At 39.6% G+C, this 72,089-nt stretch overlaps 2 long non-coding RNA genes across 2 annotated transcripts; one reads left to right on the top strand and one right to left on the bottom strand.

The window, feature by feature from the left end:
* Positions 1 to 6,873: 6,873 nt before the first annotated feature.
* LOC120563423 lies at positions 6,874 to 7,301 on the top strand. Its single transcript, XR_005639951.1, has 2 exons — positions 6,874 to 6,985; positions 7,233 to 7,301. It is a non-coding gene; the product is annotated as an uncharacterized LOC120563423 (long non-coding RNA).
* A 36,870-nt stretch (positions 7,302 to 44,171) lies between these two features.
* LOC120563414 lies at positions 44,172 to 48,181 on the bottom strand. The gene is made up of 2 exons (XR_005639949.1): positions 44,716 to 48,181; positions 44,172 to 44,631 (listed from the first exon to the last, which is right to left on the bottom strand). It is a non-coding gene; the product is annotated as an uncharacterized LOC120563414 (long non-coding RNA).
* Positions 48,182 to 72,089: the final 23,908 nt, after the last annotated feature.

Raw genomic sequence — 72,089 nt, 5'->3', positions numbered from 1 at the left:
GTGTGTGTGTGTGTGTGTTTGTGGGGTGGGGGGTAGTTGGTTACATAGGGGAAAACAACCTTTAAAATTAGAAAGCCTCTTAGTTGATACCATGCTACAAAATGTGCATTTTTTTCAAGGATTTGCTTCTCAAAGATATGTCTGTCACTGCTTTGCTGACAATGATGCACTTTTCATTGAGTGTCATTTGTATTTTTTTCCAGACTAAATCACTATTTGTTCAGAGGCAGACTAGGGAAAAACAAGCCATTTGCATATCCTCACCCCTCAAAACACACTACTTCCTAGTGGCTTTTTGAGCCGAGTAATGACAAACAGTAAAAGAAAGATAGACACATACAGTATAATGAGGACTGTCTTATGACATCTCAAACAGGTCAACCATCAGGGTAAAGGCCACTTCTTAAAAATTGATAAATTCAGTTTTCATCATTTAGAAGTGGAACTAGCATCTAGACAGATAAATGTTTCCAAAACTGTAGGAGGCATATATATTTTTTCCTTAGGGAGCCATCCCAACTAGTGATGCACATAAAAATAACTGTTGACAGGGAAATACACCATGGAAACATCCCTCTGCACTATAGGTGCATTATATGCACATTTTATAGGAGTGTGCATGTTGTACCTCCCCCTTTCATTGCCCTTAGGGTCTGCATCCAAGAAATAGACATTTTGTTTCAATGATTAATAAAAGTGAAGCAAGTACCCCCCCCCCCACCCCCTTCAGAGGATTTACTATATGGTTATGAAAGAAACAGCGTTGTTGTTGCCAAATTTATGGGCTTAATGCATAGATTAAAAGCTCTCCAAGGCGAAGCAACTCACAGCATGCAATTAGCAAAGAATAACAACGCCATGTGGCGTGTAATTAGCAACAGGGATCAACCTCTTCCTCACTTATTAAGGCGCCCTGACCTCAACAAGTACCAAGAAAGTCAATTTAAGACCGAAAAGGTGGAAGTAACACCAAAAAAACTCATTGTCATTGGTCTGTGTCATTTTTTAAAGCTGTCTGACCTCAAGAGGCACTGACCAATGAAACTGCTAATAAAGTCAACTTGTGAAATAAAGAAAGAAAAGCCTGCCATTTCCCTGGCTTTTGATATGTTTATGTCAAGAAGCATTTGTGTAATAAAGCAGTTTTAATTGCGCCTTCCCTTATTGTTTGCTCTCCAGCTAAATCCACTTTGGCTAATCCTGAAGAACCTTGGTCATATTTCCCTAGACAGAATGCTGCTGTTTCTACATTATATGCTTGTTTTCACATTAACCTCACATGCCCCAGTGCTCGTGTCTACTGCTTCTGCACATTTTGTGAGTAGATTCACATTATAGTAAACAGTGATTGTACCTTGTTGAACTTTTACAGCCTGGCAAATGTAAAAGAGGAGTGATTCGGCATACAATTGCACAGATCCAATCCTACACACACCGGCCATTACCCCTCAGCTTCTCATATAGTATCATGTGAATACTGCTCTCAGTCACATGATGACATGATGATGATGATCATGGCTGGCAGCAGTGTCACAGTTAGTGCAACTCTTATCTTCTCTGCTAGACATACCATAAAAAGATGAGAAAATTAGCTGCCGCAACCTAGCAACGCGGTGAAAAGGTCAAATTCAGTATAACTGCTACATTTCTATTACTCCAGGTAATTCTGTTTTTGCTGAGGAATTTGGGTTAAACATCTATGTTGACGGTGCCCTCAATGATCTTTGTTTACATTGAAGGTTCAGCTAAACTTAAAGGAACACGCCACCATTTGTTGAATAGGGTTATTCACCGTCTCCTCTATATTTATATAGGTGGGCAAAAGCATTTTTGTCTCAGTGCATGCATTGTCTTTGTCTGGCAGCGCTGCCCTTAGCTTAGCTTAATGTAGTGAATGGAATCCTTTGTTGCCGGTTAGCATGTCGTGAGTAAAAGTGAGCTAACAACAAAACAAAAAAAACCTAATTACTTCTTGTGGCCTGCGTATTCACGAATACAAATAGCAATGCAGATTAAGACTAGGCAATTTCCTAGGCAGATCTTGATTTGGGACTATATTGGGGCGAAGCACTGCTACTTGGGCGCAGAGATATCACACAGCACCTGAAACCCCCCCAACTTCCGTCAACATACCGGCGTGAATAGCTGGCTATTTTTCTTACAGTACACAGTGAATGGTGATGAACATGGTGGATTTTGTGAGAGACTAAGAGGATTACTTCTCAGATGGTCAAGATCCAGAAGCATGCCTCTACGAACCAGAGTTTACAGTAGAGTAGCTGCATGCTTTGGAAATAGAACGACAGGAGGAGGAGGTTGTGATCACTCAACAGCCCGAGGACGTGAGGATGAGAGCCGACACGAACTGGTGGTGTGAGTGTGGGAGAATATACCAACCTATGCCAATTGAAATAGAGCGTCTGTGCTGTGGCGAGTGGGACAAGGTACTGCCATCGATGACCAGGCTCAACGTGTCAGATCAAGAGGAGCATGCCCGCAGCCCAGCCAGCAATGACATGTGTGGCCCAGATGGGTTAAGTAGGGGTTCCATGGTATCTGTGTGGGCATGGGCTTTGGCTGGGTGAAATCAGCGGGTCCCATGTAGGTTTTGTAGTATGAGTCCCACATAGGAAGCCCATATGAGCTTATTACATGGGCCCCATAAGGGACAGGCATGGGCCAATTGGGCATAGGTTTGAACTGAGAACACATATATGGGTCCTGCATAGCATTTTTATGGTCCAAGTGGGCATGGGTTTGAACTGGGAACGCATATATGGGTCCTGCATAGCATATTTATGGGCCAAGTGGGCATGGGTTTGATCTGGGAACACATATATGGGTCCTGCATAGCATATTTATGGGCCAAGTGGGCATGGGTTTGATCTGGGAACGCATATATGGGTCCTGCATGGCATTTTTATGGTCCAAGTGGGCATGGGTTTGAACTGGGAACGCATATATGGGTCCTGCATAGCATATTTATGGGCCAAGTGGGCATGGGTTTGATCTGGGAAGGATATATGGGTCCTGCATAGAATGTTTATGGGCCAAGTGGGCATGGGTTTGATCTGGGAACGCATATATGGGTCCTGCATAGCATATTCATGGGCCAAGTGGGCATGGGTTTGATCTGGGAACGCATATATGGCTCCTGCATGACATATTTATGTGCCGAGTGGGCATGGGTTTAATCTGGGAACACATATATGGGTCCTGCATGGCAGAAGCGCAAAGTAACTATGTAGGCCTATTGAGTTATGTAATTACTTACTGTACAATTTTTAGTAACTTGTAGTAACTCTACATTTAGGCTAATCAAGCATGTTGAGATTTAGTAATTGTAACTCAATACATTTCAAGTCACGCTAGTCACCAAAGAACAAACATTGCATACATGTAGATCTTTCGCCAAAACAATCAATCAGTCATTTTTGTCAGTCGTGCAGAAAATGAAAAATGTAACTTCCCAAAAATGTAAAAAACATCAAAATAGGTCAAAGTTTATGCTGTGTTGAATTATGCTGATTAGTGGAATCTCAGAAAGGTTGCAGGCCTACCGTAACACTTCAAATAATAGCCCAGTCCCAGACGCCGGTCCCTTGGACAAATAACTATTCTCGATATTATCGGCCGATATTGGCTTTAAAATTCAATATCAGTAAATATCGGTATCGGTTTTTGAAATGGTTTAAAATGACTAAAGTATGTCATTTTATACCTTATTGGAAAGCTTGTTTCCTCTCAAAGCGAATGCAGACAAAATTTGGGTGTAGGTTGTTGGCCAACCAGCATAAACACAGGGTTTGTAAAGTAAATAAATTCTTGAGCAGGGCAGATCTAAGCCCCAATGAGTGGAATGAGTTGAATTTTTGTTCTTGTGTGGCTATTTGTTTTCAGTTTACCTCAGTCAAAGAAATGTTCAGTTGGCATCTTCTCTCGAAGGGGTAGTAAGCACCGCACCCCGTTAGCTTGCCTACCGGTTGCTGGCTAGTCCTTCAAAAACATTCAAATCCCCAGTATCAAGGGAGTCATGGAACAGTGGGCAGTAAGCCTATAAACGATCATATGTTTCGGTATCTGTATCGGCTAATATCGGTATCGGAAATTAAGCATTGGACAATATTGGTATATCGGATATCGGTACAAAATCAATGTCAAGCATCCCTACAAATAACCCCATACGGTTATCCACATCCCATAGATGCCTGTCCCAATGGTCTATTTGATGAAATAAAACTCCGGGATCCTATTCGAAGTTTTACGGTACTTCATTTTTGAAGATGAGGCCAAATAGCTCACAGACAGCTAGTCCCTTTATGGACATGAATATGATGCATTTATTACCTCTTAGGAAATTGTAATTCAATATTTGTTAGAAAAGGACTTGCAGGAGGCCTCATCATCAATCTGTCTTCCACTTCTGTGTTGTTAGATGTCCTTGGACCAAGGAGTAGCATGTGTTTCTATCAAGGTGTAGCACATACACCAACAATGACTGATGTGTTGGCTGTAAAAGGTACAGTAGATCTGTTTGAGAAAAAAATGAGGGAAAAACACTTGTTTTGTATCTAATCAATTATTAATGATTAATAGATTGTTGGCATTTTAACTTTTGGTAAAGGAAAACACACATCCCTAGTCTGGAGAAGTGACGGTGGTTAAAAGTAACTAATACTCTGAGTAGTTTTATTTATTTATTTTTTTACAAATTGTACTTTTACTTGAGTATTTCTCTAACACCAGTACTTTCACTTGTAACAGAGTAATATTTTAGCAATGTAACAGTACTTGTACTTGAGTACAGATTTTCAGTACTCTTTCCGCCTGTTATGCACATAACACCTAATTAGGCTCATTCATAATGAAGCCAGCGGAGCAGTTAACGTTTGTTAATTCTCTCAATTTAACGAATTTTACTGTATTTAATTGTTATTTGGTCAGGCAGTTCTTAGGACATCTATAAGGGGCCTGTATGCAAAGGCCTTGTTTCGCGCTCAAAACATTAGCAGTCCATTCGGAAAGCACTGCTGCTAGCTGTGACTTCAAGGAGAACTTCTATCAGACATTCACAAATTGAGGTAAGTTGAAATATTATTTTGCCAGAAAAATAACACTGCAGATTTTTTTTTGGTCTGTATTTTTGGTTTGTGCTGTTTAATCTGATGTAGAATCTAACCAAAAGGAAAAACAGCGGGAGAGGTTGGACAATAATTAATATATCAAGATAGACGGAGCTCTGAAGCAGACCTGTGCGTCGCTTAGTGTTCGCTCTCTGCTAAGCACGCAGAAGCGCGCACAGACACCAGGGGATCGGACCGGGGGTAAAACCAATACCTATTACCGGGGCCCAAGGGGAGAGAGGGCCCTTGAAAAGTCTGGAATATATATTTATTTTACCTGAATATTTTTATTTTCTTAATAACATTTCATAATGCATATCAGATGAAATGTAAAGTTAGTGTATTGGCAGAATAACTTTGTTGATTGACTGACTATTTTGTATACAAAAAGGTCTCACCCCCCCCCTTGCTAATGTGCCAAATGGTTTAGTCCACCTGCATGCATTACGTTAGCCAGTTCAGTTGAGCGTCTGGTGGAGTGCAAACTTCTACTGTAGAAATGTCTTTTCTCAAAGAAAGCCAAATCATGCTACCAAAAAGAAAGGAAAGACAGGAGGAGAGAAAACAGAATGAGGGGAAACAATTGGTAACTGACTTCTTTTCAAAGAAAGGTGAGCACTAACTAGAAAACGAAATCCATGGTGCTTGTCAGGGACCAAGCAGTTAGGCATGAGAAGTCGCAAGGAGATTTCAAAAAAGGGTTTTTATTTTACCCACAAAAAATTCTGACAACAAATAAAGATAAAGTTTGGGTGGTTGCCAAAGAGGTCAAACAAACAAACTGAACTTAAGCTCTGAACATAACAAACTCAAAAATACAACTGACCTATACAAGAAACAAAGGGGACTTATATACTGGGTGATCAGACCAGGTTTGACACCCAGGGGGAGACTAACAATAACACTAATATTTAAATTACAAATAACAAAAGAAAACAACTAAACACTTACTCCAAAAGAAATGTAATCTTAATTAACATTAACTGAATAAAGGTACACAAGACAATACAAATCAAAACTCAAATATCTTGAGGACAAATAAGGCTAACTCCCCCCTGACATAACAAGTAGTGGTAGAGTCCAATTTAGCCACCACTCCTATAAAGCTGCTGTAGTTCCAGACGCCACCCCGTAGTCCCTGCATGCCTCACTCCAGGGTGTGGAATCCGCAACACTGGTAAGGTCAAAGAAAACAGTTATATTAGAAAACCTATCCAAAACTAATAAAGTATATATGTAAACCAAATCCAGTGCCCTGTAAGTTATTTAAAACTAAATAAATGTTTACAACAAAATATATGTGTCTGAAAAGATATAGAAACCAATCTTAAGGAAAACGGCATGAACTAAGATAAACGTGAGTGTATGAGGTTACCGCCTTTAAGATGGCTGTCTGGCCACAGCTGTGGCCATCACAGTGCTAAACTGCTTGAATATCTCCGTGACTGTTAGCGCTAAAAAACAGACTGAGACAACCCATTGAAAGAGCAGAACATGCACTTGTTGGAGCAAGAAAGAACCTTGTTAAATTGACTTATGCTCCTCTGTTTTTAGGTGCACTGAAGAGTAATGCAATGACTCAAAATGTGAAGTGGAAATGGTGCTGTTGAAGTGGTTTACCGGCGCACGTGACCGTGGAGGGGAGAGGGCTGGAAGAGCCCAAAGAGAAAAAGGAGCGTCCACCACACAGACGCTGAAAAGACTCTTGCCATCCCATTCCCTTTCAACTCTGTTCCACTTTTTCAAGGAGGCTTTTGCTATCTGCTGCCTGACCACGCCCACCTCACCTGTTGCCTATAAATTGATTGTGAAGCCTTTGGCTCATTCTTTGCTCACTCTGCCGGCACTCCAATGCAACCTGTGTGAGTCTTCAGGCGTTAACGTCAGTCAAGTTATCATTTATGTTTTATGCCATGAATTACTGTGTCTTTGCTATGCTACCATGTGCACTGCTAACTGAATGCCATTGTTTGCCAGCCATGTGCCGTAAGCAATGTGGATATACTGTTTGTTGTACTATCTGAAAGCCTGTGCATTTGTTGGTTTGCAGTATGTGTTAATTGACCACTATCATTAATTGTATTATGTTTTTGTTATCCCTTTCTGCAGCACACAGTAACTGCAATGAATCCACGTCACTCTGAATGATAAATAAAATACCACTGGTGCTGCATTGAACCCTGCCTTCTCCGTGTTTCATTCCTCACTCCATACCACTTGATGTCTTCTGACCGAGACTGTTTGCTCACCACACCTTCACTCCACCTGAACCATTCCCATCACCTTACAGTTCCTTCAGACGCCATGAGTGTATTTTGTATTAATGTACTTTTTGGAGAGGTGTTTTTTTTTTTTCAGATTTTTTAAAATATTTTTGATTTGTTTACCGTATGTTGTGACATTTAAATTGTTTTTTAAAGATCATTTTTGTTGTTCAATTTAACAATATATTTCTTGCAGTTCAAAGCGTCAAGTGTCTTTTATTTATCTTGGACTTATATTCATTCTTCGTTTTTCTTAGATTGCTTCCTTAAATCATTTGGCATGGTTGGGCTTAGATAGGCCTTGCATGAATTTCCCAGTTAGGACCCACATAAGATCCTTACAGAGCCCACTTTAAGCCCATAGGGGCATTCACGGTTGAATCCTGGTGCAAGCCCACTTTAAACCCCTTTAGGCAGGTGGGGCCCAAATGGGTCTGACATGAATTACCCAGTTAGGACCCACATAAGACCCTTACAGGTCCCACTTAAAACCCATCTGGGCATCCACGGCTGGCCCCCGTGTGGATCCCGGGTGCAAGCCCATTTTAAACGCCCTTTAGGCAGGTGGGGCCCAAATGGGTCTGTCATGAATTACCCAGTTAGGACCCATATAAGACCCTTACAGAGCCCATTTAAAGCCCATCTGGGCATCCACGGCTGGATCCTGGGTGTAAACCCACTTTAAACCCCTTTGGGCAGGTGGGGCCCAAATGGGTCTGACATGAATTACCCAGTTAGGACCCACATAAGACCCTTACAGGTCCCACTTTTAGTATGTCTGGGCTTCCACGACTTGCCCCAATGTGGATCCCGGGTGCAAGCCCATGATGGGGCCCACATTTGCCGCCCATGAAGCCCTCATCTGGGCCCCACATGTCATTGCTGGCTGGGAGCTGTGTCACAGCTACCGAGGATTTCTCGCCGTTGATCCATCCTGCAGTCCTCAACTTTTTTTTCGGTGCCACAGAGTCAACTGGAAAAAATGCCAAATGGACCCAATAAACAGCTGTCCACAGAGTAAGTGATTATTGTAAACATGACGCATGGTTATTTTACGGGATAGATCAACCCATATTAGACCTGTACTCACACAGAGTTGCTGCGTGATATCTCTGCGCCCAAGTAGCAGTGCTTCGCCCCAATATAGTCCCAAGTCAATATCTGCCTAGGAAATTGCCTAGTCTTAATCTGCATTGCTATTTGTACTTGTTGTGAATACGCAGGCCACAAGAAGTAATTAGGTTTATTTGTTGTTGTTGTTGGCTCACTTTTATTCACGACATGCTAACCGGCAACATAGGATTCCATTCACTACGCTAAGCTAAGCTAGCGGCAGCGCTGCTGGACTAAGACAATGCATGCACTGAGACAAAAATGCGTTTGCCCATCTATATAAATATAGAGGAGACGGTGAATAACCCTATTTCAACAAACGGTGGCGTGTTCCTTTAATGCCTCCAGCATGAGTTTTAATACACCTTCAGGAAGACAGGAACTTCAGAGAGTTGGTACCCACACTGTACTGTGCAATCCTAATTTCTCCTCAATAGAGATTTCATTAAATGCTTCTGTGTAAATCATCAAAGTCTCCCGAACCTTCTTCATGTATGTGAATATCAATTCTGCTGCTCCTGAGTTTTTCAATGCAGATAATTTTTTTAGTTTTTGCATGAAATGACATTTTTTTGCCACAATCTGACCTATAACTTACTGCTCATAATTCTCAACCTTTTTTTTTGGACAAACTGCTTGTATCTCGGCCTTTTGAGTTTTTGCCTTTCAGAGAAGACAACTTGTTGGACTGTTGGACAAAAAGCACTTGATAAAGAAAAGAGTATAGACAAAGTTGAGGAGGAAAATAAGGAGGGTTTTCATAAAGTTGAGTGCTCCTCTCTTTACAAAAGGTAATGATGAAGCATCAAAAGTTTTAACAAAAATTTACTCACATCCAACACATGCACAGCGTCAAACACAATAAAAAAGGTGATTTGTTGTTGACACTATGTACTGTATGTGTTGGCAAATGGACTGTATTTATATGGATTGTATTTATGTAGGACTTTTTTTTTTGTCATTCAACCAACTTACAAATGACAACAAAACTATATAGCACTTTTCTAGTCTTCACGACTACTCAAAGTGCTTTAACATAGTACATGAACCATCCACCATTCACACACATTCGTAACACTGTGGCCGAGGCTGCTGTACAAGGTGCTACCTGCTCATCAAATAAACATTCACACACATTTACACTCCGATGGCAGCATTGGGAGCAATTTGGGTTTCAGTGTCTTGCCCAAGGACACTTCTGCATGAAACTGCAAGGCCAGGGATCGAATCACCAACTTTCTGATTGGTAGGCGGCTGTTCTTACCACCTGAGCCACAACCGCCCCAAATCTCCCATGGTGTGGCCTGACAGACGGATTAAGCCTAGCCTTATAGACAAACATGATTATTTTCTTGAATAGAGGAGTGTAGAGCAGAACAGGTTTCAGTTCATGTCCATTAGACTGGCTTCTTAATTGAAAAGCTGTGTGCCCCCCATTGCCCCGCACACACAGGCAGCAGCACTCACACAGCCACACTCTCACTGATATTCTATAGACACACAAGCTCACACAGACACACACAGCTGTATCAGTCATAATTAAACCACCTCCCTGACAGGGCTTCTGAGATTAAAAAGTCTGGAAATTTTGTTCTCACCTTCAGCAAAGGGCACTTTTCAGACATTGGAGACAGACAAAAGTCCTCTGTCAGACCCTTCCGGTTGCAGTCGGCTGGAGGATTAGGTGGCTAATGTTAATGGGGTAGAGGAATCCAGTAGAGCCTCCAGGAGCCAACATCCTCCCTGCTCTTTCCAAAGAAAACTTAACTTAACACCCATACAAAGATACATGAGAGGATAAGTTTTGATGGCTATATGACTGTGGGCCAGGCTGGTCCAGCGAGACTCACATTTGCACACAAAAGCATTAGCACAGACCAAGGCTGAGATCATCACAGCTTGACAAGATGTTCTTGAGGTGTACAGGTTGAGGTATGATTACACAGAAGCTGTTTGCTGCCTAAACGTGGCAAACATGGAAAACATCCACCAAAACAAGAGATCTGGTGTGATATTCTGGTGAGGTAGAAAGAAAGCAGTATAAGGCAACGTGAGCTTTGTTGTATTTTAACTGTTAGTAATGTGTTACAAAAAATAACCTTGGATCTGCCATAAATTATCAGATTTTTTTGGCATTCACCACAGTGCTGTTGTGTGTTTACCTAATGATAAACACAGTAGAGACTAATGTAAGCCTGGCTGATGAGGGACTCAATTTTTTTTTAATTGCTTTTCTGCTGTATGACTTATCTAGACAGATATTCTGTTCTCAGCTTTCTAATATCATTTCACACCTGGAAAACTACTTGTTTTAGCCTACATGAACACCAGATGGTGGGGAATGTAATGGCCCATATAGTTAAGGCAGTAACAAAATTTATTGAAGAAAAATTGAGATAAAATTCAGAATTGTCCTGATGCCTGTCCTCAGCTCTGAACAACAATCAATCTGTACCCCTGCAACTGACAGCTGAGTATACATCTCATTTAATCATTTTACAATGACTAAATCAATCACCCATGTATTACTCATTAGCACATAAGACACTTTAAACGTTTTGTCAAATGCACTAAACAAATGAAATTTACATTTCATTAACGGTGGATGCTGCAATCTCAAATGTTTCAAAGCTATTCATACAGAGAAGAATTAGGATAAGCTTGATTTAATCAGACGGTATAGTGGGACATCACCTGCGAATAGAACAATTTAATTGGAAGAGCATTGTTTTTCAACCTTGCAAATGTGTAGCCTACTCCATGTAGCTCAGACTAATTGATCTTGATTGCTGATTTGATTAAGTCTCTTTCAGGGATGCTTGTCATGGATCTTCACAGAATGACATAACTAAAAATAATGGCCAAGACAGTGTTATACTGTCTTGTCTCATTTGTCCCCCTCAGCACTGCTCAGATAGTCTGACACTTTCTCATTTTTTTAAGACCGTGTAGAAATTTCTGTGATGAAATCTAACTAGAACAGCTCCATCACAGACCCCTTGGCTGTGACTCTGCCGGAGGACCAATAATCCCAAATAACAAGACACCAACCAAACTCTTTGGCTGAAACTTTTTTGCAATAAAAGAATAAGAGGACTTTTAGGCAATCAATATAAAGTGCTTGTACTTGATTAGGGCCTTGGAGTTCATGTAGACGAGAGGAGGTCTGTGTGGAAGGTCAGCAGCATAATTCACAGTCATTCCCAGTTCTCTTACAGAGCTGAATATCCGTTTAAATAGAAGCCCACAGGGGCCAACAGTTTCAACGATGCACAGCAAAAGACGTAGAGCAAGTAGAGGAGAGATGGAGAATGAGCATTAGTCCAGGGGCCTCATTTATGAACGTGGGGTGCACACAAAAGTTTGTGGACCCCAGGAAGAGTAGTTGCTACATTGTTAGCAGCTAATAAAGGAATAAAGATGGCGCACGCCACTTTCTAAGCAAACTTTAAGATTGATCAAAAACAAACTTGACAGGAGAATGTGCGCTCCTCCACGGACACTCTGACACAGGCGTGCGCACAGAAACGGGTAAAACGAAAAAACGGCGACACCAACGGCAGATTGATGAAATGCGAGAAACTGTGAAACTGAGACCATCGTGTAAAGTAAATCAAAATATTGCCTCTCATTAATAATATTAAGAATTCACAAACCCATTCTTGCAATTAATACACAAACACCTGTGATCAATCTGCGGTGAAAAACATACAAAATAAAACAAGATAGTATTGTAAATTCAAGTGAAGATATATTTGCAAAAAAACTCCAATACAGTTCTGTAATTATATTTGCATGTTATGGCATTATTTCTCAAATCATATGGTAAACAGGACAAATAATGTTTACACTGATGCTGTTTTCTATGCCTCCATCTGGCGGAGCATATATTTTTAACATGGTTATCATATACAGTATCGTAGTGTTTTTTATACAGTTTATTTTTAAGGCTTTAGTTCATTTTTTTATATTTGATTTTACTGTAAAGCATGTTTTAACCATTTTGAATGGTGCAATAGAAATAAAGTTTTACTATGTTGCTCCATGCGTATAACTATTTGTGTATAACGTTTTTGCATCACCTTTAATATAGCACCATTTATTTTTCATTTCGTCCACGGTCCGACCTTCTGAGGCTGTGGCAAATGTTGCCACTCTACAGCTTTTTTGGCATTAGTAATGCCTAAACTCTGCCCTCCAAATAACATGTTTTTCCTCTTTTCCACCTCTCCAACAAGAACTTCATCTTCACATTGAGTGAAATTTCTTTTTTTAGTCAAGTCAACTTTATTGTCAATTTTGCAATATGAGCCAGACATACAGAGCAATTGAAAATACTGTAGGTTTCTTTCTTCCTCTCTGCGTTTGCCATGATGTCGGTATGAAAAATATTAATTTGGGGCGTTTCAATGACTATTTATAGGCAACTATGGACCTGACATATAGCCGACAAAGCTGCGCCCCATTTAAAGGTCCCATGGCATGAAAATTTCACTTTATGAGGTTTTTTTAACATTAATATGCGTTCCCCCAGCCTGCCTATGGTCCCCCAGTGGTTATAAATGGTGATAGGTGTAAACCAAGCCCTGGGTATCCTGCTCTGCCTTTGAGAAAATGAAAGCTCAGATGGGCCGATCTGGAATCTTGCTCCTTATGAGGCCATAAGGAGCAAGGTTACCTCCCCTTTCTCTGTATGGCCCACCCAGAGAATTTGGCCCACCCATGAGAGAGAGCCATCATGGCTTTCAAACAAGCAAATTGGCAGTTGGTCAAGGCCACACCCCCACCCTCCACCTTGCCCCCCCTCTCTCCTCCTCAATAGCTACAGACACAGAAATGGCACATACTAAGGAAAGCTCATTGTGGGACTGGCTCTAGTGGCTGTAATTCTGCACCATGGCTGAATTTCGGAAAATAGACTTCAGATACAATATTAGGGGACCACTAAGGTCTATATAAAGGCATCCAAAGAGCACCATGTCATGGGACCTTTAAAGTTGATTGTGATTTATAAATGGGAAACCGGCGTAGGATGTGAGTGCGCATGGTTTTATGAATCCAAATATTTTTGTGTGCAGGCACTTCCTGTGTTTCGTCCGTAAGCCACCTTTTGACGTGAATCCTACACACAGTTTTATAAATGAGGCCCCAGGTGTATTTTGGGGTGGCTTTCAAGCTGAGTTGGTACAATCTGGCAAAAAAAAGTATGCATTAAGGGGTCATCACAGTACATCACAGCAAGTATTACATGAAAACTTTGCCACTGATCTTTAACAAAGATGAGTGACTGAGTTTCCCACTGGCTGGCTTCACTTGGGATGCTGCAGGGTTTGCATTGTGAGAACTGTCTGTCAAACTTCCAAAACCCCTATTTGAGTTTCTCCAAAGTTGGACCTGAGTGGGAAATGCTCTATTAATTGGAGTTAAAAGGAAAGTTGCTGCCCTCCAGCTAAATAAGAATGAAAATCTAGAAGAGGAGTCAGGGAAGAGCCATTCAAATTCACCCATGAGTGACAAGTGACATAGCTTTCAGATTGAGAAAATTAATTAGTACATCATGTGGAGTACGTTTTTCCTGCCATGTAGAGTCATGTCTTCTACTCGTTTTTTGATGATTCTCAACGATGATAGGATATCAATGTTGTTACGGATGTTAATATATCAAGATGTAGAACCGCACAGCAGCTTATTTGCCAACAGTGAATTGGATTGAAATTAGTTTGGCAATTGAAATTACTTGCATGGTGTCTGTTATACTTATTTAATTAGTTCATTTTTTAGTCAAGAGGGGTCCTAGCTGCAGACGTCCACTGTGGAGTCACTTCTGTTGCAGGCTGTCGGAACACCTCCACAGCGGGTCAGGACAGGAAATAAAGTTTTTTTTCACTGCCCCACCCGCTAAAGTCGTAATTGTTAACTTGCAGCACGACAAGCGCAACCTGATGCTACTTTGCAAAGATGGGCGACTGATTTGCTTTATTCCATGTTTGAATGTTTAAATGCATGATTCTTGCATTTTTTTGTCGTTCAAATTGCTACCACTGTCAATATATAAATATAAATAACCCAAATTACTGAATGTTACACATGTGGGCTACTTTTTCGTGTTAAATGTACTTTCGCCGTCGATGGCTAGTTTCTTCGGAAGTATGACTGACTTGAAAGTTGCAAATAAACACCCCCTCAATTTATAATTTCTAGTGGGAAATTCAGAGACTCATCTAGCCCTAAGAAGCAGGTCTGCCTTTTTTCATTTTTTTTTTTAACCTTTATTTATCCAGGTAAATCGATTGAGAACAACTTCTCATTTGCAACGACGACCTGTCACATTCACACAGTTCCACATTCATACCTGGAAGCTACCGAGTACAACCACAGTCTGATCTGCTGGCCACTGGAGCAGTTGGGGTTAAGGGCCTTGCTCAAGGGCACTTCAGTGGTGATAATGAGGGAGGGACAAAGCACTGTTCTTTTCACTTTCCCCACACAGATTTTTATCCTGTCGGTCTGGGGATTGAACCGTCGTCCTCCCGGTCACAAGCTCGCTTCTCTAACCTTTAGGCCACCACTGCCCCTAAACGGGGTAATTGGGAGGCAGTGGTTATGGTAATGGTTAGGGTTAGGGTTAGGGTTAGGGTTAAGGTTAAGGTTAGGGTCAGGTGCCTTGAAGGCAGTGGTCGCAGCAATGCCTGGAAGGAGCAGTTGGGGGCAAAAAACACCATCGAGCGTAATTTCAACTCCACGAGTGGGAAGTAGGATCTTCCAACTAGCATGTGAAGGCAGAATAGGATAGTCGTTTGCACTTTACAATGTTTATTACTTAAGTTGTTTAAATATAAATCAACGACCAAACTACTTTCACCAGAAGAGTTTACACAATTTTATTTTGTATTTTCTGCCTGCATTGTCTTGTCTTGACAGTGGAGCCTGCATCGGTATAGACTCCACAGTGGAGGTCTGCAGATAGACACTCTTGCTTCAGTTTGAATTTATACTTCCATCATTTTCAACTTTGTGGTTTTCAGTAGCTTTCATCGATAAGCAATGGAGGAGCGATAACAAAAAGTAATTGTTACAAAACATTTTTGGTAATTGAAATCTCCCTAAAAGTGATGGTGGAGATATTATGTGGAGTGACTGCTCTCTAAATCACACCTCATTAACTTTAAATATCTTAGCTGCAGTGTAAATCCAACCAATATATACATTTCATCATCATTGCAGTGTAAATCAAAACGCATATACAATTCAAACTGTAAAGTTAGTTTGTACATCTATTGCTAATTTTCTTTTGTCTTGCAACAAATCTGTTTCTCCCCAGGAGCTTAATGCGTATCAGCATTCACTCTGTAAACATGTATCTTGAATCATCTGCATTACTCAGTATGTAACTCACTGTTTGTTGAAGCTGAGTGATCCTCAGTGTGACTCTAGTCTTACTTAACCTGAAGATAAAACCCTCAGGTGACTTTGCTCTTAATCACCTCATGCAAATCATGTCATTAATGTTTTGTGCTCCAGATTACATCAAAGGCTCAGTTGTTTTAGGTGAAGTGTAATTGGCACAGAGAGTACAAGCACAAGTGTAACTGTGTTGCGTGTCCTATCATCATTTATCAAACACTCCGGTAGTCATACGTATTCATTCTGTCAGATGACGTTCTTGCATTGTAAATACTCAATGCTGCTCCGAGAAAATGGAAAATGAATGTCAAAGTAAATTAGTGTACAAACCATTCCCCCCTATCAAGCCATTTGCACATACTGTATACATATATCCTCTATGTATCATAAGCACTTCATGCATTATAAACTTGCGGAAGAACTTCAGCACATATACTTTACTGCAGGGTATATGTTACTGTAGAGCTTCTGCACTAATGAATAGTACATGCTTTGTCTACTCAAGCTATTTTACTTCATACAAATTATTGTTATTTTGAGTGCTAGTCTTTCCTTTAATATCTGCCAACAAGAGATGGAGAGCTAAAAGTAGAACAGCATGCGTTTTGCTTCCATGTTGAACATAATGACGTGGCTGCTTGAGGAAAGTCAATAAGATATGAGTCTGGGCATATATTTTGCAACACAAGTCTATTTAAGGAGTCCTTGTGCGGTCTGTTTGATGTGCGCAAGTATTTCCTGACTGATGAATGGAAAAATCAAGCACATAGAACCTTGGTCCAGTTAATATTTACATAAAGATGAAATCTCTGTTTAGCATTTCAGTCTGAATGTAGTCCTTCTGGCATACATTCCCACAATTTCCAGACTGATTGTTTGAATTGCATGAACCTTTCAACAAGCAAGCATATACATAGAACCTAGTCTCTCACCTTTTTTAATTTTTAATTTTTTTGTTAATAGAAGAATTTCCTTCTGCCTCTATCTGATCCATCCTTCATTAAATGTATGTGTTTCCTGACATCGCTTTTGATTATTAACAATGTCCCCGTCGATGAAGCTTTGTCCTTTTGGCAGCGAATCCTGTTTTATTTTGATGACATCACTATTCAGTTAAACCTCAAACCTTAGTTGGCAGCTAAGTATGCTCTTTATCCTTCTACATAAGTACTCAGTACAAATGTACTGTACATACAAAAGCACATATTGATCAACTAATTTGTACTTTTATTTTATGATTATTTATTTTATATTTATTATGATTATTAATGTTGTCATGAGTGGAGTAGTCTATATCCACGACGCTCCACTTCCGGATTGCTACGTTGCCGCCGGATATTCTGCCGGATTTCACTCTTTTCGGCCGGATGTCCGGTATCTTCTGCTTTCTCTGTGTTGGAATTCTAAACTGGTGGATTTCTGAGGACTATGGTTAACTGCTCCTCAGATCTCTGCAGGGTAAATCCAGACAGCTAGCTAGACTATCTGTCCAATCTGAGTTTTCTATTGCATGACTAAAACATCTTTTGAACATGCACGTTCCACCAAAACAAGTTCCTTCCCGAGGCTATTTTGCAGCGGCACTGTGGCTCTGCCCGGTGCTTAGCGCTGCCCATGACGATTGTGATTGGTTTAAAGAAATGCCAAAAAATCTGAGCACGTTTTTCTCCCATCCCAGAATGCTGTGTGGACTAGCCAGACCCTCCTTCACAGCGCTGTGGAGGAGGAAGGTCTGGCAAAGCGAGACTATGAACGGTGAAACATTGCGTGAAATGCCCAACATTACTCTTTCCACATTCCGTGTGGATGTAACTGGCCTTGTCAACCTCCCACTGAAGCACCAGCTGTGTGGCCTCTGCAAACTCAACCACCTCTCCCCCGGCTAAACCTTTGCCATGTGACTTGGCCTTAAAGCCAGCTGACCATGTACAGGTCATGCTGCACTTTGAATCGTTATTCTTATTTCAGTGGACTTAATGGCAGCTTTCACCACCAACAGGTTAATCGCTAGCCGAAAACCTGACTCACCTATATTTTCATATAGTAATTCATATTGCACATTTTGTACCTCTGCTTTGTCTAAGGTTTTGCATAAATAAAGCTGTGCTCATCAATTTGGGATACACATAATAACCGATTTAGACAACTAAAGCACTCGGAAAGTGTGCTTTGCAGACAACCTAAACTATCATTTATCTTCAGTGCTTATTACATTCCTGCAGCTGTCTTTTTGAATTTTACTTCCACAATGCACTAGAAGCTGTACTTGAGATGGTGACAGAAGAGCTGATGCAGAGGTTGTGCACTACAGCACAGGGGAGAGGAGGGGAGGGATGTGTGGGGGGTCGTGACAGTCAGTTGATGCTCACAATGCACATGTGCTTCATTCCTCAGGGAGGCGTGACAGAGAGGCTGACTCCCTTGCTCCCCTGGCCTGCTTTAACCCTCAGGCCAAAGTGTGACACTAGCAGTATCAGATGGGAGTGCATGTCAAATGTGCAACGGAATACCCCAGGTGCCATCAAGGATGAAAGTGCCCTCAAGCATAACTAGTAAGTCTGTGAGGTGCATGTGAGGAAGTCTCTTCTATTGATATTGCGACTTGGACTGTGTTGTTATTTAAAGCTTTAGTGGGTAACTTTTTGATGGTAATGAACGTCTGTGACAATCAAGCCATCGCCAAATGAGTTGATACAAAGCTCCACAAAACTCTCTCTGTATTTCTCAGTATGGCTATGTTCAGAAACTGGTGTCGTCCGGCGACATTCATGCACAGAAAATCGAGTGAAGATAATTACCTCTTTGGAAGAGTCCATTATGTTTTTTATTTTAATTTGGCTACAAGCAACTCCGTGGAGGAGGGTGGGGGTGGTCACGGAAGGTTTGTGTCATGTGGATGCGCCAACAATTTTGTTGTCATTACTTAGAATTCCTCATGGGGGAGTCAGAAACTAAGCACTATAGCTTTACTGCAACGTCCTTAATAAATCTTAAAGGAACACGCCGACTTATTGGGAATTTAGCTTATTCACGATTTTGTTACGCTGTCTGACGGCTCCAGCATTAGCTTAGCCCAGCACAGATCCTGCAGGTAACTGGTTCCAACTAGCCTACTGCTCCGAATTGTGACAAAGTGACAAAATAACGCCAACTTGTTCCTGTTTACATGTTGTGATTTGTAGAGTCACAGCGTGTATTAAAAACAACGTAACATGAGACACAGCAATCTTCTAACCGTAAACAAACCGGGAACTAGATTCTCAGACAGGCTTGCTGCAAGCATATCACTCCGCCCAAGTACTATATTCTTCCGCCTGAGAATCTAGTTCCCGGTTTGTTTACGGTTAGAAGATGGCTGTGTCTCATGTTATGTTGTTTTTTGTACACGCTGTGACTCTACAAATCACAACATGTAAATAGGAACATTTGGTTATTTTGTGTTATCTGTAGCAGATAGGATTACTGGAACCAGTTACCTGCCTGTTCTGTGATGGGCTGATGCCGCTGGAGCCGTCAGACAGCTTTACAGCACGCACGGAAATGAGAAGGGTATGTATCGACTTGTCTAACTCTGGGGGTTACGGTGAATAAGCTAAATTCCCAATAAGTCGCCGTGTTCCTTTAACCCATTCAGACATACAATTATGTAATGTAAACTGTGTTTTTCCTTGGGGATTAATGGCGGTTGTATTTTGCATAAAAAACATTTAAGGATAAATAAATGGGTCTTGGAGTCAAACCTTAATGAAATTTAAATCAGTCTTATAAGTTTGTAGTTTGTGGGATTTTCACTTCTCAGTTTTTGTCCCTTTTACAGCACGCCGGGAGTTGCAAGTTTGAAGCCAATTTTGACTTTTCCACTTCCAACCATAAATGAACACAGTGTATAACACGGTGTTTTACACAATGTTGTGAAAGAATGGTCAAGTTTACAGTTCGGCTGCAACTCACTGGTCAAGGCACATGCAAATTCTGAATGAGTTTGAACTCATTTTTGAAAATCTTAAACCAGACTGCATAAACTCATGAATTACTGGTTGTGTTCTGAATGATTTCTCTAAGTTGAGACATGGTGAATAAATATAACATCTGTCTTTACAGAGGTGCAAGTTGTTTTCTCCATCCAATTCCAACCTGGCAAATGCGATCCCAGTCTATGCAGAGAGCTTGTTTGCCAAATGGCTGTTTACAATGTCATATTTCACAGCTGCTTTGCATGATAATCATGGTCAAATTTTTCCAGACTAGGATCAGAGGCGTGACAGATTTATGTTGCAGATGAAATATGTGGAATGTTCTTTTTAAATTTCTTAGAAAGGAAGAAAGTATTTTATCTAAAGATACAAGATACAGGATATATTACGTGTGGAATAGGCATCTACTTCTAGGATGTTTCTATACAAGATTTATTCAACACTGATTTACTAGTTTTTGTAGATTACACTGACTTGCTGAAGTAGAACAATCTCCCGAAGTTTTCAGAAACAAGCATGGCCCAAACCATAAATCATTTCATTATACATAAAAACATACATATATAGTATATATACATTAAAAATAAAATAAAAAAATTTCCAACTGCAAATCAGTCTCACAGATAGACAAACTAGTAAATGGCCATGTGTCATTTTGTTTTCATAGACTTTCTATCAATTTGTCTAGGTTAACATTGCACTGGCAATACAATTATGCAAGAAGCCCAAATGTCCTTTCCTCTATAACTTCTCCAGCTTCTTTTGGGGGAACTCCAGTTCTCCATTGTCAGGGGGAGGTACATACTGTTCAGCATGTCCTGGGTCCAGGGTCTCCCACTCAGCTGTTACACAAATGGCAGAGATACAAATCGTGGTATCTCTGCCATTTGTGGCATGTCCTCTGTTTAACATGATCAGACCGTGAACCCTAATGTGCACTGGAATAGTTTGCAGCTACACTAAGTGTGATTCTTTAGGGGATGAGGATTAGTACCTCCCTCTGAGGCCATGGTTCTCTAATGGAGAAAGTTGGCCCGTCCCATGCTGCTGCTTTGTGAGTCAATGAGTTTGAATTTCATTTCCCGAGATGTCATAAGGGTGCACCGAATCTGTGAGGGTGTTGATTAAAACCCAATTTGAATCCACAAAAAACTGGGCCAAAGCCGTAGTGAGTGATTTTTATGGAAAAATGCATTATTCAAGTCAATGTGATGTCATTTTCTATTTGGTTTAGTGAATTGGGCTGTAGGAATTCAAGGAACAGTCAAACATTTTGAGAAATACACTTGTTGGCCTTCAAACCCCTTGTCAGGTGTTAAGACTGATGGATTTCATCTCTGTGTGTGCAGTACATCAATTCAAATATCCATTACCGAGGTCCGGTCATGAATAAACACTAGAACCAAAGATTTACTTTTCAGATTAACCATATCCAAACCTAGACCCCAAGCAAATCTCCACCAACAACAAGATCCATGCATCTTAAATAACTTTAGTGGAAAAGTCTGCCAAGAATTTTAAACACCTTGGGTACATTTCTGAGAAACGTCACTACATGCACACTGCTGCCTCAAGAACACAGTTGTGAGAACCTGCTGTGACATTACAAAAAACATTGTGTGTTCCTTTCCTTCAGAAGCACGTACTCTGACGCTTTAATTGTTGGAGCTCAACTTTATTTTGGTTACATCTATTGTAAAGTAGTATTGCCTTCATGCTCAGAAACTGTACTTCACTGAACCATTGTAGATTTATTAATAGTCCATTCAGGCACTGTCAAATGCATGCCCACGACAGCCTTCATGGGGAAATTGCACGCTGGGTTCTGACAGCAGCCAATTTTAATTTGACTTCAAATCGGATCTTTAAGGCTGGTCATCTATAGAAGTAGAATGACGACAAAAGATTTTTGAGAGAACAAAAAAAAAAATCTGAGTCCCACTCATTCTGCAAGTCAATATTTGAGAGTGCACAGGCACACATTTGTAGGACCATGATTCATGCAATCCAGATCTAAGCCCGCTAGTTTCTGAGTCTGCTCTCTTAATTCTTTTAATTCTATTTTGGCAGCTTCTGAGTAAGTGGTCGCTTGCCAACCATTTTTTATCATGCACATCAGGGTCATGTCTTTGTCAAAGTTAAAGTCCGCACCACTTTTGAATAGTTTGCTCCTCTGTAAGGAGCGATTGGCGACCTGTAACTATTTAGGACATGTTTTCCATATATTATGCTCATATGCCACATCCTTTAGCCTACAATTTAAATTATTGTGGGCGTGTGGATCTGCACTGTAGATTGAAGTTCACCGTAGGGAAATCATTTTTGTTTATCACAGTAATTTTAAAAATGTAAATGTTACAGTTAGATGAGGTTCTGATTTTTATCTGTGACTTTCACTTTTTTTCAATATTGTGCTGTATGCAGGCTTTTTCAGATTTGTTTATGAACTATTGCATTCAGCCATGTTAGCAAGGTCTCGCTTGTAAAAGAGATCTTGCATCTCATGAGACTTCCTGGTTAAATAAAGGATTAATCAATATATCAATAAATAAGTACTTAAAACTGGTCATATTCTATTTTGTTCAGACTAAATGTAACTACAGTATCTGCTGGCACTTGTCTGTGTAGCCCAGTGAATATACAGTAGGCGACAATAGCCGAGACAAATAATATACCATCTTTAACAACAAAGGCTCTTGGGTACCTCTTAGTACACATTGTCTTCAAAAAAGTCTTTAACTACAGTACTCTCTTGATCTGTTTGTGCCTTAGTCAGGAAATGAGATAGATTCATAGATGTGGTAATTCAGAGGGACTTGCGTTCTCTTACTAGGGTCGCTTTCTATCATGTCATGACCTATAAATGCGCTGTAAGTTTTCCATTTTAGCATCGTTTGGCAAGAGGGCCCAGTTAATCAACCATATAAGACACTAGCAGTTTGCCAGTTCAGGGCTGTAGATTTCTGCAAATCCTTAACTTCATTCAAGTAGCAACAAAAACATAAAGATTCCTGTGCAATTGCCTGAAAACGGTATGTATGGCAATTCTATACAGACACCTAAGCAATGTTATCAGTGGAGTTACACATTACTTGGAGACACCTGCCATCACAGGAGAAAATACATGCTAATTACTGTATCTTCCCTTTGAGCGTATTTCTGTGCTGCTTAGTGTGTCTGTAGTTCAAGCTAGGGGTTTAACAACAAAATCTGCCAATTATTTTGGCAGCATATGTGAGCGTTTTCTGGTTTTGTAATGTTCTGGGTCTCTGCTGTTTTCCAGCAGTGCTGTTTCCTGTGCTAAATTGAATCAAAGACTTGTAATCTTTTTGGAACGGTCATTTTCATTCTGGTTTGGAATGGGTCTCCCTCAATTATTATTTTACGGTGTCACTAGTCACCATAGATGTAACAGTGTCACTGCTCTCTGAGTTAGGGGTGGAGCATTGACTGTTTTTAAGAAAAGAACACAGCCTCAGTAACGATCAGCACCAAAGGTGAAGATGCCAGGTTGTTATTCAGCTTTAATTCAAGATGTGCTTTCTAGTTTGAAGCTACTTGGAGGTTAAAAATGTCACACACATTGTGTGCACTGTAATGTGTACTGTTTTTTTTCGAAGCAGACTTTCTTTCAATAGATTTATAGATGTGCTTGGAATCCAGTTAGCATGTTCAGATTGCATTTTCATTTGAATAATATTTCAATCATGTTTAAATCTTGTCCAATTGTATTTTACTTTTCAGACTTCGGAAAAAAATAATTGGCTGGAATTGGATATGCTAAAAAAAAGAACAGTAAATCTGATGATTTTGTATCTGAACATTGCACACAACAGTTTATTTATTGCAAATGATTGAATCAGGTCAGATCAGGGTCAATGTGATTGGCAGTGTTCTGAGTTTTTGCTCAACTCTGCTTGAGCAGCAGTGACACATAGGCAGACAGGAGTTACCTCAGTATTATTCAGAAAGTCTGGGTTTGATCAGTTCCTGCATAATCTAGGGCTGTTAGCAAGCTGAAATACAGCTTCTTGTACGCTACATAATTTAAAAAAGATTGAGTTTGACATATTTAAAATTCTACACTTTTCATTTGTTATTTCCTTTAGACTGTTGTTTGCTGAATTCAAATATGTACGTGTCCCAGAGGCTTATCGTTGTTGGGTTTCCAGTTTGACTTTTATGAATGGTTCAGACATTTAAATGTGGCCTCAGGCTCTTCCCTTGAGGATCAGTGGTAATGGTCTTTCAAGTTTCCTACTTTGTGTAAAATGTTCCTTATCTGAAAGAGTGAGAGTGTTGGGGGGTGGGGGAAAAAAGCCATGGACATTACTGCTAGGACAGCAAATTTCTGGCTAATCCCCTGAACCTGAAGGCTACCAGTGCATCATTACTCTTTCATGTGTCGGGCAAGCGGTTGGGTTGTCATCACTGGCAGAGAAAGTGTCAAAGTGGATGTTTACATCAATAATTAAAACTGAGGGCTCAAAGAGTCATAACAGCTGAGGTTCGGGTTGATGTTACCCTTTAATATTTCCTACAGTTCGTCCCTGAGCCATCCATTACTGACATATTTTCCAACATGCTGGATTGTTTATGGGCTGCAGATTGTGAGACCAAACTGGAAAGCATAGCAGAGTTTTTCAATCTGCTTTCCATCTGTATTTTCGGTTGTTGTTTTTTTGACCTAAGAAAAGTTCATGGACCAGTGTACAGTAAGTTATGTTATGTTAGAAATGTCCATTTAGGTGTTAATTTCACACTGAGGGGAAAGGGTTGACTGGGGCTACCCATTCATTTTGAAGTTGCGTTCAGACTGTCCAGACAGTTTTTAGAGGTGACATGATTAGGTATTAAAAGTAAATGCACCGACACAAGTGAATGCAAGTAAATCAGGGTGGACACAAACAGTTTTAGAACAAATAGCAGGAGTTGAAAATGTTTAAACTTGTGAAAATGTGCTCTTTTCCATTAAATTATGGCTGCAGTCCATCAGCGTACGAAGGTAACAAGAAAAGGACAAGGGCCCAAAGGAAAATCATGAAATAAACTATTTCCTGTTACGTTTTAGGTTTATATGCGTTTACATGCGTGGCGCATATGTTGCTAGCTAGCTACAGCTAATGCCAGTACAGTTGGCATATTGACTGTTGGATGCAAGTAAACACAAAAATACTTAAAGTGATGGTTTGGAGTAATTTCATCCTAGGGTCCTTTGCACCATGACCTCGAGCCAAACACCCCCCCCAGAAGCTTTTTTCACCTGGGTCTAACATTGGGCGAGTTAGCGTAGAGTAGCGTTATTTAATGATTAAATAAGGTAATGTCTCCAAACTTACCTCAATTATAACTTGTCTCCTGCTAGTTATTCTACAGCACTTACTTTAAAAAATAAGTTAAATTAATAAATATTTTTGTTGCATCTCTTTTTGGTGTTGTAATTTGTAGACGGCCCTAAGCACTCGTCTTACTGCAGCAGCAACAACAGCAGAGAGCAGAAACCAGCAGGCAAGTGTTATTTACATAAACTTCTGGTGTACTTACAAACTTTACAATCCATCGTTTTATGAGTGCATAACCTGTTTGTACTACTGTAGACGTTTGGTATCATTTCGGGCATTATTAGTGGGGTAATATTAAGAGACACTTTGGATCCATTAGCCCCTGCGCTAAGCTATTCGGCTGATAACGCTACTCTACGCTAACTCTCCCAATGTTCGACCCAGGTGAAAAAAGCTTCTGGGGGGATGTTTGGCTCGAGGTCATGGTGCAAAGGACCCTAGGGTGAAATTACTCCGAACCATCACTTTAAGCGGACAAATTTGCACAAATATTAAAAGTAGTGAATCTGCCTCGCAAGTCACTGACAGATGTGCTGCCTAATTGAAATTGAAATTATTTATCCCTGACGATGTTCTGGAAGCACGCCCGCCGATAGGGGGGGACAAACGGGTCTGTTGTCCCGGGCCCACAGTAGGGGGGGGCCCAGAACTGGGGGCCCAGAACTGGGCCCTCATTAAATTATGGAATAATTGAAAAACATTTTTTTAAATAGGCCTATTTGTGGAAAAAAATATGTAATATTTGAGTTACATAAAAACTTTTTATTTGTTTTCTTCCTAATTGTCCTTGAAATAGTGGTCAAGAACCCCCCCACCCCCAACACAAAAATGGTTTGGCCACTTATCAAAAGTTGATGTTGTTTTCAGTAGATTTGAAGTTCAGTATGCTCAAAATGTCCGGTCAGCACAAGTCCGGTGCTCAGAAAAGGAAGGAAAAGAGAAGAAGAAAATAGAGGCCTTAGAGATTTTCTAAACAAATATAAAAAAAAAAAGGTGGTGACGGTGAAGCTGGAACTGTCAACGTAGAGCAAGGTAAAAAACAGCGCAGCCAACGTTTACGAGCCATGTAACGTAAGCTAACAGGCCAGCTCTCATGTTAACGTCCATTAGCTTGTATAAAAGCCTGAGACAACACGTTCTCTTTTACAGAAAGAGTTGAGTTTGGTAGCTCCGTCAGAGAGGATGAGACAGAGAGGAGAGAGATCCAGCTGCTGTCAGGTGACAGAGAGCGTGATGCGGGAGGGGCCCGCTGCCCCGCAATGGAGGGACAGAGTCAGGCTACCGGTGAGAGAGAGAGAGATGCGGGAGGGGCCCGCTGCCCTGTCGGAGAGTCTGAGCAGGATGGATCAGAGACTGATCACATTAATTTCAGTGAGAGATGTGAGGAGAGGAGAGGAAGATCAGAGGAGAGGAAGAGCATAGGAGAGGAAGAGCATAGGAGAGGAGCAGGAGAGGAAGAGGAGAGGAGAGGAGAGGACCAGGAGAGGAAGAGCAGAGGAGAGGTACAGGAGATGAACAGGAGAGGAGAGGAACAGGAGAGGAGCAGGAGAGGAAGAGGAGAGGAGAGGACCAGGAGAGGAAGAGCAGAGGAGAGGTACAGGAGATGAACAGGAGAGGAGAGGAACAGGAGAGGAAGAGCAGGGGAGAGGAAAAGCAAGGAAAAAGGAGAGATTTGGGCGCGGGGGGCCCATCTAAGCTTATCTCGTCCCGGGCCCAGGCAAGACTGTCAGCTGGCCTGTCTGGAAGTGTACATAAGCCATTAAATAGTAGGTCAAATGCACCATGGAGAACATGAAAACAAACTAGCCTATATTGTTTCATTGCACCACACTTGCCCATCCCACAAGGATATTGATAATATTAAAACATGCTTGTGACCAGAGAAAATCTATTTTGAATCCGCGTACCGGATGGAACTAGGTTGATGCGAAACGTTTTTTACTAATGCTTTTTTTGCACACTCAGCAGTCACAGCTCTGTGGTTGAAAAAGCAATTTCTGTAGAAGCCACTTCAATTTTGAATTCTCAGTGGTCTTCAAGAGAAAACTCTGGTTACACTGGGAAGCACACAAATGTAAATGTGTTAACCTATTTATATGTTAAGCATATCGTAAGTGTGAACAGCAAGTAATATCAGTTGACTTGTCTTGGATGAGAAAAGGGTGTAGCAGTACGCCAATCACGACATAAAGGTCCTCATTTGAATCCGCAGTGTCATGATTTTGTCTCCAGGCTGACAGCTGTTGCTAGGCATATTCAATAGGAAACCTCATGGGTGTGAGAGTGTTGAAATCCAGAATTCTTCTTTAGAGTAAATCTCTTGTGATCATGGTATAAATGTCAGCAAAATGTACCATATATACTAACGTCAGATGAATGGGAGCCATGAGGGCATTCCTTTGCAATTTCTATTTGTTGCACTTGCCAAAGAGGACTAAGCCACATTTACTAAAGGCCACGGGACAGAAATATGTCTGAGGATTACAGAGACCAGCTTCAACCTTATGGTTTGAAATGAGGCCTGAATAAAACAGATTTGCAAGGTGGTAGATGGCAATGGGAAATTAAAATGGCCATAATAATAAGACATTACCCAAATGAACATTGTTTAAATTTTGGACTTAAAATCCTAATAACTCGGTCTGTCATGTCATTGCAGTCCAATATGTTGTATTTGCAACTAGATACTTTTACTGATTTCAAAGCATTTGTTAAAACAATGTGTTTTCATTCAAATAAATGTAAAATAATATATAAAATGTAAAACAAAAGACACAATGGCACTAGGAAAATGTTTTGTGAGCTTGGTTTAGCTGAGAGATTTCAACTTGATTGGGCTAATAAGATGGTGAAAGGGATGTGATAATATATTGCCAAATGAAATGAGATTTCATGACACAAATATGTGATACATTTTATTTAAAAAATGAATCAGAAATTTGTCCTAGTCCTGGCCAGGGATCCGCCTCGTTGATAATAAAACTGGAAAGCCAAACCAGTTTATTTTGGCAGGTGGTCAGTAGCCAATCTAATAGTTATTGTTGGATCTCAGTAGTACTGGACTGGTTAAATGTAAATGTACTTTGAAAAAAATATTTTCAATCTGAAAACAGAAACCAACCCAAAAACACAATTTTCAATACACAAGTAGCCCCCCATTACTGCTTAGTGTGTAGGGTCATGGAGGAGCTGCTTTCCTCACTGCTGGCAGTGGGAGAAAACAGTGTAGCGTGATTTACGATGGTAATCATTAGCAGGAGAGGAGTGGAAGCACAGGGGGAGTGGAGAGAAGCTGCAGCGCTTGATGGAGTGTGTCCCCTCTGCTTGAGCCAAGCCTACATTTGGCTCCACGCAAAGAGACTGAGCCCACTGCTGGCTGATGGAGCGAGATGGACAGAAACTAGTGAAATGCATGCATTCATTGCGGGACTGTAGTCAATAAGAACATCATAGTTGAGTCCAAATGAGATGAGATCATGATTCTATCCACATGGCACCGACAATAAACCCGAAGGGGGTTGAGACAAAAAAAGAATACAAGGCCAGAGCCAATCAAGCAGTATGCAAGAACAAAACAGGAAGTAAACATTGTCTCCAAATGCAAAACTAATAAGGGATTGTAAAGCTTCTTAGTGGTAAATCCACAATGAATTACATAAACTATGGGTTCAAATATTCAAACTTGTGGCAAAGTTTGTTTGTTTTTTCGCTTTGGCAGCTGATTGAAAATATCCACTTTGACTCCACTGATTGGGATTTGACCAGAACCCCAATCAGAATATATAGACAAAACAGCAGCTGTGTAGATAACGGGGATTTTACTCTTTAAAGATGCATCAAGTTAGATTTCTAACCATTCCTGGCAACAAATTGCTATAGTACAATGTAGTATACGGAATGAGGTTGGTGAGAAAGCCCCCCCAATGATTTACTTTACAAAATGATGGAATCTTCTGGCTTTCAGGAATCAAGTTTTCCCATTTTGGTGCTTAAAACTTCAAATTCTATGTTTTTTCAACACATTTAGTAATTCAGCAGCCTTTTAAAGCTGCAGAAATTTATGTTTTTGCCACTTACTGGATGTGGAACTATCCACAAACACAACAACATATAATCACTTTTATAAATTTGTGAACATATTAGCAAAGAGTTTTATAGTGCAACATTATCATTCATTTCAACCCAGTCTCACGGCAGTTCGTGAAATGGTCACGTTATTGAATCTATTGATTCGTGTTCATGGGGACGTTTTTTTTCGTGGTGGCCAGCACAAAAATGTAAACTATGTATTTAAATGGGAAGCATATGTTGTGGTCACAGCACAACTATGGTAGTGAGTAGTATGAAATGCCGAAAATCCGTGTAAGGAGGTTGGTTGGGGTGGTGGGTGGGTCAAACAATTCCGGACTTTTAACCAGGAGGCGATCACGTCCCGCGAGTGCCGTTTTGTTTCCCCGTTAACCGTCCTGTTATTGTCGTGCGTTCCCTGCGGCTGTCTCCCGGCGTGTGAGGCGTCCTTTCCCTGTTGTTTTTTTCCTTAACCCAACATCCGCCATCCCGTTATTGTCGCGCGTCCCCGTGGCCGTGTCGTCCTCCCCCGGGATGTGACGTTTGCTTTCCCTGTTAATCTCCATATAGACCATTTCGTGCTGGCCACCACGAAAAAAAACGAGAGAAACGTTCCTGTGAACACGAATCAATAGATTAAAAATAACGTGACCATTTCACGAACTGCCGTGAGACCGTGTTGTTCATTTGGAGTTGTCTTGCTGGAAAACTGATGGATGTAAGTTAACATTACCGTTACACATAGTAATTTAATCCATTGTCGATATGTAAAAAATATTGATTATTTTTCTCCATTTAATTGGAGCTATGCACAGATACAATGATTTGCACACCACAGGGTATTAGGGGTTTTGCCTTATGTGTTATAATCACATGCACTTTTTGCACGTTTTTGGCCATTAATTGTAAATAATACTGTACATACATGGTGGTTGGAAGCCCATCAAACCCCTCTCAATAGCGTGAACCACATCAGTGCCCAGTGTGATTCCTGGTTGCTTGATACTGAACTGGCAGAATCCAAAGAGGAAAGCCACCCATACATGAGACATATAAACAGCAGATCTCACCATTTCGCTGTCACATAGCGGAAAGGAACAAGGTCTCCATCAGAAGCCGGCCGCTTTGTGAAGCATGACTAAAGTTTTGGATGGAGGGGAGGGGAGCATTTCATATCACACAAGCTGTCAGGGAAGTTCAAAGAGGGTTCAGAAAGTAGTCAGACTTCACCTTGACGTGAGCTTTTGGTGCACACAGAACCAAGACTCTACCTGACGTCTCGTATACTGCAGACATTTCCCTGTCTCCTCGAATGGCAGGTCAGATTGCTGGAATCTCCCCTCTGATGACAAGTTTTTGTTTTTGTTTCGAATGCCTTTTTCCTGCTTCAATAAAATATAACAGGCCACCGCCGATGTAGCCAACTCTGGCAGTCTGGAAGATGTATTTGTTTAGGAGAAAAGACAATTGAAGCTCACTATGTGTGTACAGCATGATAAATTATGAATATTTTCCCAAAAATATGTGACAAGTACTTTAAATTTGAGGTGTGATTGTCTAGTTTTGAATTCACTTCATTGCTGTTTCGTCGGTCAAAGTTTATTAGACACACTTGGAAATCCCGTTTCCTACAGTCTACTTCTTGTATAAATACATCGAGACATAATGGCTGAACTATACTCAGACAAATATAAAGCATAGAGACCATTCAAATGTCATGATAGTGCTGACAGCTTTCACATTTAGTTATGCTCATCCTCAAATCTCTGCAGGGTTCTGTACCTGAAGCCTGAATTATGTGGATGACAAACTGTTCACAAATGATCCATGGGAGTGTGGGTGCATTTATGTTGCTTTCGCATTTTACTCGATGGATGATGGATGTGGGATTAGGCAGTATCATGAATCATATCAATGTTTTCCCAGTCACTGTCGAGACTTGTGCAACTAAGTCTGGTTCCTGAAAGATTCTCATGTGAAGGCAATGGATAATGCTGCAGCTTCTTAAGGATTAACATAGAAAATGTAAAACTCCCAACATCTAGGCATGAAATCCCCCCCCCCCCTCCCCCATAATTTATAGAATGACTCAACAAAGTGCCCTTGCTCCGTACTTGTGATTGAATCAGCATTAATACGAAATTATTATATTTGCAGTGTTTACCATTACCATTTGTTCAGCCAGTTTAATAATGAACCGAAAATATTTTTTTCAGTTTTCATAATAACATTTATGAGATCTTGTTGTGTTTTATGTTGTTGCTTCAGCAAAGATATCTCTCAGTCCAGTCAGTAATGCCACCCTGAATAAACGAAGAAGAAGAAGAAGAAGAAGAAGCCCCCACCCTGCTAGCATGCGCACACAAATGCACAGAGACATGTTGGAAAGTTCATGGCTGCATCCAAGACAATTATACCATGACCAAAACTCACTGGCAACATTGTTTGTGGTAAGTAATGTTAACTAACGTCACAGTATCCACTGCAATAAGCCACAAGCCAAGACATTAATACGAAATTATTATATTTGCAGTGTTTACCATTACCATTTGTTCAGCCAGTTTAATAATGAACCGAAAATATTTTTTTCAGTTTTCATAATAACATTTATGAGATCTTGTTGTGTTTTGTGCTGTTGCTTCAGCAAAGATATCTCTCAGTCCAGTCAGTAATGCCACCCTGAATAAACAACGAAGAAGAAGAAGCCCCCACCCTGCTAGCATGCGCACACAAATGCACAGAGACATGTTGGAAAGTTCATGGCTGCATCCAAGACAATTATACCATGACCAAAACTCACTGGCAACATTGTTTGTGGTAAGTAATGTTAACTAACGTCACAGTATCCACTGCAATAAGCCACAAGCCAAGACACAATTTTATTATTTATTATTATCAATGCACAACAGCAAAAGGATAGCGTTACTGCGAAAGGGGAGGTAACTTTGCTCCTTATGACCTCATAAGGAGCAAGATTCCAGATTGGCCCATCTGAGCTTTCATTTTCTCAAAGGCAGAGCAGGATACCCAGGGCTCGGTTTACACCTATCACTATTTCTAGCCACTGGGGGACCATAGGCAGGCTGGGGGAACACATATTAATGTAAAAAAAAAACTCATAAAGTGAAATTTTCATGCCATGGGACATTTAATCTAATGTTAGCTCTAGCTAAGTGACGTGTTAACTAATGATGTTAGCTGTCAGTCTTCTCTCCCCACTTGTGTTGACTGACATATCCGGTTGTTGGGTCGTGAAAAACGATGTATACGTTGACGTATGTAGCTAATGTTTTATATAGCGTATATAAGTTTAGCCAACGTTAGCTCATTATCTAACGTTTAAATGGAAGTTATGCCGACTTTCAACTGGTGTTTGTATCATTGCAGTGTGGGTCAATAGATGAACAGTGTTTGGCTTTCCTCCATTGCACTTGACGTTACATGACAAACTACATAATCTTCTTAACGAAAATAAGAGTACTAACCGTGTGCTCCAAATATACCATTTATTTCATTAATTCAGCTTACAGTATTTACCTTACTTTATAGGTCAAATCAGACCTTAACAGGCTGCCAAGAGAGCAGCTGGCTGCCTGCCCGAGGGTCTCCATCAATGGGTCGAGCCCAGAGGAAATTAACTACAAGAAGGCATTACAACTGTTCTTCTCAAAGCCCAGGAAAATTAAATGTCCAAATTCAAGGTGCAATGTTTTTCAACAGGGATGTAAAAAGAGTTAGAATAAAATATATTATTATTGAGTTGATCAATAACCTGTCCTAACCTGTAACAGATAGAAAATAAACCAGTTCAACAGGTAACCACTTGTGCTTGATTTATTTTGATGTGTTTTGACCATTTGTGAACTAAACCCTGTCTTGTTTACCATGCTTTGTGGGTGTGACTTTTTTGGAATGTCCTCACAATTCACATCTATACAGTGTGTTTATGATTAAATTGCTGACAAGAACAGGTTCTTCATAGATAGAGAACACTTTTAATTTTGCTCTCAAAGTGCACCAGTTTGATGCATTTAACTTTAAAATCTATTATTCTTACGGGTGGGCATGCCCCCGGATCCCCCTAGAGGGTCAGCGTTCCACCTCCCATAGTCTCACAAAAACTGTGGTAAACACTATTTGTTTGGGGGGGAATGAATCTCTATACTGCATATGAGATGCAGAGAAATGTAGTTCAGAAATCATGGAATAATAGCTGTTTATTATGTGCAAAACCTGATCTCTCTCAGCCAATTGTCAAGTTCATTAAAACTCCAGCGGGTCACTCGCTTCGTATCTCACAGTGTTTTTGATCGACAAAAACAACACACTTAAATAGCCTAGTAAATGTCAGGCTTGTTGTTGGCGCTGACCGCTTTTGTCTTACTCTGTCAGCAGAAAGGCGCACTCACACACGCACGCACGCACGCACACACACACACACACACACACACCCCCGCGGGGGCCGGCACACCCACAAAAAAAAAAAAAAAAAAAAAAAACCACCCCCCCCCCCCCACCCACCAAAAAAAAAAAGAGGCCCCCCCAAAAAACTTTTCCCCCCCCCCCCCCCCCCCCAAAAAAACCCCCTCTTTTTCCCCCGGGGCCCTACCCCAAAGGGGGGGGCGCCCCCCCAAAAAAGGAGGCCTTTTGTTTGTTCTCTACTTTATTGTTGCATGACAAGAACTATCTGTGTGTATGATGACCCACTTGATGTTTAGCTATAGTTAGCATAGGTTCAGACATGGATGCTGGTTACAGGCTCACAGTTGACGATAATAACCAAATGACCTGACTAGGTCAGTGTGTCCTTGCTGCAGCAGAGCAGCATGGGTAAACAACTCGACAAGGTTTAGCTAAGTGAGGCCAATTCTCCAGATGAATGGACTGGATCAGGAAAGGAAAACACAAAGTCCAGTGTGCCACCTATAATTTAAAGATTTTGTTGCAGTCCACTAGATGAGAGAAATCTCTTGAACAATAATTAAAAAAAATAAACGCTATTTGGAGCTTGCAAGTGTATTTAAAGCTCTTGAGGTAATGTTTCATCAGTCAGCAGGTAACACTTTGAGTGCCCCTCTTTAGCATTTATAAGCAGTATACAAAGGTTTCATAGCTGGTTTATAACAAATAAGTTGTACGCAGCTATAAGGATATTTTTTTTATTTAATTTGTATATATTAATGTACAGTATTTGTCAATTATAACAATTATGACTTCTCATATGAAGACTAAATGATAGTGTTTTAAATAATGTATCAAATGTTTATATATTGCTTATGAATACTAAAAAGGGGACACACAGTATAGGGCTGCTGAGGCAGCAGTAACTGAATACAACAGTCCTTTAGTCACTGTGACTCTGATACTATTTTGATATATTTATATATTTCATAAAAAAAATGCACAATATATCTTTTTCCACTGACATGCAAATTAGTTTAGTTTGGGTCAAGGGAACAACATCTCTATTTATTTCATCGCCATGGTAAGGCACAGCATGAGATTATCGCTGCTATCAATGAAAACGGAGGCACTATTAGTAAATCACAGTTAAATTTAAAATTGATACTTTTGTTGTTGGGCTTTTACTGGTGAACTGTTGGTAAATTTAACATGCTATGACATCCAGCAATAAGGCCTTTTCAAAAGTTGGCCATCTCAGGACATAACTTAATTGTTATAAGCTGGCTCCATGTTCAACAAATTGGTCTGTTACATATGTTACAAAAAATGACTTTACCACCTGAAGACAGGAAGCACTTTTACTGTCTTAATTACTGATTATGCCTTGATTAACGGAGTTTGGAGGAGGTGTGCTTGTGTGTGTGTCTTTAGCGTAATGTCAGCTTACGGATGTACCCATTTAAGTAGATGCCATTGCTATAATTAGCAGATGTGACACTCTTGGGCTCCTCTTGTAGTTAGATTGCTTAGTTTCCTTCGTCAGAGGAGCCCCCTGGTTGGCACAGTGGCTGGCAGCTTGCCAGAGGAGGCAAAGAGTCATCTCTGTGTTTGTTAGGGGCAGGGGTAAATGATTAGTCTTGCCCAGCCGTTGTAAAGCATCAACACAAGCAAAAGCTTCCCAAGAGTAGCTCTTCATTAACATTTAAGGTGCTTTGCTTTTCCATCATCTGGCCGATCCATTATTTGCCATTTTGTCTAAGCAGGAAGTGAAGACCATCATGTTTCCTGTCCCTTGAGTCATATCCTGATCTTGTTGCCTCTCCAATGAGAACAGAACAAACACTGTCAAGCAGCTCATCTGCAAGTCAAGTGTCACTCAGGTTTCCTGTGTTGTGCGGCAGCTGTTAATCATTTTGAATGAGAATGCAGGCCACCAGGTGTGAGACAACTAATCCATCACATCAGCCTCCTTCTACGGCATGAATATGGATATTCACATTTAATTATTATACATTGTGCTGCAATTTGGTAATCCCTTGGAAAATAGGTTTATTGAATTTTGACAAAAACAGCTGTATTGTGCTGGTCACAAATGCCAAATTTGTGTCAAACAAGCAACATAGCAAGTCCTTGACTTTGTTAAGAAGTTGCATAGTTTAAGGCAAACATCAAAGTCAACTGAATGCACTCCACCAGCTCACTGACTCAGGTACTCTGTGCATCATCTTGAGGCTAAAAGATGATAGAAAAAATAAATTAAAATTAATGGATATCCTAAACAGTCATGACAGAATCCTTCTATTCTTTGTCATGCTGTGAATACTGAGCCAGTGTTTGGTCCATCAGCTGTGGAAGAGCTAAATGGTGCCGCAAGCTTTAGTTTGATAATGAATACTGACTGTCAGATGTGTATTATAAAACTTAGCTGACTGCTCATTACTTCAATCCCAATTAAAGGGGAGAGCTGCGGTCGTTGATTGATAATGTGGCAGACATGGTACATGCCAGTTGAAGTAGCAGACTATCGTTGTTGTCCATTTTTATCACCACAATGCACATGTTATCATATTTCAGGGCAGATTGCTGTTGGCTGGAAGAAAGGAAGAAAATAAATGTTCCCCATCTACGCGGACACTTTCCAAGCATAATGATATCGTACATTTGGGTGCATTCAAAGACAAATACAGTGGTGAAAGCAGAAGCCTGTAGGCTAATACTCCAATAACATACAGAAGAACCTAATTAACTTTTCCAATGTAAAAACATATCATATTAACTTGGTGGTAATCATAATTAACATTTTAAATAACATTAAACTGCACCCACTAAAATGTGGTTTCTAGTTTTTGTTTAATCTTTTGGTGGAAGTCATTGTTTTTATTAGCATTGTTGTTGTTGTTGTTCAGTCGTAGTATTTTGGACCTGAATTCTGAAGTTTATTGCCATCAATTTTCTAGTGTAATAGGTAGCGCCCACATTCTGCTCAGTGAACCATAATGAGCATCACATCAGTGCATCTCCTTCTTTGAATTTACATGTCTTACAGACCAGCAGCCATATGTTAAGATAACACACACCGCACCTGCTCCAATTTAAAACAAGGTGACAGAGTGAGGGGAAGTCTAAAGCGGTTGTGTGTGCAGTGCAAATATGTTTAAAGAAAGAGGTCCAAGCTTTTGTGCCATGCCTGTTTTTTCTTAATAAAAACAGAAGTCGGCTCAATTCCTGTGAGATTAGGTATAGTTTATCAAAGAACACAAACTGTTTTAGTAGCAGCTATGCTTTTTCTATTAAACTAAAACCTTAAACTGCGGGGAGACAATTTAAAGCAACACTAAGCAAATTCACTTCTTTTATTAAGATAACAGCCACAGTCAACAATAGAGAAGTCAGTGTGTAAGGCACGCTGACTATTGTCAGGAAATCATGAGCTCCTAATCAACTGAGAAAGTCTGACCTAACAAGATATTTTGCCTCACTTGTCCTTGTGGTAACCTTGGATATAAAGCACCAAAGATGAGGCAACTCATCATGGTGTGTGTTGTTAAGGTAAGATACATGGCTGGATTTCTGGGTGACAGTTAAAGTAAAAAAAAATGTAACCATGCAAGCTGCATTCCTCTGGCAATTGCTCCAGACAAATATTTAAACAACCATACTTTAGGCTTTTTGGACCGCCATTACATTTTGTACAGAGGTTGTATCCGACTTAAGTGATCCGTGGGTTTTTTTTTTCCGCCACCATGAGGTTGACATTTGTGGTTTTGAGTGAATTGTCTCTTGACAACTATTGGATGGATTGGTGTGAAATTTGAACAGACATTCATGTCACCCTCATGATGAATTGTAATAACTTTGGCGATCTCCGGTTTCTTTCTAGCACCATCATCAGGTCAAAATTTCAATTTGTCTAATACTTTTGTTTATGAACAAATACCTGCAAAAATAATGACATTCTCATCAGCCTCAGCTTTATGTTAAGTGATAATTAGCAAATGGTTGCATGCTCATAAATTAAACTAAGATAGTGAACATGGCATCAGCCTGATAGCATTATAATTAGGTTAGTATTTAGCTTAAATTAAGTTTAATACTGTGCCTAACTTCAGCCTCACAGAGCTGCTAGTGTGCCTGGCGAGTCTTAGTCTTGTTAAATCTATTTAAAGCTGCCAGTGTGTCAAGATGCCCAATTAAAAAAAAAAAATCATTATGGGCTCAATAACATATACACAACCCCTTTTTCTGGTATTGTAGGTTCGTGAAGAATGAATTAAGAAGACAATTTGTAATTAAAATGATAAAAGTAGAGTAATTAAATTGAATGATTTGGCCAAATTCATTTTTTTTTAAACCTGCAGACTGAAGCCTTGCACAGATTTTGGGAGATCCCGGTGTTGGATCTATCCCCTTCCTGGTCCCCTCCCCCTTCTTCTACTTTACACCTAAGAAGTGGATAGATGAAATATTGAATATACAACCTAAGACGCAGCACAACACAGCATTGTTATTTATATCATCAATTTGAATTTCAAAGGAAGCTATACCCTCTTGTTAGGGTGATGATTCATAGACAGCATTTAGAGACGGTGCAGCTCGGCGCTGCTGCCTTCCAGCAAGAGTGGAGGTTGACAAATGGGAAGAAATGACTTTGAATGACATAGGGACAAATGGATCGGGGAAAGGAAACAGTTGACGGCTTTTGTTAGCATGTTATGGTAAATCTGCCTCATGATAACCGCATTTGATCAGGTTTTGGCCAGTCTGCTGACAAACTAATGCTAGAACATTAATGTATGATGAGAATCAAAATGATCAGATTTCCCCCCTATTTTATCACGCCGTACTGGTGCTTTTAAAAAATAACTGGTATTCCAACATCCCTCTGTTGAAGAAACAGAAACATTTTCCCAATGGATTTCACCTTTAATACAGTAATTAGTGAAGTGCTCAGTTTTTACAATTGATATCTATGTCAATAAATACTGACTCGCCTGTTGGTGCCAAAGCTTATAAAATAAAAGGTCTACTTAATCACAATCCTGCCATATTAGTCTTTTCCTAGCCTTAGCCCTGTCTCTGGTGAAGAATGGCTGGTCCTGCTTAGGGTCATCCTGCAAGGCCTCTCATAAATTCCACCAGCATTAACTGTCTTCTGGCACTTTTCTTGATAACACTCATTATTGCTCAATGACCTGGAGGCAAAGCTTCACTTTGGGTCTCATCACCTTCAGGCCACAGCTGGGAAAGCTCTCTTCCTTGCAGCTCACCTCTGCTTTTAAAAGCCATAAACTCATGCCCGACAAGTTAGCCAGGAGACAAGAATCACAAGAGGTGATTATTTGATATTGTAAAGTGAATTACACCCTCTACCATCCTCAAGAGGAAGGGAATGTTTCCGAATGACCAAAGGGATGTATCCAAGATGTGTGCAGTTTATGAGGCTCCTCAATCACACAGAGTAAGAGTGTTTGAATCTCAGTTCAACCTGGGGCAACAATGAAAGTCTGAAGACTCTGTCAGTCGTAAGATGAAATAATAAAAGGAAATCGAAAAAAAAAACTGCCTAACATCATCTGTGATGTAATTTTTCCACTCTGCGATGATCATTCAAATCCAAAATGATAAGTCGAATTAGACAACAGATATAACAGAATTCATGATAAAAGAATGAACTGTGAACTGTAAACTTTAAATGGTGCTTCAGTGTGTAGTGCTGGATGAGCCACCTTTCCTTAACATAAACACTCCTCTTAAAACACTCACCCTGGAATATATAGATGCTCAAGTGAGAAGAGAAGCCATTGCAACGGCCGAATAGAGCGAGAGGGCCCTAGGAGGGTATTCACACTAGTGCTGATAGTTGTTAAAACCCTGTATGCTTCCCTTCAAATGGGTTTAGAACAGCTTGCGGATGTGAACAGGGCAATGGAGTAACACCATAATACACTCTGGGATGTTCACCTCAGGCGAACACTGTGATGCTAAGCACCTCTCTCCAAGCTGCCAAAGAAAGTCCATTGATTTCTCTCTTTTGTTTGTGGACTTGTTGCCATTGTGGGATTTGAGAGAGAAACAGAACTACCAAACCAGTCTCGCGGTGGAGGCTTCCCAGCAGCCAATAGTTCAAAAAAATCAATCCATTAACATGATTCTTTTTCTGGCAACTAAAACAGGTCTCTCAAGACTATTTAAAAACTAGGTCAAACTGGGAAGTAACATCCCAGAAATCAGCATTGACTAACATCTGTAACTTGTGACTGGTCCGACAGCACTTGGTGAATTATGAGATATTTAAGACATACGTTCTGTAAGATTCCATGACCAGTTTAAACTATATATAGCTTTCTTTGCTTATTTAATGTTTTTACTTAAGTGCATCTCCAAGCACTTTTGTGTCCTTGTTGTGACAATTTTCTTAATGCTCTATAATTTTACTGTCACAGTTGGCACTTTAACAAATTGGGAACACTTTTCTGCAGTCACACTGGTTGTCCATCATTATAGACAGAGCTTCAAAAATACCTAACTGCAGAACATTCATGACAGCCATTTAGCTTGTTCACAGAAAAAGCACAAATAAATGCTTAGGAATAGTGCTTGTTTGTTGGTTTATGTTCAGCTTCTCCAGAGACTGTGTTGGAAGAGCAGTTCTAAAGTGAGTAAATAGAAAAAGTCAAGCTCAATTCAAATTTGGGCTGTATCCTTCCAGTAGACAAGAAGCATCTGCCCCGTAGTAAAAACAGTTTCCATTTTGTTAGCTGGTGTCTGCATAGTAAGAATCCCACCTGGAACAGGAGTGATTTGCTCAATCTACAAGCTAAATGAATAATGCTGGCATTAAAGGCTATTCACTTTTTATTGCTAGTTTAAAAACTGAAAATGCCAGTATATTTGAACCATTTATCTCACTTTCAAAGTTTGCATGGCAGACACTAGTCATGATATTATAGGCTGCTTTTAGACTATTTTAATGACGTGTTGAACATAATCTTTATTATCTATTCACTAGGGCTGGATACAGAAGACAGGTTTGATGCTTACATCTATTTCATAATATACTTAGCACATTTTTATTTATTTTTGGTTTTAAACTTTAGCCGGCTAATGCTAACGCTACGAGCTAACGGTTGTGGTTAGCCAGCTCATTTCGGACTGTGACGTCACAGTCCGAGGCCGATTTTGAACAGCTCACTAGGAGACTGAAAGCAGGACACATTCAGAAACCGTATCTCACTCAAAACAGCATGGATGGATTTTTTTCAAAGTTTGTATGTGTGTGGAAGCACCAGAGACACAAAAGAACACCCCAAATCCCAGAAAAAGTGTTTTTTTCATAATATGGGCACTTTAACAAATGCACACAGAAAAAAAACAGCACCAACTTCTGAACCCAGAACGTGGTTGCTCTTAGGATGTGTGGTGACAACGGAATCTACTACTCGGCCACCATGGCCTTGAAACCCCTTGAGAGCATTTTGTATTAGAATGTGTAGAATTCTCCTGTTCATCCTGGGCTGTAAGTCCTCCCAGGCCAGTGTGTCCTGGGTCTGATCCAGGGTCTTTTCCCAATTGGCTGCACCCTGAATACTTCCAAGCGTAGGCAGCCAGAGGGTGGCCATAACTGATGTCTAAACCACCTCAGCTGGCTTCTCAACACTGAATGTTACAATATCACACATGTCAATTTGTGTGACAGAGTAAAGAACATCAGTTATTCGCTCAATAAGACAATATCACATTATATTAACATTTACTTTTTATATGGGACGTGAACAAATTTATAAAAATTGGCTAGCTATTCAAACTCCCCATGAGACTAGGTTGCAGTCAAAATGTTTGACCTTGCTACTCAAATAAGCTGGTTAATATGCATAATAACTTAAAATTTCAGAGAAGTTAAGGTCACTTGAATGCTTTATCTAATGATCTGAAAGCTAAAGCTGTCCTACTCTGAAACAGTCAATACAAAAATAGGACTAGGCCCATGAAAAAAACTTTTCTGTCTTTGTGACTTTTTTGTCTAGAAACAGATAATCTTTCAACACCTCTGAAGCTGTTATGACACTGAATTATATGGACCCCTATGTGATGCATCAAGGATTGTGATAGAAAGTAATATTCTTCTCAAGCAAAACTGATGAAAGTAATGCATAACAATTCTTGTCTTGTTTTAGCTGGTTCTGCTTGAGATGTTTAGAAATCCAAATGCCATAACTGCTTGTGTTGGAAAAAAATGATTTGGAGTCTAAGCTTTTGTGGATTTGCTTTTCTTGAACTGACACTAAACAGTTTGGTGTATCTATTTCTTTGCAGATGAGGCCATGTTCGATTCACAGGGAGTATCTTAATGCACTTGGGAGATGGAGATTCAACTAGAAAACAACACTGAATTTGGGATTGGGGATTACTGGAAGCAAAGGTATCCTCATGCACATCATGTGCAAATCACTAACACTGACAAATGCCCACACAAAAAAACCCACACAACTTTGCGAAAGCAGTATGATAAGTAATAACCTTACTCCGCCAGATGGATTGCTTCGCATTTGCTCGGCAAATCCATCTGGGAACTTTCCGATGGAGAACTTTTGGGAAGGGGCAAAAATACTGGTTAGCTGATTGGATAAACCATCTGTCTATCACCTATGTTGGTGATAGACGGGCCAAATCAACCAATCAGATCCACGAAGCGTATGAAAATACAACCACAAGCCCGCCCCTGCTGCTGCAGGCAAAGCATAGCTCGTCAGCTCGGCAAGCAAGCAACATGTCGGTAAAGGATATTTGCCGTTTGTGTAACGAGAATTTAGGAATAAAAGGCACCCTTTCAGGTTCCCGGTCCATATTCCAAAAGAAGGATCTAAGAGAAAAAAGCATTAGCAATTGCTAACAGAATTAGGGCTACCGCTGTCTGAAAATACTGGTTAACTGATTGGATAAACCATCTGTCTATCACCACCTAACCCGCCTCAAAACCAACGCTGATTTGCCCGTTCGTTTGGCGAACTGCTCCAAATTTTCTCTATCTCAAGATGCCAGACTGATCTGAGAGTGGAAAACTGGAGCTCGCGAGATCAGGATGGTCTCACGAGGCTAGTTAAGTAAAGTCCATAATATAAATCACATGTGAAGGTTAGAGGTCAAATAAATCTGCTTTTAAAGCACATACATCCACATGACTTCCAATAGAGGTCAGCCATATATCACACACTCCCCGTCACTGATGCGCATCTCAGTGTTTTTTTAAAGCACATTAGAACAGCCGTCCCTGAACACAAGTCAATCAAAGTCATGCATTCATCTTATATTGTCCATATAGGGTCACATTTGGCCATCATTCAGGACGAGAACTCAAGCATGAGGCTTTGAGAACATTATCACCACCAGTCAATGTTCCATATGCTTAACCCTACTGGCACATGCAGCACAGCAGAGTTTATGCTTAGCCAGTCCCAGGGGAACAGTGCATACTGTACATGGCCTGTGCAACCAGCCAAATGTGACCCTGGTCATAATTCAGTCACATGTAAGGAGGTTAATACAGTCCCCTGTCCACACTCGGGGACTTGCAAATCTGCAAGCCAGGCTCCATTTCATGTTCCTCTTCACATATTTATGGGGAGCTGACCGTGACAACCAGAAGACATTGATTTGTGTGTTGGTGATTTGAGGTATATGGTACAGGTGCCGGTATCTATGTGTGTGAGTGGAATCTATACTTAATTTTGCCATTTGTGTGACAACCAGATTTTGGCTGATAGATACATTTGAACTAATCCTCATTTTAGTGGGCTAGTCTAACACCTCATTAAGTTAAATTTTTTTAATATTAACATTTAATTAAATGACTTGCACATAGTGCAAATCCCAATGAAAATCAACACTAACCTTAGTTTAGTTAGTTTTGGTTTTATGGCCCTCACGTAGATTGTATGATCTCAAAACTTTCATAAGGTGGATGTAAACTTGAACGGGATGCTCTTCGGATGCCTTTGGATCTCCGTTCTGATCACTCATTGCTCTGTGCATCATGGCAAATAAAAAGTAAAGAGCCATCCACCACAGCTGAAAAAATTTCAAGATAGCTTGTGTTCAAGCAGGCAGAACCATTGGGATTGTTTTGTGCCAAATTGACACAAGTTGAAATCTAAGTGACCACAGTCAGGTTGCCTGAGGGAGTGTGAATTATGTTATACACATACTGCATATAAAACCCTATATGAACCAAAGTCAGATTTACATGCCAGATATAACAAGTATCACATTTTTGAAGTTTTTATTACATTTCTTTTCCATTTGTGATGTTGTGGAGAGGAGTGGAATATTTTAAATATATAAATACTGGGAGTGTAAACTAAAGACAACTAAGCGGAGGAAATTAGGGACCGACAATGCCACCTGGGGACTTGTACCCCAAGATATGTAAACCAAATTCTAATAAGTACACAGGTTCGAAACTGATGAGGGAGAGACAGTAGGTAAAACAGAACAAATGTTTTTATTAACAAAAACTTAAAAGAAGACAACTGTAACAATACTAAAAACTCCAATGAAATACATAATAAACTCAAAACAGTGGGCTGGGGCTTCAGTGGGGGCAGACTACTAATCTGGGAGGGCAACATTACAACAAAACATGCACTAAAAGAGTCCCAGTGCCTACTTGCATGCAATGGGAGCGAGGTTCCAACCTGGGGCCTAGCCGCCCACCTGAGACACCCAGGCCACACCAGAAAACAAGGAAACAAAAGAAAGACACTCCTGAAACAAAGAATCAAAAATTAACAAAAACCAACAACCCCATTAGTAACTAAACAATCTTAAAACATATCCTCAAGTGAAATAACAGAAATATATTCAAAGTAAACAAGCTTAAACTAAAGAAAAGAAAAGGCAAACCTAACAAAAACAAAGTAAAGCAGAACATCAACAGGTGAACCTAAAACACAAAGAGGCACATGTTAGTTGGGGGGGGACAACTTTAAATCACCAAGAAAGAATAAAAATGAGTCACCCTACTTACCACCTTCAGCAGGCAACCACCACCAGGGACCAGCAAAAGACTAAAGTGAGCCAGCTGAGGTCTTTTATACTGTACCTGGGCAGGGGGAGGAGCTAATGGAGGAGTTTTACTGGACAACTGGAGTTGCGTTCACAACACCTCACTGTGGTTCACTACACTGTATTGGAATACATTTTTCCTTTCCCTAGCAAAAATTAAAATTACCATTTCTCAACTGAAGAGGGAGGTGATATACACTTTAGTAGAACACCCTTAGCTAGTGTGCCATTCTTATCATGGTCATTTTTGCTTTGGGATTCTGAGTTACAAATTTGTAAAATGTAAGTGTAAAAAGTACATAGTTTAAGTTAATAAATTCACACACGTTTTTGTCCATGTTTCCAAAAAAAGAAATCCCAGTAATCTCAAAAAATACATTTCTTTTTTTAGATGCCACCCTTTAATTGCAACAATGTCAGTATTTTTCTTTAGCTGTGAATGCTCTTTAAAACCATATGTTTGGCTCCTTGTATATCCTTAACTACATGAACTTGGTTTCACCCTGAACACATGACAAGGTAAAGACAAATCTTTAATTTAGCACCGCAACCAGACTACTGCAGAAATGGGATACACATTATCACCCTTATCTGTTATCTAATGAGTCAAAAAGAATTATGTTACACATTCTCTGTACCAAATGCATTGACAATAAAACCAGAGTCTGCAGCTTTATTGTCCCATTTTTGTGTTATTGAGCCAATTGCATGGTATCCTAGGCCATTCCACGTGCCAGTGGCATCGCAATGCTGAAACTGGAAAAGACGTATTGAGTGCAAGGAAAATGGGCTCTCAGCTCAGGGAAAAAATATCTAAGGAAGTAAATAAGTGATAAAATGACTTCAGAGCAATAGGGAAGTCAGCAGAACTGTAACCATGAGTGGGATATCAAAGTCTGTTAAAGTTCCACAGCTCGCCTCCTGTCACTCAGATTCTTTGTAAAATGCAAAGATTGCTGGCGCTGATAACGTAGAAAACAACGCAATGCATTATTCAACAAAAATTCAAATAATACAAATAATTCATCAAACAATGTCTTTCACTCTTGCCAGATCTCTTTTTTATAATCCTTTCTCTCTTGATAGTTCAGTTATTTTACTTTCCGTGTCTGTGCCTTGAGAAGCAGTCACTATCAAAAACCACTTTGTTCATAATAAACAACGGTAGAGGATTAAGTGCAGATGTCAACAAAGAGGCACTTGTTGATGTAGTGACTGGTACTGAATATGCACATCCAGCCAAGCCCGGCTAATTCACTGCACTTGCAGAGATAGCAATGGATTGGTAGGAGGATTACAGACTGGGTTGCCTGTTCCTCTCTGCCCAGCTGGCACACACAGGCTACCACTGTGTTGTTCGGTCAAAGCATCCCACTTAAACTAGTTAAAGCTACCTTAATCTGGATTCAATTGCTATCTAGAGAAGCCTACTGTATCCCTGAATTTTCTATTCAGTGCTCCCTTGGGCAATTCAAGTGATGTGTGATTGACAGGTTCATTAATTGGTTGATTTGAGAGAATGGCAACTTGCCAATGGGCCTAAAGTGTTGAGCATGCAATACAAGAACTATCTTGTTTCACTGGATGCCAGATGAAGCATGGGCTCTAGCTTGGGACTAAGGACAAGGTTACTCGTCCGATGCAAAGTCAAACAAATGTTTCTGTCAAACATTCAGATGCATACTGACACACAGGCCTTTATGCCATATAGGCATTTAACATTTATACATTCATGTACCTTCAGTTTACCCACACATCAGGAAACAAGCTTACCATTTTGAACTTTTGTTTCTGTGTAACATGTCATCTCTTATTATTTACATGGTCCTTTGTAAATTTGAAAACAAATAGCAACCCCTCTATAATTGGTGTCTGAATGTCATAACACCCTACAGTGATTTGTTTTTCTATAATTGTTTAAAATTGTTTATAGTTACATTAATAAGGTTTCTATGTATTTTGTTGGCTTTTCTGCCATTCAGGAGCAATGGAAATCACTTTGATTGGTCTTTTGATTGCAGCAAACTATAATTATTGCCTAAGGATTTTTTTATAGAAGATGTGCCAGGGGAAAAAATAAGTTATATGATAATGTATTGAATGAATAGACCTCTAAACTGAAATGTAGACTGATGACTACATCCTGAGCCTACTAACCAAATGTCATTGTAGTTCGAGATGCTGTGAAGGCTTCGGGCACTAATGATCACCTAGGTACAAGGTACCTTTTTAAAACAAAGCACTTACTGTTGCTCTGAACCAATGCTCAGTGAAGGGTAAAAGCCTGTGGTTGTACAGGTCATCTCCCATGAGTAAATATGTATAAATGTATGAGTGTGGAACAAGGCGATGTTCCAAAAGTACATGCTTGTTCAGCAAATCTTTCCTATGTGACTATAAGCAAATAATCCAATTAATTGTATTTTCTGAAGTATTAACTGAATGCAATGCATGCTAAAACATACAAACTAAACTCAGTTGTCTGCATTTTCACATGGTCTGGCTGACATGTCATGTCGGTAAGATGTTGAAATTGCCCATTTCCACATTACCAATGGTCAAAAATTATCCCTTCAGCAGTGGCTCTCCAGCTGAAGGTATGATATCTCAACCATGATACTGCCAAAAGACGTCCTGAGATTCTATTTGACAGAATATTGCTACATGTGTATCAGCCAACGATATTGCAAGTCAAATTCTAAGCGTACAAATGGTGGTGGCTCTCCTGTCATTCATAGACGGGAAGACAATAGACAGATGATGAACAATGAAGATGAATGGCATTCCACCCTGCCGAACGTTGCTCTGAACAAATGAATTCCAAGGGCGCTCCTCATCATTTCAATGAGCTTTCCCCCCGTTATGTTTCAGCATAAATCATGTTAACCTTCTCATTTTCAAGTTCATTCATTTTTAAGGTGCTCTTCCTCCTGTCTCCGTGGCTACAGGCCTTGTGGATGCATCAAAGGGATCTGATTGCGGATATTCCATTACACCTCGGACTGCAGAATATTGTCACTTTACCAGGAATGCCAACTCTACTATCTGTCATAACTCAAAGCTGTCATTGCAGCATTCTACGTAGCATGCAAATGATTGTGGCAGGTCCAAGGATATCTGCAAAAAAGGGATGTGAAAAATCAGTGTTATAAAACAGAAGATTGATCTATACCATGACAGGAACACCCACATATTGAAATGTGAAAGGAGCACTCAAAGAGAGCTAAGAGTACTTGGTCAGTGTCTGATTGTTTATTCTTAACATTTTTAACAGCTCCTTTTTAGGAACATTTGGAATTGATGTGCATATTTCCCTTTCCTGTCACCAGACAGAGTGTTGATACTGGAACATTCTGCTAAATCAGGCATTATGTTCAATGACAACATTTAAAAACGTCCAAAGTAGTGCTGTCAGTTAAACGCGTTATTAACGGCGTTAACGCAAACCCATTTTAACGGCGTACATTTTTTTATCGCAAGATTAACGTTCTTTTTGGCCCAGCAAACTTTGTAGTTTTTTCACATGCTGTTGGAACAACTAGTAACGTTAAAAAAACTACAACACCACACCAGATCTAGCTAGACCGGAAACAAAACAACATGCACGCTGCACACACTTGTTTGCACTTGCTTGCGAGCCGGCCAAAGAGTAGTACATACCTGCAAACTAGTCGCTTTTCGACGAAAATCGCCTTTATATAGCAACGTGGATTACGGTGCCTTATTTAGGTGCCACTTAGATGCCTGCGCTTCTTTCTGATGCTCCGAAAACGGACGTTAGAGGGAAATGAAACATTGCCGCACAGGAGGCCAGTCAACACTACACACGTTACAGCAGGTAACGTTAGCCTAGCGATAGCTAGCAGCTGGATTAAACACGGTTAAAATGTTTACAGCTAAACGGTGTAAAGTATGTCTGTATTTCACTCGAGAGGACTCCAACACCGGACTGTAGCTGCCGTTGTCTGAAAAACACAGTCATGATGTTATGTTGCTCGCCTCACCAGCCTCGTGGTGCATTCACTGTAATTGTAAAATACCCTTTTCCCATCCAGTGGTTGTTTTCACCTTATTGTGCTCCTTTTTTTTTAGATCAACTTTTTATTGTTTTATATTTTTGAACATACAGAACAGACAAATACAATTGAACAAGGTGCTCCTTTTTTAAATATATATATATATATCTTTCGGTTCAGGCGGCGTTTTAAAAGTATTGTATCATGTTGATAAGAGCATTAAAAAGAGAAAAAATAATGGGACAAAAAGAAATCAAGGGACATTTAAAATAGATAAAAATGTGCGATTAATTGCGAGTTAACTATGACATTAATGCGATTAATCGCAATTAAATATTTTAAACGTTTGACAGCAATAGTCCAAAGCCATTATTTGTAACTGTTTTTACATTATTTGTTCATGGCAACTACCGTGTGGTTGAGAGAAAGATTGTGGCTATGGCATCTAAACTATGGTTAGGTATCTTTAGGAAGAAATTGTGGTCATGCTTGTGGCTGCAGGCGAGCGAATAGCCTGCTTGCTCATTAGCAAGCATTGTGTAAATGAGCGACCTCACACTTTCTCCAACTATTCACTTATTTTTGCAAAGCAGCACTTTATTTTTGTTTGTTTCTGTAATATTGAAGGCAAGGGACACAGTATGAATAAGAGATAATTAAAACTTCAATGGTCTCCCAGACATGAGTGTCCATTTTTTGTTAGTGAGTTTCCTCCATTTCTATTTGTCGTTCTTAGAAGTCAAGAATAAAATTTAACAAATATTATAGTGGTTTCTGGCCAATATACCCAAAGGATGCCACAAGATGATTTGGTTTCTGTAAAGAATAACCATTCACTGAGATATTGGTGAACCACAGTCCACTGCTGTGTTATTTCAATACATGTTTTCACAGTTCTCAGAGCCTTCATTTTAAAGTGTTTTGCATGTTTGTTTTCTCCCTGGTAGCGCTCTGTCTGTTTTTGAGATTAAGTAGGTCAAGGTTGAACCAGAATTAAACCGGATGACCTGATTTACTCCCAATAGATTTCATTACGGGGTCTTTGTTTTTTGCTTTTCTGTGATGTGTAGTTGAGGAATAAAAGAAGAGGAATAACTTCAATCACATTTTTTAGATGTTCTTGGGGGAACATCATGGAGGCTCCTTGTGGGAATGTGGTATCTCAAAACAGTGAAATTGTTTTATAGCAATTGGTGCCACCACTAACCCCTTACTGATTTTTAAAGGGATGCTGTTGTTCATTATAGCTTACTATATTTTAAAATAAAAGTACTTTTTCCACACCAGAATGGGTGGTAAATAGAGTAAGAGTCCCAGGGGGACCAATAGTGGAACGTAAAAGGAGAGTAAAAGTAATCTTGTATTTGATCTGCTTTTATATGTTTAACTGTTTTTAACTGCTCTTCAATGTTTAATTTCTTATACTGCACTGTAACCTTTATTCTCGTATTTTATGGTTTTAATTTTTTTTAATCGTTTTTATGTAAAGCACTTTGAATTGCCCTATTGCCGAAATGTGCTATACAAATAAAGCTGCCTTGCCTTGCCTTGCCTTATGTATGAAGCCATAGTTATAGTTAAGTGGTAGCAGTTTTATTGATGATGCATCGATATTAGTGCTGACTCAGAATTTTGCAGTCAAATCGGATTTATTCAATATGAATCTTTGACCATTCCTTCTTTCATTTAGAGTATCAAGCAACACTTTAATGAACTGCCAGATTTTTCGGCAGGTTTTGGGTTCGGTAGGACGTTCAGGGTGACAGCGACGTTCACTTAATAAAGTAAACAAGCCAGGATAGCTCCTCCTGCGTGCTAATAACTGTGGCTGAGGGTAATAAAATAAAAACCGTGAGGCTCCTTGTGAGGTTATCTGAACCAGCATGACACCAAAACGACCAATACACTTTTATTAATTCCCATGTTGACAATTGCAGCGCATACCATTTCCGTTTTTACACTTATCAATAAAAGCCCAGAGCATTTCGCTAAGAGGCAACTCAATAAAATAGCTTACACAATGCTAACAACATTTTTGCCGACACTAGATGTCAATCAAAAGCCAGAGACTATATCGTATTATGTGGCTGTGAGCTGTAAATACACCGCGTATAAGAAAAAAGGCAGAAGATAACGTTACCTCATAGCCTAACTGGACAAAGCCTCTCTCTTTGTTTGGGCAATTGCCTTCTTTTCACTCAGACTCAGCCTGGGTCTGGTTCCGCAGCTGCGAACGGGACAACGTATTGGAATGGTTTTACCCCATACAGCAGTGTGAAAGTGAGGTGCGCTCACCCTGCAGCTACTTCTAGTGAAATGCCCCCAGAAATAGCTATGAACTGACTAAAAACTGACTAAAAACATATGTTCTCAAGTCATAAATCAGGTTAGAATTGTTATGATTTTGGTACAGATTTTTTTTTCTTAATTTGAAAAGCTGAATGACACATTGGTAGACAAGTTCTTATAATAGGTTTTCCTTTAACATTTAAATGCTAATCACATCTTTTTTTTCATTTTCATATTATTAGAGACTGACGTTTTTGTGTCAATTCTTCCTGATGTACGTGTGCAAGCACTTTGACAAATAATGGACATTCTCTTTTGGACTGAGTGTCTACTTCCATTGACATCTACAATTTCCTCAATTTATCCTCACAGCTGTATAACTGCCTCTTAACTACCAGAACACAACTGCTGTCATTGGACATTCAGTATGATTTTTCACACAGGCTTGTTGCAGTTGCCATGCCAATGCATTGTTGACCTGCTATGTTAGCTTTAAATACCTGGATCTGGTCTAATTCAAACAAGAAAGGGACATTAATGTCATCAGTCTACCTACCCCCAACGGTTATAATATGTAGAATGGTGGCTGTTTTCAACAGTTCATTGTATTTATTTACAGAAATGCCTTATGATGAGTGATCAAGCCTGTGAAGAGATTCATGACTCACTTTAACGCCAGCATGGAAAAACTGAACACCCCCACGGTTTCCCACTTAATCTACTAAAATGCTAATGCGTGACCGATCAATACCACAGTATATTTACTTCAGCTCTTTTTGCTGATATTGCAATTGCTTGAAACGTCAGGGGGTTGTGAAGCCTTTTTTATGCCAGTGAGGAATTGAAAGCTGCAATGGAGAGATAAAGGAAGGGCCTAGGTTTATCTAGATACATCTGCACTAGGCAACCTCAAAACGACCCATGAGCCATGATGTGGTAAAGATGTCAACTGGTAGACGTAAGCACGAAAGGCGCTTCCAGGCTTTTCTTGATGGAGCAAAAGCAAACAGTTTTGACACCATTCACTTCAGAAATCTTCTTTTTCCTCTTCATCTGTAATGGTATGTTGGAACAAGTCAAGGGTTGAAATGCATTCAAGCAAACGACAGCGAGGGTAGATGAGGGATAAATGCATGTCTCTGTTGATGTGACAGGGGGACACAATGTGAGGAACTTACTAAAATAGATTTAAGAAGAAACAAAATCACATTAAATGAGTTCAAATAGGCTACTCGCCTACTCGTTTTTTGATATTTCAAATCCCAACAAATAGGCAGTGGAGAAAATGTATGCTATTACTTGTATTGAAACACCTTTGTTTGGACAGGATTGTAAATTGAAGCAATTAACAGACCAAAAAGATTTCCACTTCAATGATCGAAAAGAAACAAAGGGAAGTGAGTATTTCTTAATTTGGAATAATATTAAATTAAAGCAGTCTATGTGGGATTACTACATGCCACTGGATGTTGCTATGGTGACTATGAAAATGTTTCATTCTGGGATTTGTATTAAAGAGATGCAGTTGACTGTACATACAGAAATCTCAGTTTTGTTGTTTCCTTTTTTTCACAAGAAGGCTTTTTTACTTGAACTATGCTATTGAATTTAATTCAATTACTTTTCAAAGATAACTTAAAGAAAATTACTTGGAAATCAAACAATTTATGACAGTTACAGACGTAGCATGAATTTTGCAGTGTTCAAATATGATGCTCATTTTATCTAACTATAAATCGAGGAATCTCTGTGCATGTGTCTCCCGCATGCGGGGGCGGGGAGTTACCACATCCCTAGACAGCTGAGCCTACGAGCCTCTTAACAGCAGCGGGGCCAGTTTCCAATAAAGCAACTAGCACCAAATCTAGCGACTTTCTGTAGAAGAGAAAAGCCAGTATTGTCCAGAGAGAGCGAGGTCTTTCTCTCTTGTGACCGCCATTATCACCTCTCTCTGTCACTGACTGAGGAGCAGCAGCAGCGAGACTACGGGAATGTGTCATGTGTAGGGTAGTAGCCTACTGCACATAGGGTCTGTGCACTGTGCTGAAGGAAAAGTACGAAAGACATTGTAAAAAAAAATCATGATTGAGGCAGTGCAAAAAAACCCATTGGGAACCAAGTAGGGCTGCATGATTAATCCAATCGCGATGTCACTGAGTGTGGCAAAAATTTTGTGATTTAAGAAAACAAAAAGGTGTTCTGTGTGCGTGACACTGTGTGTAACACCCCTCACTTTATTAACAACAGATGAAGCTACCGTTTCTTAAGAAGCTTGGTGTTTACTGTTAACTCACTTTACATTGTCTTAGCTGTCTCTTTTTCAGTCATTAAGTCATTAATTTTCAATGGAAGCTGGCTGTTTCTGAAGAAACATACGATGTAAACTTTCGTTCCTACCAAAACATTAGTTCCGTGAATATAGAGGAAAAGCTCATAATCGCCGTTGCTGGGTTCCCTATCATTTATGATATGACGTTGTTTGCGTATAGGGACCAGTTAACGTTACCTGCCGGTCACCTCGTCTCTGAACAGTCCACTCGAAGTGAAGTCCGGAACAGGTCAACAGCTGGCGGCTACTCGCTCTGCCTGCATTCTGCTGCGGTTCAGCGGCTAACGAGCGAGCTAACTGCTAACAGACACCGCCGCGACCAACAAACAATACAAATTCTGTCATTATATATGTAATTTATAAAAGGTTTCTAGTGTCAATGTATTGGCCATGCAGTGGCTGCTTGTGCTTTTTCTTCAATCGTGTGTTGAACATGATCGAAGAATGCTGCCACGTCAGAGCGGCCAAAGCGTCAATAAGCTTCCCCGTACTTTTTGACAAGCGTCCTTGACAGGGCGGCCAGAGATTCTTTGCAGCTCAAGTCGGCGTCGGTGTATACGTACAGTAAGTCTGACTCCGCTCACTGGTGGTCGCTCTCCTCGCTTCAACACTCAGGCACTGACGTCACTCACTTGCCTGCCGTTTTCGCTGTCACTAATGCCTTATTTATGGTTCTGTGTTGAAGCTACGTTGAATCTGCCCTCTGAATTATGCTACCCCATGGATGTTTTAAACGCGCCGCTCCTAACACCATCCGCTGTTTAGGCATTAGCGCGTGTGTCGTGTATGGTCATGTGAGTATCAGAAGTGTAGAGCATGCAGAATTTAAGAAGAGGTTGTACAAAGTATATTTTGTGACTTAATCATGAGTTATTATATTAAACCCATGTAGAATGTAATTGTTTATAAGGGCATACAAAATGCATTAATTTAATAAGAATTTATATTTTTGTTATTTTATTTTCTAAAATATTAAGTTGTTTAAAAAAAGTATTGCACAGTTTTGTTTATGTATTTCTTCTCATGCTCGTTTAACTTTGTACGTCCAAGTTAAACAATACACATTTTAAAATTTTAGTAGCTTATTTCCTGCATTTTTCTTAATAATCAAGTAAACGCATGATACCATTATATTGCAATCGTAATCGCAGTATTGTAAATAGCAATATCAATTTTTCTCCAAATCGTGCTGCTTTTAGAACCAAGCAATCAGCCCTTTCCAAACAGGCAGGTGCTCCAAATGAGCACTACAATAGTTAGACATAACTGACCAGAGTATCTCAAGCAAAAATATCTGGACCAAAATTAAACAAAAGGTAAATGTTTTACATGATTTTAGGCACAGTGCTAAGCTTAATTATTGTAAGTTCTTTTGAGTGGTTATTTCTGCTTAGAAAATTATTTAAAGGAACAGTCCGAGATATGAATTCATCCATTTCCATTGGCTTTTAACATGATTCAGCTACTACAAATATCCCATTATTAGGCAAGTGTTGGTTGTTGTACAGGATTATTCAATCTTTCTTTAATTTTCTGAAAATAGAAATGACCTCACAGACAAAGTACCTTCCTTTTTATGTGAGAGAATGGATCTTCAGACATAAAAAAATAGAAATTCGGCCCTCAAATTCTTGTTGGATAAAAAAGCTTGTGACCATTACTGTGAAATTCAACACATTCTCACTACCATCGCGTCAACAAAAGACGCTTGGTCAGATGCCTTTGGCGTTTTTTATCGTACCAAAAATTCTCCTTTAGCGCCTATTTAGACGCGCCTGGTCGGTTTGCGAAAATAATTCAGAGATGGGAATTCATAAGTGCATTGTGACCACCTTTCTTTAAAGTCTTGCTGTAGTCCCTCAAAGTTTTCAGGAGAACCATTTTTACAACTGATGGAGCTTGATGTAGTCTGTGGCCAATGACCCATGCAGAAATGCATTGACTGGAGCAGGGCTATTGGAAAGATGTCAGACTCAACAGAAACAGTTTTGGATAAGTGTCCCCTGGAGGCTTCCTTGGTGGCTTCATTAAAACTTATCATTTATATGTTGGATTTTTGTGCACTGAGTGTGGGAGCCATAACTGAGGTTAGTCCAAGAACACTGGTTTTGTCCCAGAGGGTTCCTTACCTCAGCTACATGTGAGGTAGACATAACATATGGTGGAAAGCATAAAATGGTGTCTTATTTTTGCCCTTGCTCTGTTTTGCGTTGGCAAATAAGGTCAATTTAAAACATAATTTTTTACGAGAGCAGCTGAAAACACAAAATTCTGAGAACAATTGGACACTATATGAACACCATATAGGCAGTTGATGATGTTACAGATGTACTGTATTTGTGCTGTAATTTTCCACCAATTAATCTCAATCAACTTCATGAAATATTTTGCAGGTTTGGCCAGAATTATGCCAACTGGCTCTTTAGTCAGATGTTAGTGAATGTTTTTTGCTATTGGCATAAACAATAACAGCTTGGAGAAGTACGCCTTTTACAATCAAATATCTTATTTAAGTTAAACAGTTATTGAAAAATTACCATTACTGTAGAAAGATATTGTATTTATTGTTCCAATTAGTAATTTAGCAAAGTTAGTCATATAACTGCCAAAAAGTATTTATATACTGTATATATATATATACCAATTTAAAAATGATAATGAAATTATAATTTTAGCCAATTTAAATAAATCAAGTCACATATTCAAGTATAACTAAGCATAATTCAGTTTCCAATTAATTAACAAAACTGTGGTCAAGGATATTCATATCAAGCTAGATGACTCATATGTAAAACATTGATGTAACCGTAATATTACCATTTTTATTTGCCTGCATACTGGCATTGTTGTATGAAAGACTTCTGTCACAGAGAAGGTTAAGCTATGTTCTGTGAGGCTTTAAAGACCATTAAATGCCTTTATAATAGTATTGGATTTCGCCTTTTTATTGATGATGAAACCTGAATATGAAACTTCTACTAACTTATAAGATGTGTGGGTGTTTTTATAGCACATACAGTGTCTATTAATGAACACACATCCAAATATGTAAGCATTGATCATTTCATCTTCATCTTCACATCCACATGGCCACATATTTAACAAGGAAAGCATCCAATAAAATCTTACTTGTGAAAAAAATCTAACTCTAATTATCTTTGTTGTGATTGACAAGCCCAGTCACGTCATGAGTAATTCTTTAGCAAACGATGTGCCCACTCCATCCATTTTCTAAAGTGCTTCTCTTCCGATCCTCCACGTCCTTCCACATTTCAAAGTGGGTTACTAATTGATCGAAAGCTAAAGTATATTGACTCAGACAGAAAAGAAATACCACCTGATATTTCCGTTATGTGCTGTGAAATTTGATGTGTAATGATTTTATCCTCTTTCGAACAGATTAATTTAGTGTTTAAATGAATTTTCCAACTCCCATATCTGCCATCAATCTCACTGCCTAATCCTTATTGAGCAGGCTTTACTTGGGATGAAAACAAAATGAACTGGATTGTATTTGCATCAATTACACATTTAAGGTTTTATATACTGTATATAAAATGTCTGTGCCTTAGGGGAATTATCAGCAGAAATATTGTTTAAAAAACATTTTCTTATTATTTATGTCTAGAAAAATAACAAGTACATCTAAAATCAAACTTTCCAAGCTGTACTACTTCCATAATCTCACAGTGATGATAAAGGTTGACCTTAAATGATGTACTGTAAATGAGAAGTTAAAGAGATTGAAATAAATGTGTTCTTCATTTTCTTCTTCTATGAATTCTGTAGAAGTTCCCAATTATGGCACAATGTGTTATTAGTGGACTGCAAGCCGTATACTTCAATAGCCTGCGAAAAAAACGAGTAATGTAGACATTTAACCTGAGCTGCTATCAACCAATGACATTCATCCTTTCAATTTCTCAGTCCAGTTTACAAAATGTTACTTTACTACGGCGGTTAGTATCACTGCGACATCCGTGAGCCATGACCATGTCTACAGGTCCTCCTGTAACGATTTTAATCAGGAGCTCATTATGTCTCACACACAAAGGCCACTCAATCACATCAATTGATTAATTAAGTGCCAAGGGCATTTGGGGACCCAGGTGACAATATGATCCCTGAGGACACTGTAAAGGTCCCAAAGCAATAGTCATTAAATAAATGGTTCTGCAGGTTCAGCATAACTGTCGCATGTACCAACTTTTACATCTAATTAAAAAGCAAATAGTCTCCCCAATAAAATCTGATAACTCATTGCAAGGGCAGATGTTCTTTCTGGGCTTACTGGTGTTGGTTTATGGTACTGGTATACACTCCAGTGTTAAGTCAGCAGGAGAAGAGGATGAGAGGAAGGAAAGGGATTTGTGCAAGCCAGCATCATAGTAAAGCATGTAATACTGGCTAATCCTCCTCCACTCGTGCTGCTGAGAGGCCAGGAATACAGTGGGAGCACAGGCTGGATTTGACTCAACCTACAGTAACATCTAGGTAAATAAGGACCACCCCTGTGTTGGCCATTTATTCACACTGACTGAATAATATCAACATAGGTGGGAATTGTTTCACCTGCTTTGTCCTGCAAATCATGAACCAGAGTCATGGCTCTCAAGCTGCTAGCATAATAAAAGAAGTAACATTTAAACGTGTCGGTTTGTACTGCCGACAGAAAATCATGTTACACTGCATGTATATTTTCAGCAGCAATCTTCCATACTTGACCATGAAGAACATGACTTTTGCATTGGGGTCATTATAGTTTATCACACTTTTTCCTACTGGAAAGCACAGTGAAAAGCAGTGAGGGACAGCCGAAACATTTCTAAATGTTGTCAAGTCAAGTCATGTTCTATGTTTGCTTTTTTTTGTCAATAAAATAAGTTAATTAAATGGCAAATGCAAGCATGGTATCAATTTGTTCAAATCAAGCTTTGGTTATTTTTTTGTGGAATATGTTTTTGATTAGTATAAGAAAATGTTAAGCCCACTATATTAGCAAGTGCATACACTTGCCAGGTTACTTTCCAATGAAGTCTACCAGCACAGGATATTTCCAAAGTAAGAGCAAAAAAACCCATTTGCAGTCATTAATGATGGATTGTACAGGTGTTTCTCCTTAAAGCACTCATTATTTTCAGGCCATCATTTTAATGAAGTGTTCCAATTATTTAACACCAGTAGCACGCAGAGCAGTAACCTTTCATAGTGAATTATTAGTGAAATATTTTAAAATATTTTCTATACATTTTGCAGTTAGATATGACCCCTCTGATTCTAGCATAGAAGTCAAAGCAGAAGGAAAGACTGTGTGTTTCTGTGTGCGTCTGCACAGCAGTTTGCATCCTCCCCTAGGGTTGACCAGCACCAAATCAGGAACATGGTCACAATGAAAGGGAACCTCTTAGCATGTGTTCTCCAAATCTAAACAGCTCCTTCCTGGCAGGCTGTGGCCAATTACTGCTGCATTCGACTCTGTGGAGCAGACCATAGAGTTCGACTGAAATAGGGGTCGCCAGTCCAAATCCCACAATCGAACTAGTCACTCTCCCTCAACTACTGCTGTCAAAGTGCCCTTGAGGAGCCTGATTCTTTCCCGTAAAGTCGATCAGTGGTGAAGAGTTCAGGATCCTGATGCAGCTTATTTTATTGTATAGTATTTGGGATTGTATAACCACCCATGTATGAAAACAGATACTCTGCTGCTTATACGGGGCTTGGTTGCAGTAGTCCAGACGTTCCTCTCCCCATATTATTACAATTGTGTGCTAAGGATGGTAAAAATTACATAGTAAGATTACACAAAATAAAGATCTGACTAACCCTTCCGATAGAAAGTATTGTTGTGATGCGTCCAAAAGGTTAAATCATTATTAAGAATTTATCTAATTTTGGGCAGGTGTAAACATTTTCAAACCAGTTTGATATTAAGCCAAATACCAGAGCTAAGCAACTAGTTAGTGACGTTTAATAAAGCTTCACTACACTGAACCACCCCCCCCCCAAAAAAAAGCCATAAAGCTATAAGCTACAGCAACATGGCGAAAATAGTTTGCTACATCAAAGCCAGTTTTTATACATCCATGTACACTACATACACGTCCGTGTATGACAGTGATGTCACTGATCATCAGACCGCAGAAGAAAGCTCAACTGTGCTTGAGCTTCACAAATGCTCTAGGAAATGTAGCTTTGCTGGCACTACCGCACTACTTGATGAATAAAAGAGCTAACGTTGAACTACTGAAAAGCTATTTGATTTAGAAAACAGCGACACTACAGAGAAATATAATAAAAACGGCGCTGCAGCACCTTACTGCCCACTATTGCTTAGTATTTTTTTGCATACAGTTTTTGCATGAAGTTGCATAAAATCAAACTGGTTCAAGCTCGTACACCTGACCAGACCGGCAAAACTAGAAATCGACCCAACTCTATTGCTAATTGCACTTTTAATTGTGTTTTACTATTGTACCGTTGTTAATGTGAGTCACACATCCTCGTGAACTGCCTAGCTTGTTAATAGAAAACAGTTTGTCCCAATTATTCTCACATTAACCTTTTGAAAGAAATAAGGATTGCATTAAAAACGATGCTCTATTGTCTATTATCTCAAATTATTCCTCTGTTTACATTTCTGTCATTGGAACTGCTAAAATTAGTTGCCATTTAAATCATGACTTCATAGCAGGTCTAAAGACAATTCCAAATATGTATATGAAGGCCATACATGTCTTCTGACCATTTGCTGGTAAAACACTCCTGAAATACTTTTTGTTAGATGTTTTGACACTTATTTCAGTCCATAGGGGTTGAGCCCAGTGTGGAGTTTCAGCATGAATAGATTCAATTTAAGAAGATTGTCGTGCCTTTTACTAGCACAGAAGGGCTGTGTGCCCACTCAGAGCCTATCCTCAGCTGACAGGTCAAATGCATCTCCATTCCCCTGTAGGGAAAACCTTGACGTAACCTTCTCCATCCAACTGGCCTTTTAAGAAAACATTTAATCAATAACTCCATCGTGTAGAGTTTGGTTTTAACTCGAGGCAGATATCTGCCCGTCTCTGACTCGCCGGCCCTGCTTTCAGCTTGAACTCCCTGGATGTCCTCCCTAACTTTACTTTGTCTTACCTTACAGGCTTCCAATTGACACCCGCAATACTATCATTAATGCTGTGTATCATATTATCCTCCCACAGTGTGGATTAAGTTAAAACCTGCCACCGGATAGGTATTTTAACAGTGTTAATGTCTTGCTTTTGATCCTCAAACATTTATGATAAACACCATGCTAGCTAATTTATTGACACTCACTGCTAAGGAACACTCTAGGCAAGGGATCTTTAACAGGGGGTCTGGGACCCCAAGGGGTTCCTCAGATTCAATGCAGGGGTGCCTCCAAATTATTTTTAATTTAAGTCTTAACATGAATCCAGCACATTATTAGCAAATATAAATCCTCCTGAAGATAGGCTTACTAACCTATAGATAAGGTGGTAGCCATCCACAGATACAGTTCATCCTGAGGATTTACTGTGCCACATGTATGTTTTAAAATGAAAACATGATTTATAAAATCATGCCAGCAATTATAAGGCTATTTTAAAAGCTTAGTTTTATATGCATAAAAGGTATGTATAAAGGCTTTAGGTAGCCTACACTTTATTGCAGGCCCAGTTTAATATGCAACTTTATTTTATACAAAATATGTAGTAGGGGGTCCCTGCTTCATCTCTTTTTCATTTAATGGGTCCTTGGATTAAAGAAACGTTGAAGACACCTGCTGTAGGCCTTTCACCACTTACATGTTGTACCATTGATGGAATAAATAGCTTGAACTGTTCTGGTAAAGGCATCAGAGTCTGTTGTTCATACATGAATAATTGAATGTTAAAAGACAATTAACACACCACCACCAATATGTCTAAAACACCCCAGGCCAGAAATGAACAGAATTAACTAATTCAAACATAGCTTGTTAACCATAGGCTGGGCTGGTTTTGCTCACTCCATGTGTTTACTGTATAGGCTAAGGCAGTCTTTCCACTTTCACCACTTTCAGAAAAAGTTCATAAATGCAATTTCATATAAGAGTGGTGTATTTGAAGCTACTGTATGCAAATGTAGATTGTTACAAAAAATTTTCTTCAAATGTCCAAATATTTGTAAATGAATGGATAGATGAATCCTGCTACAGAATGCTGCTACAGTTGCCATCACACGTTGGGCGATTCAAACAGGAAGCTTAATATTGCTATGAAGTATGCGGGATTAGCTACTAGCAGTTCTTGTTCTCGTTGCAACAATGTATGTACGGACAACAATAAGATGGCTACTTAAGTACGTTGTGAGACATTATTCCACTTATCTACAGATTAAAGTAATGCACTAAGATCGTGCTTCCTCAGCAGGGAAAGTATTTTGTGTAAATAAGAAGCACAGTATGGTGCAGTATGGTCTTCTTTCTGTGCAGAAACAGTGTGTTTGTTTTAACCCTACAGTACACCACATACCCACTGCTGAGTACTTTACATTTCCATGTACATAACTAAATGATACCTGCTACATATTTTAAACAGTGCAGTGGACATTGATTGTATACAATAAACAACTGAAACTAGGACACTGTTACCATTTACACATCAATGGTAACACAGATATTGGACAACTTAAGGAATCAATGTGATCACTGAAAGGAAACTGATGTCTATGGTCACTGTGACCTCCACATATAGTCATACACACCCAGGACCTTTTTATCCAAACTGTTAAGTGAACGATTTGCATATAGTCTGCTTACTTAGTATCAATTTACTGTACTTCTCAGGCACAATGGCTGCAGTTGAAGGAATAGATGCTGAGCTATGTGCAACCTTTATGGTTTTACTAAGTTTTACCCCGGGACTGATTGATTGTCCTTTGTCTTAAGCCTAATTCTGGAATGTAAACACCTCAAACGATTTAAGATTTTAAATCAATGTCAATTAAGGTGACTACTCCCATAGATCCACTGCACCATCCATTTTATTATACTGATAGAGAACCACTTTTGTTTATCAAAGGACATCATGTGCTTTGTCATTAAGTATATAAGGCATAAGTTTCAGCCTGCTGTATTGCACTTTTAACTTATACTAAAGCGGAAGTACACAGTAATATATGTACTTTTAGTATACTTACAGTATACTGAGACTCTTTTACAAGGGAATGTGTGAGTTACATCAAAAAAAAAAAACATCAAAACTATAATACATATCCTCCCAACTGAGATGACATTTCACCTGAGGTAAAATACTGTGCACCTTTCACTTGACATGAACAGGCTCTGCTCTCACTGCACATCCGGATGTATTGTATCCTGACACATTTGATCATATCTTTGCCACTGTACATCCCTCTGTGCCTTCTCCCCCAGAAATCAGTTGACACATCAAAGCCCTCAGGGAGGCTTAATATTGGAGTGCACCACCACAGTATGGGATCCACACGAACAATCATGCAGGGTCACAGTGCACTTGAGTATTTAAGAAACAAGAGTTTGTTTATTTTGGAATGAAAACTGGTTTATGACATATGTCAGGGAACAGTGCCTGTGATAAAAGGTACAAAGGTGTACCCATTTGTTATGACTTTGTGTATGGGAGTTGATAAAAGAGGTTACACTGCTACATTGGAAATTATCCACATACAGTACTACTTAGCAAAACACAGGTGCCTTAAGACAGTCAGACTTTACACTTGTGTTTTATATCAAGATAGCAATAATTCCATACAATATTGCTTGATACAGTATTTGTAAAGGGGAAAGAGAAAGAAAATGTTTGTTTGTGAAAACTCCAGCCAAAGTTTGAAGAAAACAATTATTGACTGAGCTTTTAAAATCCACCTTGAAGTCAGCCTCCTTCTGTAGTGTGACTAACCTCAGTAATCCTTCCCAGATTAATACCTTTAGTGTCAGGAAGGGCCATTCAGAAAAATCCTTTGGCTCAAACCTAGTTTTGCGTGACCCAGCAGCCTGCTGGATTACAGGTTTATGCTGGTACTAATCTGTCTAAGATGCGTCTGTATGCATATGTTTAATTGTAACCTTATTCTCCTTATAAGTATTTAAGCCAACAAGCCAGCCTGACAACCTGTTGGCCACTTTTAATGTAATTAAGTCAGACTGGACTTCAGTAACCTCACGCAGGTATGTTTAGAGATAACTGAAGGCGGTAGCTCATAATTTAATGAGAAAATCTAATCATGGAGTGGTCATCTCATCATTCCATTAATTTATCCACAATGACTTGTACCAGTGTTTTGACATATACAATTGGTGGCCTTTTAGCTACAGTAACATTCACATGCAATACAACAAAGGGGCTGAAAATGTTCATTTTGTAAGCAGTAAAAGCTTTTAAACAGTGTTACAACACCACCATTGTCTTTAATTATACAGAGGACACCGGTGGAATACAAAATAATGTAAACACATGTAAAAGGACTTTAATTGTGGAGTAACTCCATTACAATGACAAACGCAGCAAAAGAGTTGTGTCACGTAAGGTTGAATGCAAATAAGCAGCTTTTCGCAGATATAAAAGAGGGCTTACAATCAGCACTTTGATGTATTCAAACCACCCTGTGATGACAAAGCTACGAAAAGGCCAAATCATCTGTGCTCACCTTAAAGAAGGTTATAAAGGTTACGCGTTACTCCAAATACTGACAGACTGCAGCGTCAAAGGGTAGCAGACATTGGGACATTGAATCACCTTAATGAATAGTGTATTCAATGGTGATTTAGTTATCTTATTTCAAAGTTATTCTCCTTGCTGTGCGCAAAGTAAAATGTATCATGAAATCAATAGGGAGTAATAATGTTCCTCTAAGCTTGTCAGAGCTGCTATAGTTCTGCACAGTCTTCTTTAGTAGCTTATGTGTCATATATAATATGGATTTAAAGTGCAGGCTTCATTACTTACCTTAGCGCAGTAAATTCCAATGCATCCGCAGGCCTGGACTAATTTACGCAATCATTCACTCTAGAATGCATCCTTGAATAACGTTGACCTGTAGGGCCCATGGCCATCTGTGGCCCTTCTCCGCCCCCCTTGCAGAGTGAGAAAACCCCCAGCTGCTCTTTTGGCTGCGGCAGAACTCACCAGGAGGAGTATTTAAAAATCCCTAATCTATCACTCTGCCCAGCCAGCCTTGTCTCCGCTGGCTGGCTTAGAACCTACAACGATTTGCACTGTCCATTCCACAAGAGAGACATGGTTACTGCTTAGTTAATCTATCACGTAGGGAGGGAGGAATAGAAAGCAAGAGGGAGAGACAGTCATTGGGATCATCCATAATGATTTAGAGATTTACTGGTATCGTATGTAAACGACCCCTACTATATCAAATGCCAAAGAAAGAGTTCCCCTCCCGGGTTGCTACGGCCTTTTCATCATTTTATTATTCAATTCATCAGATTACCTCTGGGTCATTGTATCCCTTGCATCCTGTGCTTTATATTGTATCCCCGCTCGACACGGCACAATAGGCCTGGGAGGTAATCGGACATCCCACAGTGATAATAGAATTAATAATAACTATTAAAAATGTCCATGGTGGATGTGGTATTACTGAACACGGCAGAGCAGCTTATTCAAAAAGGCGTTATTTTAATCGTCCTATCGATATAAATGAACGTATGTTTACATGGCAGGGGTATTACAGAAATTAACTGCTTGTATTTTCATTAATATTCACAGGAAATGCTGTTTGACAGTAATATCCAGAAGAAAACATATCTCACTGTCAGGTTCATCACTGCAATGTTGGTATGGGTGGTTGAAAGCATAGCGGTGGTGGTACTGACCTGAAGGCAATTTTGTTATCAACCTTAGACAGCCACCATTGGTTGTCCAAGGTAACAGAGCGTTTTTGTGTCTGTGTACTGAGACACTCTACATTTCCTCCTTAAGTTTGATTTAAATAGAGGCAGCCTTTGGCATGCCGGTTTAGGTTCCCTGGTGAGCTAAGCTCAGCAGTAGCAAGCAGACTTCGTTTCACCCCTCTGACATGTCCTGGGCTATTTCTTTCTCAAGAATGATTGTGATTCCCAACCACATTTCAGAAAATCGATGGGATCTGCTTGTGGGAGAGAGGGTAAAAAACAGGGTCTGAATACATTCATCATCCTCCTTCAACCATTTTGATGCAACACATGCAGGGCTGGACTGGGACAAAAATTGTCCTCTTAAAATATGCGTGCATTCTATGATATTGTTGGCTAGTGTTCAGCGTTCATGTGATAGTTTTGGAGTCTCAAGAATTATCTGTTGATCTTACACTTAAATAATTAATTCATTCTTAGAATTATGATTTGTATATTTATGGTATTTTTGTTATTTTTTATTATTGATATTTGACATTGTATTTTCATTATTGTTTTTATTACTATTTTGCTGGACAAAAGTGTCTGCTAAATACAATAACCATAACCCTTCCCAAAAAGCTGAGAGTAGTATGCCCTGGAAAAGAGCTAATTAAGCAATTCAAGGAACACTGATGCTTGTATCACCACTGATTTTATAGATCACACAGACTTTTCAGCTACCCAACAGGCTAACCGCTAGCATTTTCAATGTAAGCTTAAGCAGTTAGGTTACCTGACAGCCACTAACTTTAATGTTACAGCCAAACTGCTTGTTGTCGTTATGACGTGAGGCGCACATAACGCGCGCACACACACACACACACACACACACACACACACACACACACACACACACACACACACACACACACACACACACACACACACACACACACACACACAGCCTCCCTCCCTTCCTGAGAGTCCCTGTTGATTTGCCTACTCCTTACCACATCATCCTCTACTCTCTCTTCCATCTTTTCTTCACTCGCTCCCATGGCCCTGTCGTGGTCACTCGGCTTCTTCCCTGTCATGAAGCCGTTTCTGCTTCTCTGTATAGCCAGCCACCTCTCCTCCTCCTCGGCTTCAGGTAATGCTGATGTTGAAGCAGCTACTACAGCCCCAAAGATTTTGCACATTTTGAGGAATCCGCTTGTAGATTCTTAATCTTTTTCTCCCGTAATATCTCTGCACCTCCCTTGCGCTTTGGTGGTCGTTTGTCCATTTTAACGTGGATGCTAAACTTCCAGCATAACTATTACAGCTCGTTTCTCAGGGCCGGGAGGCGTGGCCATAGTGGGATTCGTAAATTTGCAGCCCGGAGTGTGGACGGGGGTTCCTGGATTTGATTGGGTCAGGCCAGTGTCAATAAAGAAAATTAAGTGTGTGAGTTCTTTGTGGGCCGGCGCGGCCAAAAAAACAAACAAAAAAAGGCCTATTTATCGGCGACTTGGCCCAAAAGTGCGTCGGCCCACCGGGAAAATGCACGGTATGCCAGATGGCCAGTCCAGCCCTGAACACATGTACAAGAGAACATGGGAGAGTCAAGATCATATGAACGGATCCACAAGACCTTGCTTGGCTGTATAAAAATGCATCAAAAGAAAAATTAATAGGGCTATCTCAGTATGGAGATGACCCTGTAGACATTATGCCAGGTTAAAGAAGGACAAAAATTGATTTTTGCAGTCTGCAAACAATAGTTCCTTTTAAAGCAATATCTCCAACATTTGAAAATCCCGGTCCCCATTCAAAACAAAACTATAATGCTCTTTTAATGTTCTATTATGTTCTTTTTAAAAATCACCCGATTCTTTGATTAACCTTTTAAACAATTTTTTTTAAAGGGGTGATTGAATGCAAAATCGATTTTACCTTGTCATAGTTGAATAATGACAGTTTAGTGGGTAACTAGGACATACATAGAACCTCTTAATCCCAATGACAGCTCTTTCCTCTGCAAATCTCACAATTTGAAACTGCCTCTGAAAACGGGCAAATCTCAACGAGCCGCCTAGTTGACGTCAACTCGGCGGCTACTCCTCATTTGGCTCTAGTCTCTCTCTTTGTCACGCCCCAACATTTACATAGGCTACACAACTGACCTGAGATCAGTTAGTCTTCTGAATCTAGGTCGTGCAGATCTCAGAAATTGTATACATTGTTCCTCTGCTATTTTACCATTCAATTCACTTCTGAGACTTTTTTATGCGAGAAATCAACTATGTAGAGGTCAAATATGGGCCGTTTTACAAAAATGTATGTCTAATTGCAATTTTTGTCCGACTGTGTGTCGGACTTCAGCAGCCGGTGCTGCCTGTGTTGCTGCCTCGCTGCCTGGCCTGCCTTCCTTCACAGACCCCGGCCTGCTGTGAGCTAGATTGAGCTCCATCACGGCTGGCAGCCCACGGCACTTCATACCCGCGCAAAGTCACAGTTTTTTGGGTGAATGGACTACCAAACGCCACTGCCTGGACAGAGCTCCAGGGCCTGCAGTTCCCCTCTTCCTGCTAAATGGCCTGTGTGTGTGAGTGAGAGCGCAGTCAGCGAGCTTGTTATGCCAGCAATCTCTTACCACAGGTTTCAGTTAATCTTATAATGTGTGTAATTATAATTATAATGCGTTGAGTTATTTAAACAAACGATCGGTGAAATAAACGCCTCTTGTCCGCGAGTCTCATTGATAGAGCCTGCGGCTGGATGTAGCTCTATCACTGAGAGCTAGCTAGCCTCCTCTTAGAATTCCTCTGAAATTCACAAAAATTAATAAAATTGAAATCGGACACCATTGTTAGCTTTATAAGACCTTGGGGTAGAGGTTAAAGTGGCGTGACAAAATTCAAACTGTAAATATACTCTAATTATGCCGAAAATGAAGCGAAATGAAGTGAATCTGTACACATAGGATTGAAGGGACAGTCGCAGCTAACGAAACCCCTAGCTATTGTTCACAAAAATTCATTAAATTGAAATCTGACAGCATTGTTAGCTTTGTAAGACCTTGGGGTAGCTGTGATATAAGTGCCGTGACGAAATTCAAACTGTAAATATAGCTACTATAGTTATGCCGAAAGTGTAGCTAGCTAGCAGCAATCTTTTCCCATTGTATTGAATGGGACATATAGCTAGCTAGCTGCTAACAAAACGCCTGATGTTCATAAAAATGCCTTACATTGAAAACGGACACAACGTTAGCTTTGTAAGACCTTGGGGTAGCTGTGATATAAGTGCCGTGAAGAAATTCAAACTGTAAATATATTATAGTTATGCCGAAAGTGTAGCTAGCTAGCTGCGATATTTCCCCATTGCATTCAATGGGACATATAGCTAGCTAGCTGCTCCTCCTAACAAGACCCCTCAGTTCATAAAAATACCTTAAATTAAAATCGGACACAACGGTTAGCTTTGTAAGACCTTGGGGTAGCTGTGATATAAGTGCCGTGACGAAATTCAAACTGTAAATATATTATAGTTATGCCGGCAGCCAGCCACGGAGCCCCGTAGTGCAGTAATCCACAAATGGTGACTTTGCCCAGGGTATGGAGCCCAGCAGGCTGCTGCTTTCTCGTCAGACTGTGTGGAGCTCCTAAAGTCCGACACGTCTTACCAAATTTGCAATTAGCCATCAATTTTCGCGAGAAATCAACTAGAACTCAAATATGTGCCGTTTGATGAAAATTGATGGCTAATTGCAAATTTGGTCAATTTGACGTGACAGCGGCCAGTGCCTGCCTGTCCCCGCTGTGAGCTGGCTGGAGCTCCGTCACAGCCGGCAGCCCGTGGTGCTCCATACCCAGCGCATATCACAGCGGGGTCTGTGAAGGAGGACAGGCCGGGCTGCAAGCCAGCGAACCGGGCAGGCAACCGCCGGCTGTCACGTCAGACTGTGGAGCTCCTGAACGCCAACACAGTCTGACCAAATTTGCAATTAGCCATTCATTTTCGTAAAACGGCACATATTTGAGCTCTACATAGTTGATTTCTCGCATAAAAAAGTCTCAGAAGTGAATTTAGTAATTAAATAGCAGACGAACAATGTATACAATATCTGAGATATGTGCGACCTAGATTCAGAAGACCAGCTGGTCTCAGATCAGTGGTTTGTATGTAAATGTTGGGGCGTGACAAAGGTAGTTGACGTCAACTGTGAGCTTTGTTGAGATTCGACCGTTTTCAGCTGCAGTTTCAAATTGTGAGATTTGCATAGGAAACAGGTGTCAATGGGACTTAGAGGTTCTATGTATGCTTATTTTACCCACCGAACTGTTGTAATTCAACTATGACAAGGTAAACTCGGTTTTGCATTCTATCACCCCTTTAAAGTATTGGATGTGTATGTGTTGAATTGGAACATTTATGGTGAAATAATAACGCTGTGTTGAAAAAAAAAAACACTATTGTGGGTTTATATACATGTCTGCTGACGTGATAGCTGAAGTAATGTTCACATATAAATGTACAAATACCGTTTAAAACATCCCTCCCTCTGCCTCACTATTGCAGTCTGTCTTGGTCTCACTGGACATTCCAATCTCGAGGACACAAAAACACTTCCCTGCTTCTCTGCACCCCTTTGCATTTTGTCCATGGTCAAAAGGCAATGTCTGGTTGAGAGGTGGTCATCTAAGGAATCTATTTCAGCCAGGTAGTCCTACTGTAGGCCTACACTTCCATAGGAAAAATTTTCATTAATCCCGTCAGTCTCTGGGAGTTGGAACTTCTCGTTAAAAACCTGTTTGAACAATATTAGGCGGATTGAGTATCAGACTGGCAGTAGCTCTTACACAGCACAATGAATCACCCCATCATGAATGCATTATGAAGACGAAGAGGGCTAAGCCGGGGTTTTAGAGCGGTGTCTTTGTAATTGGGTCAACTGCAAGCTTAGTTTGTGTACTCAATAAGGCATATTTAGCTTCATAATCCTCTCCTTTCAATATAGAATAAGTTTGATAATATTGTCACAACTTTGATTATAATGACGTAGATATAATTTAATGTGTTATTGTGTGGTGTGTGTATGTATGTGTATATATATATATATATATATATATATATATATATATATATATATATATATATATATATACAGTATCTCACAAAAGTGAGTACACCCCTCACATTTTAGTAAATATTTCATTATATCTCTAGGTATGGTGAAGGGCATGTGATGACGTGGGGCTAGTTTAATTCCAAAGGCCAAGGGAACTTTATCAGGATGCATAGTATCCTGGATCCATGAAATAACTGGCCTTTAAAAATAAAAATCTGCCTGCCTCTATGGGAATTTAACATAGGGGTGTACTGACTTTTGTTGCCAGCAGTTTAGACATTAATGGCTGTATTTTGAGTTATTTTGAGGGGACTGCACATTTACACTGTTATACAAGCTATACACTTAATACTTTACACTGTAGCAAAGTGTAATTTCTTCAGTGTTGTCCCATTAAAAGATATAATGAAATATTTTCTAAAATGTGAGGGGTGTACTCACTTTTGTGAGATACTGTGTGTGTATATATATATATATATATATATATATATATATATATATATATATATATATATATATATATATATATATATATATATACTGTATGCATAACAAAGTGTAGTTCTGCCTTTCTGTTGCTTTCAGTATTCTGCTACAACAAATTGGTTGTTGAATTTAAAACAAATGAAAGGAAAGCATTTCCAACATTCTTTTATTGAACAAATTAAATATTGAATTTAATGTAAAATGCACCACTAAAACAATATATTGTGCAGCTTATATATATATATATATATATATATATATATATATATATATATATATATATATAGTCTCTTTTCCTGGTTAAATAAAGATACAATTAAAATAAAATATATATACATATAAACACTCTATACTATATAATGTATATATAGTATATTGGTGTGTGTATGTGTTTATGTATGTAGAAAAAAAACATGGTCGAGGAATTAATTCACTGGGTAAGGGAGGGTTGAATATGACAATGATAGCAAGCCCTTTGAGTAAAAACAAATATGTGTACACACAGAGGGCTGCCGTTTCTAAGAATAGATTTTAAATTTAACTGGAATTTGAATACAGCGAGTGTAGTCAATTGTGAAACAAGTGTTGAGATGCACTCTGTAGAGTCCTTTACCAGTTGGGTGACAAACAATTTGAGTGTTTTTGTCATACATTCCTGTGTATCCAGTGATCAATTACACCAAAATATTTTCACATTCATTCATTGAACCTTTATTTAAACTCTAAAGATTATTGAGAGGCGGCCCTCATCTGCAATGTCATCGAGTATTACAAAGACAACAACAAAACAACACCATCATAACATAGATAAAAGGACAATAAAACTTTCTGAATTGAAAAAAAATCATCTTCCTGCATAAGAATTAGCAAATATAAAATGTTACTGCTGCTCTGTATCCACAATTGATGAGTTTTTGACCAAAATTTGAATAAGTAATTAATTATACTATCTGCATGCAAACCAGCTAATTAGCCAACATGCATACAATCATCAAAAAAGATACCAAACATTGGTATGGTAAACATTTTTTAAGTTGTTCATAAAGGCAAAATCGCGAAAGTACTCAACAACGCCCCAAATAGTACAAGACTCCTAAGGATTCAATTTAAAACCAGTAACATAATACTAGCATCAAAAAACCCTAAAGTCACCCGTCCCATGTGGTGCTTGCTGGGTTGTGTACATTAAAGAGTCATTACAAAAGCAATGAACGTGTCGCGTAAACAGGCGAGAGCTGGTAATTGCAAGTGA

Source organism: Perca fluviatilis, chromosome 8 (genome assembly GCF_010015445.1).
Source record: "Perca fluviatilis chromosome 8, GENO_Pfluv_1.0, whole genome shotgun sequence".
Classification (NCBI taxonomy): domain Eukaryota; kingdom Metazoa; phylum Chordata; class Actinopteri; order Perciformes; family Percidae; genus Perca; species Perca fluviatilis.
The sequence above is the reverse complement of the archived record's forward strand: the minus strand, read 5'-3'. Positions and strand labels throughout refer to the sequence as shown.